Source organism: Plecotus auritus, assembly GCF_963455305.1.
Source record: "Plecotus auritus genome assembly, chromosome: 12".
NCBI classification, from domain to species: Eukaryota; Metazoa; Chordata; class Mammalia; order Chiroptera; family Vespertilionidae; genus Plecotus; species Plecotus auritus.
This window is the reverse complement of record NC_137778.1, coordinates 1,545,068-1,615,537: the sequence shown is the minus strand read 5'-3', so window position 1 is coordinate 1,615,537 and position 70,470 is coordinate 1,545,068. Positions and strand designations below refer to the sequence as shown.

The following is a 70,470-nucleotide window of genomic DNA, read 5'->3' as shown; positions in this document are numbered from 1 at the left end:
CCCACTTCCTCTCTCCTTCATGTCATTGGACAGCCCTTCAAGCACTGGGTCAGTAAATTAGCATCATCCCCAGGGCAGGAGACCATGTGCTATGCTGGGCTGAAACAAACCCACGTGCCTGGAGAAAGGCTAACGCGCTGACTGCATGCCCAGCCTGTCTGGCCGTAGTCCTACGGGATCATCGTCTTCGGTTCTCGGGGCCCGTCGTTTTCAGTGCTGGTCACAGAGGGTGTGGGCAGGTTCTGCGTGAACACCCGTGTTCCGGGGGCGGGGTCCCACCTGCTCTGTGTGCTTTCAGGGGGCGGTGCTCTGGGGCCGGCTCAGGCCCTGCTGGTGGAGCTGGCCCCTCCGCCCCCCAAGTGCACCGAGATCCCGAGGCGGAATGTTTGTCTCCCGCCGGGACCCCAGTTACTAGGTCTTCCAGCAGCTTCTTTGCCGCCCCTTCCCTCTGCACCCGCGGCCCAGCTTTTTACGAGCTGGTGACACAGGCGATGTTGGCACATCAGATGCGAGGCTGGCGGGCGCGGCTCCAGCAGCGCGTGGGCCTTGGGGCTCTTCACGGCATCGTTTCTCACCCTCGGAGCATTCGCAATGGAGTCTGTTCTGAGCAATGTCAGAGGAAACAGCTTGTGTCAGCCCTGGGTGCGGCGACGGGTGGAGGGAGCCACGCGCTGCCTGACGCTGCACGCTGTCAACGCTCCATCTGCCCGGGGCCCGCGTGCGGGCATGGAGGGTTTACATGTCACAGGAACTGGATGGAAGGCCATCCTCGCCTCAGTTTCCCTGATGTCTGCTCCCAGGGGTGAGGCCGTGGGTGCACACCACGCTCAGGCCGGGCTCTGCCCCTCTTGCACCTGGTGGCTCACTGGCCCTCATTCCTGAGACCACCGGGTCACTTTACTGTCCCGTTTGCGTCACCTCCCATGTTACCGACGGGGGGAGGAAGGCAGAGGCTGCCACGCCCGAGGTCGCAGGGCTGGGACTCAGCCAGGCTCAGCCACACACCCGGTTTCCCCCGTCACTGTGCCACATCTCGGCCACAGCCAGTGGCTCTCACCAGACCCTCCTGTGTCCCTAAACCATCGGTGGAGCCTGGCGCTGTGAGTGCACGGGGCGCCCGCCTGGTAGCCAAAGAGCATGTGTGCCTTCTGTAAAGCGCATCTCAGCCCACCCAGGGCTCCAGAGCCACCTCCCTCCCAGGTGAGGGCACCTGGCCCTCAGACTCCGTCCCCTTCACAGGCGACCTGGCTGCGCGCCACCCTTCACTCCATGCGCCTCCCTCTGTGAGCCTCGATTCCATCACCTCCCTCCCCTGCTCTCTCGGACTCGGCGATTCCCAGACGCAGACGCCGCGCCCGGAGTCGGCCCTCACTCTCACTTGTGCCTGGAAACCACGGACCGCAGGTCCTAGGGACAGACAGCAGACAGTCATCGCCAGGGCAGAGGGGCAGTGACCAAGTCCCAACCAGTGTGCTTTAAAGTGACGCGTGCAGCATCAATACCTAAATCCCTGCACCGGTCACCTCACTGTCCACGCCCGCCCCTTCCTTGCCCATCCCTGTCTTAACTCCCGGAATTAGCCCTGCATCAATATCTCTCCATCGCCTAGTGATGATTTCATGAAGTAAATATATTGCAGACACCGCAAAATCGCATTGTACATGAGCACCTACATGCCAACACCTGGATTTCAAGTTACCGCCTTCGCTCGTCCATGTCTGCCGCCTCTCCGTGCCCCGTCCAGCGTAGTTTTATGTATTTCTAGGTGCCCTGCCAACGCCAATGTGTCCCCCGAAGCGTCTCGGGATGCAGGTGTGCATGGCAGCAAGGCGGTCTCAGGACTCGGTGCAGTTTGCATCTGTGGGAGTAAAGCTCAATACAGTGAAGTGAGCATCGGAAGCGCTGTTGGTGGCAGGAGCACGCACCTGTGTGCGCCCCGCCCTGAGGAAACAGGGCGCGCAGTGAATGTGAATTACACCCGCGGACCGTCTGCGCCTCTCGTAGGATCTAAACCTGGTAGATCCCTATTGGTGTTCAGCCAGCACCTTTCATCTATGACCATGGCCCCTGGACCCTGGCCGCGTGGTGGGACAGGCTGGGCACACAGACACCTGGGAGCCTTGGAGCCTTGAGAAGCCCGAGAAGGAACCCCGAGAAGGAACCCCGCCGGCACTAGTTTCATGGAAACGGCTCGTGCAGGGCAGGGACATGCTGACGAAAGGCAATTTGTTTTCCGCAGAGGCGCCTGGCGGGTGAGTGTCGCTGTCTCCCCTGGGGAAAGCCTGTTCCGGCACCTCCTTGCAGCCTCTGGGCTGGGTGTGAGGACCTGCAGGTCCTGCTGTCTCCCCCCTCCCCAGCTGGGAGAGCATTGGCCGGGTCTCTGCCCCAGGACTTCGCCTCCCAACCCCTGTGGAGAGAGAGGCGTCCCCGCTCAGGGACGCAGGCCAGATTGCTGGGGCAGCCCTACACCGAGGCCAGAGAACTGGCTGTGGCAGCACAGCGGGTCCAGCTTTCTCACCTTTTATGACGGGAAGCAGCCCGGAAAGACGAGAGACCACAGGATGGGCGAGGACAGGACAGAAAGAGTGCCCGCTGGCCCCTCAGAGAAACCTCCGGGGGCGGCCTTCTCTATGGAAGAGGTGAGTGCTGGGGAGGCCGGGAGCTCGCCCATCTGGTCCTGGTCCCCTGCGAGCCTTCGGGGCCCACCCAGCTCACAGTGCAGTTCCCCGGGGTCAGGACGCATGTCTCATTCACAGAAGCAACGATGCGTTTATCACCGTGTCTCTGTCTCTCTCCCCTCTCTGCTCAGTGTTCACCAGGAGAGAGGCTCCGTGGTGTCCTGCTAAACGCTTAGCCATCCACCACTAAGGGGGAAGCCTGATTTGCCAGGTCTGCCCATTTCTACCGTGTAAACACTCCCACTGTGACCAGCTTCAAGCTACCAACGCGATATTGCCGAAGAGAGCTGGCTCCTGCCAGCGGGCACCAGCGGCCGCCCAGCGCTGCCTGCTCCTCGTGGACTGAGCAGCGTGTTCCCAGCACTCGCTGGGCTCCAGCCTCGTGGCCCAGAGTCTGCGGGAACACGCCGGAGGGGACCCCTGCTCTCATGACGTCCAGGACCGGCCCTAATTCTCCGGGGTGCAGACGTCTGTCACCTTTCCTCCTGTATCCGACCCTCTTTTAATCGTGCTGCATGAACCCGTTTGTGTCGTTTAGCTGTGTAAAAGGTTACGGCATTAGAAACTCGCCCAATCCCCTCATGTGGGCTCCACCGTGTCTAGCGTGTCCTCCACAGCCTCATCCTTGGGGCATGTGTTGATGAACAAGAGCAAGAGTGGCTGATGGCTGACCTGGGTTTTGTGCAGGCGGTGGCCGCTGGGACTGGGGCTGACGCATAGAGGCCTCCACTGACACCCCCAGGCTGCTGGTCCCTTCTGTCCCCAGGTGGCCGAGTTCAGCATGCAGGTCCCCCCGCCACGTGGCCTCTCGGCCTCCTCCTCCCCCAAGTTCCAAAAACAAGGGGTTCCCAAGGGCTGGCAACTGCACCCACGTCCTAAACAGTAGTGCAGCCAAAAGTTACCAGGCGTGTTTCCGTACCCACTCAGCTCGAAGCAAAGCCAACTCCCAGCAAAGAAAAAGCAAAAGGTTCCATTTTCATCAGGGAGGAGTGGGTGGGACCCATTTGGAAAAGCAGGGAACACCCAGGTGCGCTCCCCTGAGGGAGCCACATGCAGGCCAGGTGCCAGGTTAGCAGGTGCGTCCGACCTCACTGTCCTGCTAAATCCTGCAGAGCCGCAGCAGGGCACCAGCATGGCGCTTAAGAAGCCGACCAATTTGCCAGCATCGAGAGCACATCCTTAGGAGAAGAACATAGAGAAATGGGCCAGGGGTCCAGGGGGATGCACCCTGGGGCCTTTGGCGCCAAACCCCAGTCAGGAGAAAGGAACTTCCTTTATTTTGTCAAGAGCGTCTGCACGTTGTAGCTCCTCTCTCACCCCCACGAGGAGGACGCCAGCCAGAAGCAGACCAGGGTCACATTGTAATTGGGTGAGACCATCATTCTCACCTCCCCTTCCTCATCTCACTCACGCTTGCACACACATGGACACACATGCATGCACGCATGCACACACGTGTGCACACTGTCTTCTCGGGAACCATAGGGCAATTGACAAACTATGTTTGTCTCATGTGATTCCGTGTCCTAAGGATCAGCCCTGCAACTTAGGAAGGTTGTCATGACCTGAGGTCCCAGCCGCAGCACGGCTCTCCTGCACCCCCTCTGCTCTGTGACCCCCTCTCTGACTTTAATTCTTTCAAAAGCATAGTTTACATGTGTATGCATACACACACATACAGATGCCAATAATGTCTCTCTACCTGCAGATTGTCATAAGAATTGTTGAATACAATGAAGAAGTCATTTTCTCTGGATGTTAGGGGTTTTGTTTATGTACAACCTAGTTCATCTACAACTTAACAAGAGCCCTGGCCAATGTGCTCAGTGGTTAGAACGCCCGCCTGCACACCAAAGGGTCTTGGGTTCGAGTTCAATCAAGGGCATGTGCCTGGGTTGCAGGTTCAATCCTCAGCCCCAGCCAAGGTGCCTGCAGGAGGTGACAATCGATGTGTCTCTTTCCCCTTGCCTCCCTCCCTCCCACTCGCTCTAAAAATCAATGGGGAAAATATCTTCGGTGAGGATTACAAAAAATAATAGTAATAAATAAAACAAAATGTAAACAAGAAGAGTACATTGCTGTTGCCCTAACATGTAGCATCTGAGGGGACCCCCGTGCTGTCCCAGGGGCTGGAGCAATGAGCACATGGGGCAGATGCAACGGACAGCAGGAGCCGCTGCAGGCAGTCACGGAATGAACCAACGGCCTATCTTTCAGTCTTCACGTAAGGGCTTCCCAGACCTCCACTGGGGCGGCTGGCGAAAGCAACCCTGAGGCCCCCTCCGCCAGCCGCAGCCCGAGCTGGTGGAGCGGCTGCTGGGCCGTGAGAGCCCAGAGTGCGCCTGTGGCCAAGCACACCTGCGGGAGGAGGAGCAGCCCCAGTTGACCTGCGTGAGGGTGACGCTTCCCCACCAGCCCGGGTCCCACCCCACATGGGAGGCTCGCTCAAGCTCCGGCCCCAGCCCTGGGTGTGACGCTAGCAGGCAGGTGAGAGGAGGGGCGAGGGGGCTCCTACCGCAGCAGCACGACACCTTCCTCCCGTCTCTCTGCCACCAGCCCCCACAGAGCACTGTGACAAGGGCCTTAAATACAACACAAGGGGCTCTACACTTGGGAGTGCAGGATGGGCTATGGGGATCGGATCACAGGGTGTCATGGCTGGAAGGAAACACCGAGGCCCCGAGGCAGGTTTGCACAGTCTTTCCTGTGGCCTCTGCATTCAGACACCCAGGGCTCCCTCGGGGTTGGGGAGGGCGGGGCCCAGCGGATGGGCTGGTGGAGGGGGGGCAGGCAGAAGCTGCCTCTATCCTCTCCTCTGTGTTAGGGTTCCATATAGGTTTCCTTTTGAGAACAGGAACAGGAACCCTATTCTGTTAGAAAGAGGGGTTGGGCAGCCACCTCTCTCACCAAGGAGTCCCTGGAGTTGCTCAGTGGAGGATGATGTGCTGCAGGCTCCAGCCCGACTCGGGCACCAGGACCTGCTGCAGCCTCGTCCCCAGAGATACCTTCACTAAAACTGTGGCCATGCCATGCCCAGCCTGAGACTAATTGTTTTATATTAAACTAGAGGCCTGGTGCATGAAATTCATGCACTGGGAGGGGGGGTATCCTTCAGCCCAGCCTGCACCCTCTCCAATCTGGGACCCCTCGGGGTATGTCCAGCAGTCAGACATCCTTCTCACAATCCAGGACTGCTGGCTCCCAACCGCTCACTTGCCTGCCAGCCAGATCACCCCCTAACCCAGGGGTGGGCAAACTTTTTGACTCGAGGGCCACAATGGGTTCTTAAACTGGACCGGAGGGCCGGAACAAAAGCATGGATGGAGTGTTTGTGTGAACTAATATAAATTCAAAGTAAACATCATTACATAAAAGGGTACGGTCTTTTTTTTTTATTTCAATAGTTTTATTCATTTCAAACATTTTAACAAGAAGAATGTAAACACTAATTATTATAATTTGAAACTTCAAAAAATGGAGGAATCATAGCACAATAACATATTGAAGATGGCAAAGGCAAAATAAAATTGCCTAACAAAGGAAAGGTACAAAAGCCTTTCAAATTAAACTTAAATATAATAAAATAATTTAAAACTAAAACAAATAGAAAAGAACAAAATGTGTAAACAGTAAATTAAACATTTTCTTTAGTGCAACTTCCAAATTGTGCCCGGGACGTAGATGTAGATGGCAATGTAGACTGGGTTGAAAGGTTTTTGGTCTTTAAAACATCAACTTCAGTGGGAACAGTGTTGTTGGTCTCCTTTTTTAGCTAATGCATCAAAGTCTGGAGTTAGTTTTGTTGTGGCTATTCTCAGGATAGATCTGAGGTGTTCGTCAGTTAAGCTGGATCTGTGAGGGGCTTTGTTAATGTTCATGACGCTAAATGTCTGCTCACAAACATAGGTTGACCCAAACAGCACCAGTATCTTCTGTGCCATCCTCCGGATGTTTGGAAAAGTGGCTTCATTAAGTGAAGCATACAAGTCTCTTAGTTCAAGAGAGCTGAATTTCTCCTTTAGGACAAAGTCAGACTGAAGATCGATGAGTTCCAGTTGCACCTCTTCTGGTGCTGTTTCAGGGTTTTGTGACAAAGGACAGGCCACCAGTTGAAGTGACTGGTCAATTTTTTCAACATCAGAAAACCGACGACAGAATTCTGCATGCAGGCCATCCAGTGATTTGCTGTAGTTCTTCACGTTTTGGATGGTCTCCTTCTGTGTGGCTAGTGTGGCAAAATGAGTGAAGACTTTGTCTGAAATTTGTCTGGAAAAGAAAATCAGCTTCGATTTAAAGGCTTTCACATTAGTGTACATGTCATGTACATAATGATCTTTTCCCTGTAGCTTCACATGTAGCTCATTCAAATGTGAAAATATATCTACAGCAAATGCAAAGTCACACAGCCAATTCTTGTCACTCCGCTCAGTAAATTCGTCAGACTTCCCCTTTAATTTAAAAAATGCACCAATCTCTTCTTTGAGCTCCCACACTCATTGGAAAACTTTGCCCAAACTCAACCAGCGGACACGAGAGTGGTAAAGTTAAGTCGTGGTAATCCGCATCAGTTGCCTCCAGAAACTTAATAAACTGACAGTGCTGAAGTCCCTTTGCCCGAATGAAATTAACAAGCTTTACGACTGGATTAACAACATGATTAAGTTGTAATATAGACTTGCACAATGATTCCTAGTGAATAATACAGTGAAGAAAAATAACATCTTGGTTAGGGTTCTCCTCTTTCACTTTATCCTGAATTCTTTTTAGCAGTCCAACATTTTTTCCAGTTAAATTTGGAGATCCACCTGTCGTGACATTAGCAAGTTTACTCCATGGTAGCTTCATTTTCTCGATGACAGTAGACACCTGGTCATACAAGTCCTCTCCTGTGTTTTTCCTTTCAGTGGCTCCATGGCTAAAAACTCCTTCGTAATTTCAAAATTGTCACTAATCCCTCGCATAAAAATTAAGAGCTGAGCAGTGTCCTTTACGTCATTACTTTCATCCAATGCTAGTGAATAAAACTTAAAGAACTCTGCCTTACTATTTAACTTGCTGGCCAAGTCTTCATCAATCAGTTCCACTCGATGAGTCACTGTCTTGCACGATAAGCTGAGTTTTTCAAACTTGCCTTTGCTCTCTGGACACAAGAGACCTGCTGTCTCTATCATACATTCTTTCAAAAACTCGCCTTCAGAGAGAGGTTTGCTAGCTTTTGCTAATTTGAATGATAACATAAAACTTGCTTTGGTAGTTGTCTCTTTAATTGCAGTTTGTCTGTGAAAGACATTTTGCTGAGCCTGTAATTTAGCCATCAACCTCTGTGCAGTAGCCTCCCGTTCTTGAGGTGACTGCTTGCTAGCATAGTTGCCATGCTTTGTGGCAAAGTGATGGCTGAGATTGTACTCTTTGAAGACTGCAAGTGTTTCCTGGCATATCAGACATACCGGCATTGATCGGACTTCGGTGAAAAAATATTTTGTTGTCCACTCCCTCTTAAACACTCGGCATTCACTGTCCACTTTCCTTTTCTTTGGTCCACTCATGTTTATTATTGGGCTAAAACCAACAGTACCGTTCTCTTATTAAATTCTTTACTAAAATAAAACAGTAAAGTATAAAAATAAGTGATTAAATTTGCTCTACTATAACATTTTTGGTCTTCTAAATATATATATATATATATAACAAAATCATCTGAAAAAGTTCAGACATGGGACAGAGGCACACCCTGACCATAGAGAACAACCCCTTTCCTCCGTAGGAAACCTGTGTATCTTTCACACAGGCCCTTTGTTTATGGTAACGCACATTGCCGTGTCTTCCAGACACACTTGTATGGGAGGTGCTAGGGCAGTGCAAAACATGGGTAACCAGTAGTTACCACTAGCACTTCCGTTACTGGCAAAAAACAGCCACAGTGCACATAGTGTGAAAGAGCCCATTATCAATGTCAGATTGCATCCACTGGACTCTATAAAAACAACCAAGTGCCACTTTTAAATGCCCATTGCAACAGTTTTTCTTATTAAAAGCTGGAAATGGCAGGATATTTATATATATACCCCTACTGTGACAGCCTGGCAGAGCATTACAAAGGAGAAAACCCAGCATCTGGTGATGTCCATAAGTACAAGACTTCAGGCTGTCATTACCAGGAAAGGGTTTCATCCAAGTATTAGATATGAACATTTGATTTTCAGTTTTTCATTTGTCCAATTACTTCTGAAACCCTGAAATTAAGTGATTTTGTAATAAAATCTTTAGTTTATCACATTTCTATACAATCTTTTTGTTCAACCCACTGAATTAGGGTTTGTTCACACTAGCTGTGCTGCCGTTGCAGTGTGGTGCAGTACTGCAATGCAGCGCAGCTAGGGTTAATGCAGGGTACACAGGTTTCCATCATGTTTGCGTTGATGCTAATATGCAGTGGTGCATGTTAACACAAATGCCCTGTAGCACACATTTTTACAGGCGCAAGGGGGAGAAGCAAACGCAGCACAAAATGCATTTGTTTTGCCGCTAACACATGCGGTTAGTGGCCACGGTAGCGTTACTGATACTGCATCTGTATCAGCAAAAAAATGCAGCCGCAGCATGGCTAGTGTGACATGTCCTCTGTGTGTCTTTTTCCCTGCTGCGCGCGTCCGCAGTGGGAAAAAAAAAAAACTGCAGTGGATACAAGCCCTAAAAGCTGAAAGTCTTTGTTGTTTTTTTTTTTTTGTTTTTTTTTTTTAAATATATTTTATTGATTTTTTACAGAGAGGAAGGAAGAGGGATAGATAGTCAGAAACATCGATGAGAGAGAAACATCGATCAGCTGCCTCTTGCACACCCCCTACTGGGGATGTGCCCGCAACCAAGCTACATGCCCTTGACCGGAATCGAACCCGGGACCTCCCAGTCCGCAGGCCGACGCTCTATCCACTGAGTCAAACCGGTTTTGGCAGTCTTTGTTGTTTTATTAACAAGTCATTGTGATGTACAGAATGTGGGAACAGGAAAAAATTGTGTTTGAGTAGAGCTCTTAATCTTACCTCAGAAAGGCTCTGATACTGTGCTCTCCAGGGGCGTGTCTCCCTACATCACCATGATAACGTGTCTACGCATCCCCAGGGTGATGTCGGGAGACGCGTCCACGGGCATTACAAGGAGCCTCTGGAAGACTGAGAGGTTGTTCCTTCTACTGAATGGGGATATAAATCCGCCCACTCAGAAGAAGGAGCTGCGGCCGTGTTTCCCGACGTTGCCATGTTAACACTGCTGCTGGTGAAGGAGCGGAGGGGAGAGCAAGAGAACCCTCCGCTCTTTTGGCTCCGCAGGCCGGATAGAACAGCCAAACGGGCTGGATCCGGCCCCCGGGCCGTAGTTTGCCCACGGCTGCCCTAACCACTTCCCTGCCAGCCTGATCTACACCTAACTCTCCCCTGACAGCCAGATTGCCCCCAACTGCCCTCCCCTGCTGGCCTGGTCCCCCTCAACTGCCCTCCCCTGCTGGCCTGGTCGCCCCTAACTGCCCTCCCCTGCTGGCCTGGTCCCCCCCAACTGCCCTCCCCTGCTGGCCTGGTCACCCCTAACTGCCCTCCCCTGCTGGCCTGATCGTCCACAACTGCCCTCCCCTGCTGGCCATCTTGTGGTGGCCATCTTGTGTCCACATGGGGGTGGCCATCTTGTGTGTTGGAGTGATGGTCAACTTGCATATTACCTCTTTTTTATATAGGATTCCTAGGTAGCTAATATAGATGAATTAAGTGTATAAGTACAAGATTAAGTTTAAATAATATTTTAAACAGTGTTGGGCCTCTCTCTGTCTGCCCAGATTTTACTACTTTAATCTATTCCCGCCTCTGTAGACATAGCCACGTGGCATTTCTGCAGGTAAATGCTAATAATTTCTTTCTTCAAGGTCCAGGAATTACGCCTCTATGAGGAAAATTGTTCTCTTCAACCAACCAAGTGTGGTTACCAAGCGCATTTTTATCCCGCAAGAATGTGTGCATCAGCTCTGGTAGGCATCATCCCGGGCGCCAGGGTGTGGCCAGTTCTACTCTGGGTCGGGGCACAGGCCTGGGTTGTGGTGGGGAACCTGCAGGGGGTGGCCAATCGATGTTTCTCTCTCTCCCTCTCCCTTCCTCTCTCTCTGATATCAATAATAGATAAATAAATAAATAAACAATAAACAGGGGCGACAGCTCTAACCCTTCCCCGGCTACACGTCCAGGGAGAAGTCACAGCTGCTCCAGCAGCCAGCAGCACTGACCACCTCAGGTTCACGCCCCATCACAGACAGCCGTGAGCTCACTACCTGGCTATATGTCACACATAACAAGAACATGCTTGTTCATGTTTGGCTGCACATGTGTTAGCTCATTGAGTCCCAGCCAGGAGCCTCTACGGGGGCCCTGCTGTTCTCTCTATTTTAACGAAGAAGAAATGAAGGCACGAAGGTAGAACACTTTGTCCCAAGTCCCTGGGGCCTGCCGGCAGCCGACTCCAGGCCCAGACACAGGCTGGTCGGTGACTCAGGATCGGACTCAGAAAAGGAAACAGCCACTTGTCGGGACCATTAGAGACAGCCCAGCAGTGGGAGCACGTGGGCCGCCCCTACCCGGAGGTGGGACATTCCCCAAGGCATCGAGAAGGAGAGGGGCGGGCAGAGAGGCGGGCACAGGCGGGCCTGACCTTAAGGTGCTCCAGTCTGAGGACAGTCTTACTGACCAGACTCCCCTCTACCTTTTTATCCCAGCTTTGCCACCCGGCCCCGGTGTTGGCGAGTCCAAGAGGGCGTGGGGTCATGGCTTCTCCTCCCGATGCCTGGTCTGTCCTCCCCATGCCCCATGACAGGCACCCCGGGGTGTCACAGCATCATGGGTGTCATCACGTGTCATGGGGTGTCATCATGCTCTGTTGATATTTGTCTCTACTAACTACACTGACCCCATGCTGTGAGTATTGATGCCAATGACTGGCACAGCAGTGGGCATATAGTCTGTCCTTGAAGAAGTTTGCTGAATGAATAAATAATCTTCAATTGATTCTAATCAAACTGGGGGCAGAAGAGGATTTCTGTGACCCAAAGTGCACCCAAACTCCACCAGAGAGTTTCACAAATACACAGCTGATCACAGGAAAGCGATGAACAATGATTATAAACACCTTCTCGTCTGCAGAAAAACATGGGGATCAGAACAACTCAGTCTTATTAGCCTTTCAGTCCCATAGGGTGGCTGACTGGGGTTTCATCCACTGGGGTGCACCCAGGGTGATTCAGGGTTCAGCCATGCAGGGTGCACCCGAATGAGGTCCTGCCTCTGCTGTCCCTGGTGTGCCGGCCACTGCTCAATCCTAGGAGGTGATTTGGCATAAAAATGGTCCCACTGAACCATGACTTGCGAGAATAGCCTTGAGATTGCCCTGCCCCCTCAACAAAACAACATTCATCTCTGTGCACTCCAGGCTCTTATTAGCCTCTCCCAGCAGAGTCTAGGGCGCCGGGGTGTCCCTGCAATGATGATTCATCGTCCGCATAAGCCCCACTTGGTGTTGGACTTCCAGAAGCGCCGCATTATACTGAGTGTGCATTATGTTAACCTCTGACCCCCAGTTCCCAGTTTTAATAGTAATGCCTTTTTCCACATCCTCCTGACATTCCCTAGTATTTACTTTAGCTTCCCTATATGCACGTGTGTGTGTGTGTGTTATGGTAGTTATTGCATACCTATGCAGGAGAAAGACAGATTGTAAGTCACCATGAGATAAAAAGAAACAGAGAGTAATCGGGAAGGTGGGACCCACTGCCAGCTCTCGGGAGCCCCTGACACGGAGGGCACCACACCTTCACCTACTGGTCTGAACCACACAAAATTGCCAGTATTCTGTCACACTGGGTGTGTGTGTGTGTGTGTGTGTGTGTAACTCTGAATTTAACTGTATTTTATTTTTTAAGTTAAGTCTAGTTGGTATACAATATTATATTAGTTATATTTGTCTCAGGTGTATGACATGCTGATCCACATTTTATACCTTGGACTGTGATCACCCCACAAATTCCAGCCGTCACCTGTCAGCGTGCACACTTGTCACAGTGTTGCTGACCACAGTCCCCTCTGCTTGCCGCCCCCTCCCCCTCCTCCTCTGTGGCAACCGTCGGTTTGTTCTGTTTCTATGAGTCTGTTTCTGTTTTGTTTATTCTGTTACATTCCACGCTGAGTGAAATCTAGTGTTTGTCTTCCTCTGTCTGGCTGCTTTCACTCAGCATAAGGCTCTTGAGATCCCCATCCCTTTTGACCTTCAGAAAAGGGTCATGTCTTTCAGTCTGACTCCTGCGTCCAGGGCTATTTGCAAACCTGTGTCATGAATTCTGACACAGTGGTGGCCTAACTCAGATGCTTCATGGAATCATCTTGGGAACTTTTAAATGTCCTGATCCAGTTACATCAGTGTCTTTGCAAAATCCGTCTCTCAGGACTGGACACAGGTGCCGGCATTCCTAAAGCCTTCCAGGTGAGTGTCCTGGCAGGGGTGTGGAGAACACGGTCTGGGAACGCCCTTCCCCCCGAAGGTGTCGGAATCGGCCCTGACCTGCTCCACCCAGACCACCCAGTTACCCAGGGGCCCCGGAGGCACCCTCTGCATCAGGAAAGTGACCCACACCTGAGTCTCCTGTTTGGACTGCCAGCCTCCACCCTTCAGTCTGACCGGTGCCCCAGGTTCACAGGGGTAAGCCAGCAATATCACGCCCTGCCTGCCCGCGGCTGGGGCACCGTCAGACGCTGCCTGTTCCCTTCACTAATTGGCCAGGCACAAAGCCAGTCTCACACCTGGCACGCGTCTCTCAGGCCCCCGCCTCCCCCTCGGGTAGGAAACGCCGTGGGCTGCGGAAGGCTCTCCTGCCAGAAATCACCTGTTTTCCAAACAGAAAGGCCAGGAAGGACCCTGTCTCACCCCAGCCCACCATCACACTGCTCACTGTCTACTGGTGGTCCGTGAGGTCCGAAAGGTTGGCGACCGCTGGTCTACACAACACCCCGGCCGCAGCATCTCCTGGTCAGTGCGGCTCTGCCTTCGAGGCCTACACCGTGCCCCCCTTGGCTCAGCCCCCCAGGAGCCGGATGTCAGCCAGATGCGGAGGGCTCTACTGAGTCTGACGTCATTCCCGTCAGGCCTCCTCTGTGGGCCGCCAGCGGTGGGCGTGCGCCCAAGTTCAAGGTGGGCCCGCGGTGCACCTCCTACATGCGGGGCTCGTTAGCGAGGCCTCCGTGGTGATGGATCGGCTGGGTGCTTCGTTTGGACTCGCAATGCAGGTTTTTCTAATTTAGTGTGGCCGCGGCTCAGCCACGATGGGGTTCAGAGGAGAAGGGGAGAGGAGAGGAGAGCTGGTGTCGAACATCAAATCCGCTGGCTCTCCCGGCTCTGAAGTGAAAGGCTTTTCAGCTGCCATCCTCAGCGCCGCCCGCTGTCCTCCTCGGGACATTTGTTTTCCTTAAAGGGCCGTGCTTGCATGATGACTCCCGAGCCAGGATCAAAACTGGCTGCTTTGGTCCAAAGCTGTCACTGTTTTCTTTTTTCCCTTCCTTTCAAGTTTGGATTTAGACATGCAGACATGCACCCCCGGCTCCTGGGTTCCACCACTGAGCACAGGCGGGGCGGGGTGGGGCGGGGACAGGCCCTGCCACCTGGGAGGTTTCAGATCTGTCCCCACACAAACGGCCAGACAGTGGAGGCCACTTTGAATGGTGCAGCTCTGAGTGTGAGCGTGTGTGCTGGTGCATGAAACAGGAAAACCGCGCTTCCTGCAAGAGTAGCTGACAGTCTCCCCCTGGCGTGGCCTTGATGGTCCCCCAGTGCGTGTTCTCATTCCTTCCAGCTCACCATAGCAGCGGGTGAACCGCATTGCAAGGACACACATCACAGGTCCTTGATGCCAGGCCTGGCTCAGCCGACTAGGGCCACTGACCACATCCCAAGGGTGGCAGCTGGGGAGCAGATGCCAGCTCAGTGGCCTTGGATGAGGAAATGCCAAGATGCCACCTGCCATCGCAGTTGTACCAATGTCACCGGTGACTCACTGCATAGTACTCTGCTAGCAACCCCACCATCCCAGCCCAAGTCTCCCCCAAATTGTACTCAAACTATTCTTTAAATAAAGGACCAGCATGGTTTAGGGCAGGGGGCCTTTTTTCTGGGTAGAAACACTGACAGGTGACGGCTGGAATTTGGGTATTTATAACATCATTCGCAGGCCATACAAAATTATCATCAACTTAAAAATTAGCCTGCTGTATTTGGCCAAACATTTAATTAACTCACCCCTAATGCCTCGGCAGGGCCAGACCCAGTGACTTCATAGGCTTTCCATGGCCTGCGGGCCAGACACTCCCCACCCCTGGACTTCGGGGTATGTGGGTCAGGTGTCCCAGCTCACTTCTTAGCTGTGTTTAGTAAGTCACTGGACCTTCCCATGCCTCAGTTTCCCCGTCGGTCAGGAGGTGGATGACGGTGCCTAGCCCCGAGTGTGCAGCACCCTCCACAGGAAGCTCTGGGAGCACGGGTCCAGGTGCCCCTGTCCCCGTGGTGGCTTCTGAGACACTGGGAAGTGCCAGCGCACCTGTGCGGCCCTCGTCTCCTTTGCTTCCAGACGGATTTCAGGGAAAGGTGAGGAGATGGAGGAGGAGGAGGAAATGGAGGAGGAAGAGAAGATGAGGAGGGAAAGGAGGGGGAGATGGAGGTGGAGAAGAGAGATGTAGGAGGAAATGGAGGAGGAGGAGGAGGAGTTGGAGGAAGAGATGGAGGAGGAGGAGAGATGTAGGAGGATGTCGGGCTCTTCCGGGAGCATTCAGTGACGTGGGGACCCTCGTCATTCTGCGGGACAAGGTGGAGCAGCTGCGCCAGCGCACAGGTCTTGGCAGCTCAGCAGTGGGGCCCCGCCTTCATGGGGCCTGCCAGCCAACTCCCCGAGCCCTGCTCTTCGGACCCCAGGGCCTTGCGTGGCCGCAGCAGAGAGACTGGCCACTGTGCCCCGCTGGCGGCGGGACTCGGTGGTGGGACGGGGCCTGGTGTGGGCAGCAGGTGGGAATGTGGAGTCAGTCGGCTGGTCTGTACCATCGACTCTGTGGTACTTCTCACCTGTGTCCCCTCCCCACCATCCCGGGCTGGCCACGCCCACACTCGCTCAAACAAAGGTTTCCATGGCACCCAAGGTCACCTTGGCTCTCTGCCACCTCCTGCACCTCAGCTCCAAGCCTGGGGCCCCTCAGCCCTTTGTTTGGCCAACCACCAGCTTACTTCAAACGCAAGGAAAACAGGAAGATTGTTGTAAACTTCTATTTTAACTACAAGTCTCCAGGGAAAAGATGAGAAAAGAAGAAACGCTCCTGACCACATCCTCGTCCCATCACATCGTCACATCCCATTTCCACCGTCGGCGTGGGCGTGTGATCCCCAGCCAGGAACCACGCAGACGGCTGGTGGCCATCTGTCCCGGAGCCTCGCGGCCCCCGATGGCGCTGCCTCTGCTTTCTGGGAACAATCTCCTCCATCTCACGAAGGGAGGCAGAAATGGCCCGGGGAGGAGGGGTAATGAGCCCCCACCCGGGGAGGGAGTGAACCCCCAGAACCACGCCCTTTATCTGTCAGAACCACCCTGCCCTTGCCCGTCAGGGCTGGCTTATTCCTTTTGGTTTCGAAATGTGTATGTGAGTGTGTCAGTGTGTGTGTGTGAGTGTGTGTGTGTGTGTCAGTGTGTCAGTGTGTGTGTGTGTGTGTGTGAGTGTGTGTGAGTGTGTGAGAGTGTGTGTGTGTGAGTGTGTGTGTGTGAGTGTATATGTGAGTGTGTGTGAGTGTGTGTGTGAGTGTGTGTGTGTGAGTGTGTGTGTGTGTGTCAGTGTGTCAGTGTGTGTGTGTGTGTGTGTGAGTGTGTGAGTGAGAGTGTGTGTGTGTGAGTGTGTGTGTGTGAGAGTGTGTGTGTGTGTGAGTGTATATGTGAGTGTGTGTGAGTGTGTGTGTGTGTGTGTGTGTGTGTGAGAGTGTGTGTGTGAGTGTGTGTGTGTGTGAGTGAGAGTGTGTGTGTGTGTGTGAGTGAGAGTGTGTGTGTGTGTGAGTGTGTGTGAGTGTGTGAGTAAGTGTGTGTGTGTGAGTGTGTGTGTGTGTGTGTGTGTGTTTGTGTGTGTGAGTGTATGTGTGAGTGTGTGTGAGTGTGTGTGTGAGCTTGTGCATGTGTGTGTGTTTGTGTGTGTGAGATTGCGCACATGTATGACCATGTCTGTGTACACGTGTGTGTACATGTGTGTGTGTAAATGTATGTGTGTGATTGTGTATGTGTGTGAGTGAATGTATGTGAGTGTGTGAAAGTGTGTGAGTGTGTATGTGTGTGTGAATTTATGTGAGTGTGTAAATGTGTGAGTGTATATGTGTGAGTGTGTGTGAATGTGTGTGTGAATGTATGTGTGTACATGTGTGTATGTGTGTGAGTGTAGGTGTGAGTGTGTACGTGTGTGCATGTGTACGTGTGTGTGCATATGTATGAGTGTGTGTGAATGTGTGAATGTATGTGAGTGTGTACATGTGTGTATGCATGTCAGTGTGTGTGTATGTGTGTGCATGTGTATGTGTGTGTGTGTGCATATGTGTGAGTGTGTGTATGAGGGGAATTTTTCAAAGGCAAGAACTACTTCCTCCTCTTCCCATGGTGTCAGGCCTAGGCCCCCCCAAGGGCGATAGACTTTGGGCACTGCACCCAGTGGTGACAAACGCTTGCTGATGAGTCACCGGCTTTCTCGCCGCCCCTCCCAGATGCCCTGGTCACCACAGTGTGCCTGGCTCCCTGTCGGTGGCCCAGTGGGTTCTGCAAAGCCCATCCTACATGGGACAGGCGCTTGTGAGCGAGGAACTGGGGGAAAGGCAGGACAGGACGAGGTGTGGCCAGTGCTAGGACGCATGCAGAGCCTGGGACTGGCCTTTGGAAGACTGGCTGGCAGGTGAGACATTTAACCTTCGGGACCCTGAGGGTCCTGGTGGTACACATTGAATCCTGAGCCCCTGTGACACAAAGAAAGTCTCGTCTCGCCATTGTCATTGCTCAGTGGTTAGCACGGGATCTTAGCCATGAGCAGCAGCAGGCACTGGGGTGGGGTGGCTGGTAAAGCACAGATTGCCGGCTGCACCACCCAGCTTCTCAATTGGTGGGTCTGTGTGAGGCCCAAGGATTTTCATTGTAACAAACTGCCTGGTGATGCCAACGCTGAGGCCCAGGAGGCAGAGTCCCAGAGCAGATGAATGCTGACAAGCAGGAGCCTGGGAAACATCTGTGCATGTGAGGAAAGGAAAGCAGGCACCCAGGAATCATTTTCCCCTGGGGGAAGGAGAGCAGGGACCGGGAACATCTGTCACGTGGGGAAGGAGAGCAGGGACCGGGAACATCTGTCACATGGGGAAGGAGAGCAGGGACCAGGAACATCTGTCACGTGGGGAAGGACAGAAGGGACCGGGAACATCTGTCACGTGGGAGAAGGACAGCAGGGACCTGGGCACATCTGTCATGTGGGAAGGACAGAAGGGACCAGGAACATCGGTCACATGGGGAAGGACAGCAGGGACCCCGGAACATCTGTCACGTGGGGAAGGACAGCAGGGACCCCGGACACCTGTCATGTGGGGAAGGAGGCAGGGACCCTGGAACATCTGTCATGTGGGGAAGGACAGCAGTGACCAGGAACATCTGTCATGTGAGGGAAGAACAGAAGGGACCCGGGAACATCTGTCACATGGGGAAGGACAGCAGGGACCCGGGAATATCTGTCATGTGGGGGAAGGACAGCAAGGACCCGGGAAGATCTGTCACATGGAGAAGGACAGCAGGGACCGGGAACATCTGTCACATGGAGAAGGACAGCAGGGACCGGGAATATCTGTCACGTGGGAAGGACAGAAGGGACCGGGAATATCTCTCACGTGGGAGAAGGACAGCAGGGGCCCAGAAATATCTGTCACGTGAGGGAAGGACAGGAGAGACCCAGGAACATCTGTCACATGGGAAAAGGACAGCAGGGACCTGGGAATATCTGTCACGTGAGGGAAGGACAGCAGGGACCTGGGAATATCTGTCATGAGAGAAGGACAGGAGAAACCCGGGAAGATCTGTCACATGAGGGAAGGGCAGGAGGGACCCGGGAACATCTGTCATGTGAGGGAAGAACAGCAGGGACCGGGAACATCTGTCATGTGGGGAAGGACAGCAGGGACCTGGGAATATCTGTCACGAGAGAAGGACAGGAGAAACCTGGGAAGATCTGTCACATGAGGGAAGGACAGGAGGGACCCAAGAACATCTGTCACGTGGGAGAAGGACAACAGGGACCGGGAACATCTGTCACATGGGGAAGGACAGCAGAAACCCTGGAACATCTGTCACGTGGGGAAGGACAGCAGGGACCTGGGAACATCTGTCATGTGGGAGAAGGACAGCAAGGACCCGGGAAGATCTGTCACGGGAGTGAAGGACAGCAGGGACCCGGAAACATCTGTCACGTGGGAGAAGGACAGCAGGGACCCGGGAACATCTGTCACGTGGGGAAGGACAGCAGGGACCCGGGAAGATCTGTCACGTGAGGAAAGAACAGCAGGGACCCGGGAAGATCTGTCATGTGGGGAAGGACAGCAGGGACCCGGGAACATCTGTCACGTGGGGAAAGAACAGCAGGGACCCGGGAACATCTGTCACGTGGGGAAGGACAGAAGGGACCGGGAACATCTGTCACGTGGGAAAAGGACAGCAGAGATCCGGGAACATCTGTCACGTGGGGAAGGACAGCAGTGACCAGGAACATCTGTCACGTGGGGAAGGACAGAAGGGACCGGGAACATCTGTCACGTGGGGAAGGACAGCAGGGACCCGGGAACATCTGTCACGTGGGGAAGGACAGCAGAGATCCGGGAACATCTGTCACGTGGGGAAGGACAGCAGGGACCCGGGAAGATCTGTCACGTGGGGAAGGACAGCAGGGACCCGGGAAGATCTGTCACGTGAGGAAAGAACAGCAGGGACCCGGGAAGATCTGTCATGTGGGGAAGGACAGCAGGGACCCGGGAACATCTGTCACGTGGGGAAAGAACAGCAGGGACCCGGGAACATCTGTCACGTGGGGAAGGACAGAAGGGACCGGGAACATCTGTCACGTGGGAAAAGGACAGCAGAGATCCGGGAACATCTGTCACGTGGGGAAGGACAGCAGTGACCAGGAACATCTGTCACGTAGGGAAGGACAGAAGGGACCGGGAACATCTGTCACGTGGGGAAGGACAGCAGGGACCGGGAAGATCTGTCACGTGGGGAAGGACAGCAGAGATCCGGGAACATCTGTCATGTGGGGAAGGACAGCAGGGACTGGGAAGATCTGTCACGTGGGGAAGGACAGCAGGGACCCGGGAAGATCTGTCACGTGGGGAAGGACAGCAGGGACCCGGGAACATCTGTCACGTGGGGAAGGACAGAAGGGACCGGGAACATCTGTCACGTGGGAGAAGGACAGCAGGGACCCGGGAAGATCTGTCACGTGGGGAAGGACAGCAGGGACCGGGAACATCTGTCACATGGGGAAGGACAGCAGGGACCGGGAACATCTGTCACATGGGGAAGGACAGCAGAGATCCGGGAACATCTGTCACGTGGGGAAGGACAGCAGGGACCGGGAACATCTGTCACGTGGGGAAGGACAGCAGAAACCCTGGAACATCTGTCACGTGGGGAAGGACAGCAGGGACCTGGGAACATCTGTCATGTGGGAGAAGGACAGCAGGGACCCGGGAAGATCTGTCACGGGAGTGAAGGACAGCAGGGACCCGGAAACATCTGTCACGTGGGAGAAGGACAGCAGGGACCCGGGAACATCTGTCACGTGGGGAAGGACAGCAGGGACCCGGGAAGATCTGTCACGTGAGGAAAGAACAGCAGGGACCCGGGAAGATCTGTCATGTGGGGAAGGACAGCAGGGACCCGGGAACATCTGTCACGTGGGGAAAGAACAGCAGGGACCCGGGAACATCTGTCACGTGGGGAAGGACAGAAGGGACCGGGAACATCTGTCACGTGGGAAAAGGACAGCAGAGATCCGGGAACATCTGTCACGTGGGGAAGGACAGCAGTGACCAGGAACATCTGTCACGTGGGGAAGGACAGAAGGGACCGGGAACATCTGTCACGTGGGGAAGGACAGCAGGGACCGGGAAGATCTGTCACGTGGGGAAGGACAGCAAGGACCCGGGAACATCTGTCACGTGGGGAAGGACAGCAGGGACCGGGAAGATCTGTCACGTGGGGAAGGACAGCAGAGATCCGGGAACATCTGTCACGTGGGGAAGGACAGCAGGGACCCGGGAACATCTGTCACGTGGGGAAGGACAGCAGGGACCGGGAACATCTGTCACGTGGGGAAGGACAGCAGAGATCCGGGAACATCTGTCACGTGGGGAAGGACAGCAGAGATCCGGGAACATCTGTCACGTGGGGAAGGACAGCAGGGACCGGGAACATCTGTCACGTGGGGAAGGACAGCAGAGATCCGGGAACATCTGTCACGTGGGGAAGGACAGCAGGGACCGGGAACATCTGTCACGTGGGGAAGGACAGCAGAGATCCGGGAACATCTGTCACGTGGGGAAGGACAGCAGGGACCGGGAACATCTGTCACGTGGGGAAGGACAGAAGGGACCGGGAACATCTGTCACGTGGGGAAGGACAGCAGAGATCCGGGAACATCTGTCACGTGGGGAAGGACAGCAGAGATCCGGGAACATCTGTCACGTGGGGAAGGACAGCAGGGACCGGGAACATCTGTCACGTGGGGAAGGACAGCAGAGATCCGGGAACATCTGTCACGTGGGGAAGGACAGCAGGGACCAGGAACATCTGTCACGTGGGAAAAGGACAGCAGAGACCCGGGAACATCTGTCACGTGGGGAAGGACAGCAGGGACTGGGAAGATCTGTCACGTGGGGAAGGACAGCAGAGACCCGGGAACATCTGTCACGTGGGGAAGGACAGCAGGGACTGGGAACATCTGTCACGTGGGGAAGGACAGCAGGGACCCGGGAACATCTGTCACGTGGGGAAGGACAGCAGGGACTGGGAAGATCTGTCACGTGGGGAAGGACAGCAGGGACCCGGGAAGATCTGTCACGTGGGGAAGGACAGCAGGGACCCGGGAACATCTGTCACGTGGGGAAGGACAGAAGGGACCGGGAACATCTGTCACGTGGGAAAAGGACAGCAGAGATCCGGGAACATCTGTCACGTGGGGAAGGACAGCAGGGACCAGGAACATCTGTCACGTGGGGAAGGACAGCAGGGACCCGGGAACATCTGTCACGTGGGGAAGGACAGCAGGGATCCGGGAACATCTGTCACGTGGGGAAGGACAGCAGGGACCCGGGAAGATCTGTCACGTGGGGAAGGACAGCAGGGACCCGGGAACATCTGTCACGTGGGGAAGGACAGAAGGGACCGGGAACATCTGTCACGTGGGGAAGGACAGCAGGGACTGGGAACATCTGTCACGTGGGGAAGGACAGCAGGGACCCGGGAACATCTGTCACGTGGGGAAGGACAGCAGGGATCCGGGAACATCTGTCACGTGGGGAAGGACAGCAGGGACCCGGGAACATCTGTCACGTGGGGAAGGACAGCAGGGACCCGGGAAGATCTGTCACGTGGGGAAGGACAGCAGGGACCCGGGAACATCTGTCACGTGGGGAAGGACAGAAGGGACCGGGAACATCTGTCACGTGGGGAAGGACAGCAGGGACTGGGAACATCTGTCACGTGGGGAAGGACAGCAGGGACTGGGAACATCTGTCACGTGGGGAAGGACAGAAGGGACCGGGAACATCTGTCACGTGGGAAAAGGACAGCAGAGATCCGGGAACATCTGTCACGTGGGGAAGGACAAAAGGGACCGGGAACATCTGTCACGTGGGAAAAGGACAGCAGAGATCCGGGAACATCTGTCACGTGGGGAAGGACAGCAGGGACCAGGAACATCTGTCACATGGGGAAGGACAGCAGAGATCCAGGAACATCTGTCATGTGGGGAAGGACAGAAGGGACCAGGAACATCTGTCACGTGGGGAAGGACAGCAGGGACCCGGGAACATCTGTCACGTGGGAAAAGGACAGCAGAGATCCGGGAACATCTGTCACATGGGGAAGGACAGCAGGGACCAGGAACATCTGTCACATGGGGAAGGACAGCAGAGATCCAGGAACATCTGTCATGTGGGGAAGGACAGAAGGGACCAGGAACATCTGTCACGTGGGGAAGGACAGCAGGGACCAGGAACATCTGTCACGTGGGGAAGGACAGCAGGGACCGGGAACATCTGTCACGTGGGGAAGGACAGCAGGGACCAGGAACATCTGTCACGTGGGGAAGGACAGCAGGGACCCGGGAACATCTGTCACGTGGGGAAGGACAGCAGGGGCTGGGAACATCTGCACCTCAGGGAAGGCACGCAAACCTGTGACGTGGTGTGAGCCTGCCGGTTGGGTGCTCCTTCCTTGCAGGGCGCTGCTGCCGTGGGCGGAGCTGCCAGGCTGGGTGGAGCAGAGCCTCTCCTGGCCGAGGTGATGGACGGGTTGGTTGTCACTGGGAGCCGCAGTGCCCTCTGAGAGGACCCGCTTCCCCTACTCCCACCTGAGTCTGAAATAAGTTTACAAGTGGAGACAGCATCAGCGGGCTCACCTTTCCTCCCACCTGCACCTTTCCCTCGGCAGAGTCAAGGCAGCTGGTGCTGCCTCCGGAGCCAACGCTGACTCAGCAGAGGGAGTGCCAATGGTGGGGAAACTGATCCGTTTGGGGGGCTAGGGCTCTGAGCCTGGGCCATTAACCCAATGCACATTCTTATTAGCCTGTCGTCTAGCCACTGCCCCTTTGATTGTCTGGTCCTGCAAGACCTGGTCCCTCCATGTCAGAGGCCATGACCATCCCGGACCAGTTACCAGTGCTGGCGCCAGGCCAGGCCTTTGGTGGTGGTCTCAAGGCCCCAGCACATGGGGCTCTTTCAGAGCTTGCAAAGGGGCCGGGACACCCTTATTTGGGGGACAACGGGCTAAAAAGGGAAGGCTTCCTCCATGTGTTTGCTCAGGATTTGAGAGAATCAGTCTCCCCCGAGTCCTGTGCCGGTACATGTGAAATGTCCGCCAATAAATGGGTTTTTCCTGCTCCATTCTGTAACACCACCGGCCTTCATCAGGGACCCCGCCTGCTCAGGCACTGATACACATGACACCACGGGACGCTCCTAAAGGCCCCACATCATTGTCCGTTGGCCGCAGACCGCCCCATCCGCCGGGAACCCCATCTCTGCATGGACCCCAAGGCGTGTGAGAGCCGTGGCTGTCACTCCCCGGAGAGGCCAGGCGTGCAGATTTGGGAGAGCCGGCGGGACCCACACGTTTGCTCCTCTTAGGGCTGTGGCCATGGAGCACCCACGGGAGGGCTCCAGGTTCATGCCGCCCCGTGCCGTGCTCTTGCCGGCAAAGGTCCTGGCTGCAGACAACCACCAGAAGCTGTGGCCCTGCCCGCCTCCCCCCTCAGCTGGCAGCCTGGGGTACCGCACCCCCTGCCCTTTGATAGGGAGCTTGTGCCAGGGTGTCCACCCCTCTTTCCGGTGGGTGTGGGGATCATTTCCTCTTCTCTGGTTCTTCTCTCCCACCCACCCCATCACAGATGGGCACTTTCTTTATTCCTGTGAAAGGTTGTCATCATTGCCCTGGCCAGTGGCTCAGTGGTTAGAGCGTCAGCCGAGCACTGCAGACGTGTGTGTTCTACTCCCGGTCACAGGCAGGTACCGGGGTGACAGGTTTGATCACTGCCCCTGCTCAGGGCACAGGCAGGAGAGAACCAATCGGTGTGTCTCTCACATCCATGTTTCTCTCTCTCCCCCCGCTTCCTCCATCCCTGCTTTCCACTCTCTCTAAAAAGCAAGCAATGGAAAAAATCCTTGGGTGAGGATTAACCAAAAAAGTTCTCATAATTTACTGAACAAAATCCAAGTGGTTTCTTGGTGTGTGCACAGGCCTGTTCCTGACTAAGTAACCTCCCCACCATTCCTCCTCCCCCCCTCCGCCCTCGGCCCTCAGCGGGTCTGCACCGCCGAGCTGCACCTTGTGCTGGGCAGCAGGGTCCTGAGGGCAGCGAGGGGCCGCGTGCCAACAGCTGGCTGAGTGAGGGCATAACCGCGGCCGAACCAAACCTCAGCTCCCTGGGAGCGACCCAGCTCCGGCCGCTGCTCACCACACCTCCTGGACAGCCTCCGAAGGGCCAGGGCGCCCCTTCCAGGAGCAGAATGTAAGCTCATGGGCCTGGAGCCCTAACAAGTGACTTTCCTTTTTCACTTCCCGGCCTCGGGTGTCCCTCAGACAGTCCAGCCTCCTGTCCACTGACCTGAGGTGTCCACGGTTCCCACACTTCTGCCTGGGAGGTCCTTCCAGGAGGATGGTCACTCACCTGGCCGAAGAGGCAGGGCAGGGACAGTGGGGGGCAGGGACAGTGTGGGGCAGGGACAGTGTGGGGCAGGGACAGTGGGGGGCAGGGACAGTGGGGGGCAGGGACAGTGGGGGGCAGGGACAGTGAGGAGCAGAGACAGTGGGAGGCAGGGACAGTGGGGGGCAGGGACAGTGGGGGGCAGGGACAGTGGGGGGCAGGGACAGTGAGGAGCAGGGACATTGGGGGGCAGGGACAGTGAGGAGCAGAGACAGTGGGGGGCAGGGACAGTGGGGGGCAGGGACAGTGGGGGGCAGGGACAGTGGGGGGCAGGGACAGTGAGGAGCAGAGACAGTGGGAGACAGGGACAGTGAGGGGCAGGGACAGTTGGGGGCAGGGACAGTGGGGGGCAGGGACAGTGAGGGGCAGGGACAGTGAGAGGCAGGGACAGTGGGGGGCAGGGACAGTGAGGAGCAGGGACAGTGGGGGGCAGGGACAGTGGGGGGGCAGGGACAGTGTGGGGCAGAGACAGTGAGGGGCAGGGACAGTGAGGAGCAGGGACAGTGGGGGGCAGGGACAGTGAGGAGCAGGGACAGTGGGGGGCAGGGACAGTGAGGGGGCAGGGACAGTGAGGAGCAGAGACAGTGGGCGTCAGGGACAGTGGGGGGGCAGGGACAGTGGGGGGCAGGGACAGTGGGGGGCAGGGACAGTGAGGGGCAGGGACAGTGAGGGGCAGGGACAGTGGGGGGCAGGGACAGTGAGGAGCAGGGACAGTGGGGGGCAGGGACAGTGGGGGGGCAGGGACAGTGTGGGGCAGAGACAGTGAGGGGCAGGGACAGTGAGGAGCAGGGACAGTGGGGGGCAGGGACAGTGAGGAGCAGGGACAGTGGGGGGCAGGGACAGTGGGGGGGCAGGGACAGTGTGGAGCAGAGACAGTGAGGGGCAGGGACAGTGAGGAGCAGGGACAGTGAGGAGCAGGGACAGTGGAGGGCAGGGACAGTGAGGGGCAGGGACAGTGAGGGGTAGGGACAGTGAGGGGCAGGGACAGTGAGGGGCAGAGACAGTGAGGGGCAGGGACAGTGAGGAGCAGGGACAGTGGGGGGCAGAGACAGTGAGGGGCAGGGACAGTGGGGGGCAGAGACAGTGAGGGGCAGGGACAGTGGGGGGCAGAGACAGTGAGGGGCAGGGACAGTGTGGGGCAGAGACAGTGAGGGGCAGGGACAGTGAGGGGCAGGGACAGTGGGGGCAGAGACAGTGGGGGCAGGGACAGTGAGGGGCAGGGACAGTGGGGGCAGGGACAGTGCGGGGCAGGGACAGTGCGGGGCAGGGACAGTTGGGCACAGGGACAGTGGGGCTCAGGGACACTGGGGGGCAGGGACAGTGGTGCTCAGGGACACTTGGGGGGCAGGGACAGTGGGGGACAGGGACAGCATGGGAGGCAGGGACAGTGAGGGGCAGGTACAGTGGGGGGGCAGGGACAGTGAGGGACAGCATGGGGGGCAGGGACAGTGGGGGGCAGAGACAGTGAGGGGCAGGAACAGTGTGGGGCAGAGACAGTGAGGGGCAGGGACAGTGGGGGCAGAGACAGTGGGGGCAGGGACAGTGAGGGGCAGGGACAGTGGGGGCAGGGACAGTGCGGGGCAGGGACAGTGCGGGGCAGGGACAGTGCGGGGCAGGGACAGTTGGGCACAGGGACAGTGGGGCTCAGGGACACTGGGGGGGCAGGGACAGTGGTGCTCAGGGACACTTGGGGGGCAGGGACAGTGGGGGACAGGGACAGCATGGGAGGCAGGGACAGTGAGGGGCAGGTACAGTGGGGGGGCAGGGACAGTGGGAGGCAGGGACAGTGAGGGACAGCATGGGGGGCAGGGACAGTGGGGGACAGCATGGGGGGCAGGGACAGTGGGGGGCAGGGACGATGGGGCCAGGGATGGTGGGGGGCAAAGGGAGTGGGGACAGCACGTTGCTGTCACTCAGGGAAGCTGCAGTGCGCTGTGCCTCCCATGCCTGCACTTCCACTCATTTCTCCCCAGGTGCCCTGTCAGGACTCGGAGCAGCAGGGTTCTTAGGAGAGGTCACTGCACTCGGTAAGGTATGATCTATAAACATATATAAAACACGTGGGATTCCAGGGAACCAAGCCTTGCTGGACTGTCAGTAAACCTCCCTCCAGTGCTGCCAGCTTCCTCCTCTCCCTCCATCTGAGGAGCGAGGGCCCTTCTTTCCATCAGAAGGAAGTTGGGGGCGGGAGGCCCCCGGGGGCAGGAGACGCAGCCGGGCCATGTGAATGTATATTCCTTCCCATTCCTAAGCAGCAGCAGGCAGCCTGCCCACTGCTGGTCCGGGCGTCGGCTGTGTATCTGGGAGGTAAGTGTCTGGGCAGAGAGCCCTGGCCACGCACACCCAGGCCATCCCACCAGCGACCCCTCGGGGGCCTCCTGCCCTGGCCCTGGCCCTTCTCACCTGAAGTCACTTCCCCACAGTGTCCTCCCCAGGGGACGGAGATGACATTTCAGGCAAGATGGTTAACTCACTGTCGCTCCTGGGGCTGGTGTTTTCATGATTGAAACAGTCAAATTCACGGGGAGCCTTTGGCCCCTCACACTGTCAGCACGGCCTCTGCAGAGCTGGAGACACAGGGAACACCTGTGTCACGGGGCCCCTTTGCCAGGAACCAATTCCAGCATGTCATAATTGTAAGTTTCATCAAAAGGTCGATGCAGCTTGGGGGGCTCAACAAGGGCTGAGCCACATAATGTAGTTACCTCTTGGAACAAAGCATCTCCTCCAAACCTGAATAGGATTGTGTGCTGCCAGACAGCTCAGGGCATCTTAATCTACATGTTATTGCCTCCTGTTGGCCAAACACCTGAACAGCTGTAGGCTATTCCCCAATCTGACAATGCTTCTGTAAACCCTACCCTTTGAAGTGTATTATCTCCACCTTGCCTTAGGACAAATTGTGTTAATGAAAAGCATGGGATCCTGAGTCAAGGGGTAGTCTTTAGCTCTGTTAGCTGAAGCTCCTCTGACCCCCAATGCCTTTCAAAATTATCTTTCGTCTTTGGACTCCTTATTGAATCTACGCACAGCCTTTCTCCAGATTGCAGAACCCCCATTAATGGTGAAACAAGAACACCAATACCCCTTTAACACCTGGCAGGGGTTAGAACCCCAACCAGGGCAGGGAGGGCTTCCTGAGCAGTGAGCCAGCCCGACCTGGCACACGCGGGCTCTCCACGCCACGGCCCCCAAAGCAGCTCTGCTCACGGCTGCTTTTGTCCCTACTTTCAGTGCCTGTCTTTCTGGTTTGGAGCTTGGACCCTCCCAGCAAGCCCTGGAGGCCACCAGACATGGGCCCCCATGTCCTCCACTCGGCCCAGGACCAGCCAACGGGCCACCGGGGGCGGTCTGCACCATCTCTGCCATCACACCACTGTCCAGCACCAAGACCCACCTGCCAGCCGAGGCCGTCGCCAAGCACACAAAGGAGTCACACTTGCTCCCTGTTGAGTGTGGCGCCCTCTTCCCTGCCCTGGACTGGGCACTGAGGTCCAGAGAGGCCCAGGATCAGCACATACTGATGTCCGCAAACCTGCGAGGAGACACCACGAAAAGGGGCCTCCTTATATTAGCTGAAAACCAAGCCTCCTGATTCTTTTTCTCTTTAATTTTACTTAATATCCTCTATCTCTCTCTCCCTCCCGCTCTCCCCCAACTCATCAACTTTCAAAACTCACTCTGCACCATTGGTGCCACCTGCACCCTTGGGAGGAAGGTGCGTGTCCAGCCCACCGCCCTGGCTGCTGCTTGCTCTCTCTGAACAAGCCCTCGCCGGGCACAGGGCACAGTGGCGCTGGGGTGGGCACAGGTGCTCGGCAGTGGCAAAAGCAGCAAGTGTGCTCCTAGCGAGCCCACTGCAGCGACGCAGACTGTAACGTGGGGCCTAATCGTGTGCGGGGGTGATGGCGGTCAGTGGGGAAGGCAGAGGGAAGGAGGATGGGAAAGGCTCCCGTGGGTGGTCAGGAGCACTGGGAAGGAGACCCCACAGCAGAGAACGGAGCCACGTGGAAGCTGGAGCCACAGGAGGAGGAATCCACAGGCAGCGGCGCCCTCTGCAGGCGTGGTCGGCGGGCCAGTGCTGGGGACAGTCCTCTGCTGGGACAGCCCTCTGCTGGGACAGCCCTCTGCTGGGGACAGCCCTCTACTAGGAGAGTCCTCTGCTGGGACAGTCCTCTGCTGGGACAGCCCTCTGCTGGGGACAGCCCTCTGCTGGGACAGTCCTCTGCTGGGGACAGCCCTCTGCTGGGACAGCCCTCTGCTGGGGACAGTCCTCTGCTGGGACAGCCCTCTGCTGGGACAGCCCTCTGCTGGGGACAGCCCTCTGCTGGGGACAGTCCTCTGCTGGGACAGCCCTCTGCTGGGGACAGCCCTCTGCTGGGACAGCCCTCTGCTGGGACAGCCCTCTGCTGGGTACAGCCCTCTGCTGGGACAGCCCTCTGCTGGGGACAGCCCTCTGCTGGGACAGCCCTCTGCTGGGACAGTCCTCTGCTGGGACAGCCCTCTGCTGGGGACAGTCCTCTGCGGGGACAGTCCTCTGCTGGGACAGTCCTCTGCTGGGACAGCCCTCTGCTGGGACAGTCCTCTGCTGGGACAGCCCTCTGCTGGGACAGTCCTCTGCTGGGACAGCCCTCTGCTGGGGACAGTCCTCTGCTGGGGACAGTCCTCTGCGGGGACAGCCCTCTGCTGGGGACAGTCCTCTGCTGGGGACAGTCCTCTGCGGGGACAGCCCTCTGCTGGGGACAGTCCTCTGCTGGGACAGCCCTCTGCTGGGACAGCCCTCTGCGGGGACAGCCCTCTGCTGGGACAGCACTCTGCGGGGACAGCCCTCTGCTGGGACAGCCCTCTGCTGGGGACAGCCCTCTGCTGGGACAGCCCTCTGCGGGGACAGCCCTCTGCTGGGACAGCCCTCTGCTGGGACAGCCCTCTGCGGGGACAGCCCTCTGCTGGGGACAGCCCTCTGCTGGGACAGTCCTCTGCTGGGACAGCCCTCTGCTGGGACAGCCCTCTGCTGGGGACAGTCCTCTGCTGGGGACAGCCCTCTGCTGGGGACAGTCCTCTGCTGGGGACAGCCCTCTGCGGGGACAGCCCTCTGCTGGGACAGTCCTCTGCTGGGGACAGTCCTCTGCTGGGACAGCCCTCTGCTGGGGACAGTCCTCTGCTGGGACAGCCCTCTGCTGGGACAGTCCTCTGCTGGGACAGCCCTCTGCTGGGGACAGTCCTCTGCTGGGACAGCCCTCTGCTGGGACAGCCCTCTGCGGGGACAGCCCTCTGCTGGGACAGCCCTCTGCTGGGACAGTCCTCTGTGGGGACAGCCCTCTGCGGGGACAGCCCTCTGTAGGCTCGGTAGGGTCACTTCCCAGGGAGGAGGAGCGCCCACAGCCTGGGGCAGAGCGAGCCCTCGGTTTCCGTCTGTGGCTGTGGAAATGGGACTGTCATAGAGAGTGTCACAGGAGGCAGGCTCTACACGCAGGAAGGAGGGAGGGGCGGGGCATGAATCACATGTTTTGAGCCTGGATCTTGGGAAGGTGCTCCACTCACGCAGTGAGCTCCTTCCAGAAGTCATCGGCAGGGAGGGGCCGCCTCACAGGAAGGGGAGCCACCTCACAGGCAGGGCCCGGGGGGGGATCACCCATTCACAGGCAGGGCCCGGGGGGGGGTCACCCATTCACAGGCAGGGCCCGGGGGGGGTCACCCATTCACAGGCAGGGCCCGGGGGGGGTCACCCACTCACAGGCAGGGCCCAGGGAGGGGTCACCCACTCACAGGCAGGGCCCAGGGAGGGGTCACCCACTCACAGGCAGGGCCCAGGGAGGGGGTCACCCACTCACAGGCAGGGCCAGGGGGGGGTCACCCACTCACAGGCAGGGCCCAGGGAGGGGGGCACCTCACAGGCAGGGCCCAGGGGGGGGTCACCCACTCACAGGCAGGGCCCAGTGGGGGGGTCACCCACTCACAGGCAGGGCCCAGGGGGGGGGTCACCCACTCACAGGCAGGGCCCAGGGAGGGGGGCACCCACTCACAGGCAGGGCCCAGGGAGGGGGGCACCCACTCACAGGCAGGGCCCAGGGAGGGGGGCACCCACTCACAGGCAGGGCCCAGGGGGGGGTCACCCATTCACAGGCAGGGCCCAGGGAGGGGGGCACCTCACAGGCAGGGCCCAGGGGGGCCACCCCCACACTAACTATGTGGATCAGGACTCTGACCCGGGACGGCATCTGCCCAGGGAACGGGCCGTGCCCTCCTAGTCCCGCGTGCGGGGAGCCTTCTCGCTGTGCAGAGATCCAACCTCAGTCTCAGCAACAGGACGCCACAGTGGAGGGTGACATGCGGGTGAGGTGTCAGGCAGTCAGGGGACACCGATGCTGCTCAAGCCCTGTATCCCCACCCCGCCAGCCCCATCCTCCCCGTCCACACTGCCCCCAAGGGCTGCCAGACAGCTTCCCGAACCGCGATGTCACCGGGACACCCCGTATTCCACCACTGTCCCCCAGATAAACTCGGACTCTCCGGGCACTCGTGTTCCCCCACTCCACGCCCGATGGAGCCTCGCGCTTCTGTCCCAGTGCTGCTCCCTGCTGACCAACCAGCACGGCCTAATCCGTGCCTGTCCTTGCAAAAGCCACCTGCCCGCCCGCACCCACGCCCGCCACTCTCTCAATCCTGCCTTCACCTGGTCTGCATCTCCTCTGGCCACTCCTGGCCCGCGCGCTACACGTGTCCCATCAGCCTCCCCGACGCCCACACAAGTGCTGCGAACCTGCCGTGCAGGTGACGTCTCAGGTGCCCACACGGACGATGTCTCTGCTACACAGGTGACATAACAGGAAGAGAGTGCATTTCCAGCCACTGCTGTGAAAACAATAGAATCAGTGCTGTGTATGGTGCGTGTGTGCGCATGCATGCGTGCACGTGTGTGTGTGCGCGCGCGCCCACACCGGCACCTACACGGACTACTAGGTTTTCCCTTTTACTTTGTGATCCTGTGGTTGAAGTTTCCCACTGACGTGTGTGTTTTCTATTTAGAAAACCACATTTTTCACATAACTCAGCACCTGTTGCTGGAGCACCCTGCGTGCCGGGCACTGGTCCAGGTGCAGGGGGTTCTCAGAGGCGCTCCCTGCTCCGGGGAGGCCCCAGTTCCTGGGAAAGAAACCAGCAGGACCCCAAGGGGATGCTGAGCTGTGACATCCAGATGTGAGGTCCTGGGGCTCCCAGGGGCAGGTGCAGGCTGTTGGGGACACCACACGGAGCCCCGATGGGAGGGGCTGTATGGGCAGTCTCCTGAAGAAACGTTCGTGCTCTTGGCGGAGGGATAGCGTGTGCTGCCTCGTGTGGGCGGCCGGTCCTGTGTGTGGACAGGGACCAGCACGCAGGGGCCGCGATGTGCCAGGAAGGCGTCCTGTGTGCTGAGACCGAAGTCCGTTCTCTGCACAGCAGGGGCCACGGAGGGTGCCCGTGTGAGTGTGGACAGAGTGTATGGGATGCCCCGGTCTCGGTTCTATAAGGACCCACGTGTCTAGTGAACCCCTGTGGCTGCTGCATGACCTCCCCCATGGAGCTCAGGCTCCCCGGGGAACCACAGAGGCTGCCTGTCGGGACCTCTTCCCAAACAGCGGCGTCATTGCCCTAAATGCATTACCCACGATTCTCTTCGCGGCAGCCACACTCTCCAGGCGAGGTCGGTGTTCTGGGTGTCGCCCTGGCTCAGGGACCCGGACTCATCGCGCAGCATTCCCGTCTGGCTGACCCACGGAGCAGACGCCCTTCCCAGCCCCATCGCAGCCCCACTCTCTGCCCCCTGGACGGACCCTTCCCAGGCAGGGCCCTCGCCACTGGGCCCCCTTTGTGGACAGGCTGGGGTGGCTGGGGGTGGCCGGGGCCCTGACAGCGTCCACGTCGTTCCGGTGATAACACCTGAGAGAGGAAAGAGATGGTTTTCGGGGGGAGGGGCGGGTGCACAGCTGCGGAGCTGCTGGCGGTGTCGGTAGCTGGTGATCATGATGCTTTATTTCAGCCCAAAACAAGACACCGACTAACCGACCAGCCTGGGGTGATGCTCCATCCAGGCAGGAGGCCCGACCACTGAAGGGCTTGTTTACATCTCGCTGCCGAACCCTGGTCTGCGAGGGATGAAGCTGAGCTGCAGGGGTGAGCCCCCCAAACCCAACCCCACCACACAGGGAAACGGGCCGATGCCGCCCTGTGGTGTCACTGGCCAAGGTCCCCCCTGCTCAGAGGAGTCCCAGGTGGATGAAGGGGAGACGAGCGGCCGTGCGCCTCCTTGCGGTCACTGGAGGCATGTGGAGGACCCTGGACACGGACAGGCCTGGCAGAGGCGAGGTCAGCCTGGCTGGGGGGCCGTGCCCCATTCGGAAGAGCCGGTGCGTGTGGGGACAATGCCGGGTCTGGGCAGGGCCTGAGGTCCCGCTGCTCCGGGAGAGGCAGTGAAGTGTGATGGGCTCACAGTTGAAAGTAAAGCCCTCCATGCCTGTGGCCTGGTTCTGAGTTCAGGGAACAGAGGCGTGTTGTTTTGCTGTTAATAATGATAATGGTTTGGGGAGAACCCTTACTTGAAGGAAAAGAAGCTCAAAGCAATAGAACGACCTTTAAATTAAACAGCGACGGCACAGACACCTCAGAAAGAGACTTGGAGTAAGATCTGCGCGTGTCCATGTTTCGCTGGCAGTAGGGTGCTCTGCTGGTGATGCCACGGTGGCTAAGGGAGACGCCCTTGGGCAAAGGGAAAGTATGCCCCCGGCCAGCCGCCCACGGGGTGTGCCCACAGCCTCGGACACTCAGCAACACTTGTTGCCGCCTGGGACCCCTGCCCGTTGCCCACCAGGCAGTGGGTTCCAGCGTGGGGATCAGCACCCGCTTCACTCAGTGGGCGGGGAAACAGCAGCCCGTGTCAGCTTCCAAGCCACCTCAGCGCCACCCAAGCAGGGCACTCTCGGGCCCAGGCCAAGCAGCCGCCACGCGAAGACAAGTGCGTCGGCGGGTTCTCAGCGAGCAGGCGAGCTGGTGAGCCGTCAGGGCGGCTCTCTCCCTGCTGGCGGCGTCCTGTGCAGGACAGAGGCCCTTGTCACTCATCCTCTTCATGCGGGGACACCACTCCCCCCCTTCATTCTGGATAACGTTTCCCAGCTTTCAGCTAACACCGGCCACGGGGGTGCCTCCGTCACCTCATGTTCTTCGGCTCTTGCACCTCCATAGACCCACGCCACGCAGGCCAGGCGTCCCATCATCTGCTGAAAGACAGCTCCACTTAGAAATGCGGTCCTCTGTCGGGAGGACACGGCGACGGCAGCCTCCTGGAATGTCACAGGCATGGCCGTCTCCGAGGGCTCAGAGCCTGCGGTGGGTCTCTGTGCCTGTGACGTTGCCTAGGTGTCGGTGAGGTCTTCCTGTTGTAATTGACCGGGCTTGCCAGGGACAGAGGCTGTGATGAGGCGTGATCACTGCTGGCGGAGGCTGCCCTCTGCACGCTGGGCCCGCGCAGGAGTCATGAGGGCTCCGCTCCCAGGAAGAGCTGTGCTTCGGCCACGCTTTCCCTGGGGCCGTGCCTCTGCGGATCGCCCTCCCACAGGGGGCTCAGATGTGAGCCACCACAGGGCCCACCAAGACCCATCACTCGCCAGACGGCCCATAAATAACAAGAGGGACAAACAGAGAATTAGGAAGTCTGGGTGATAAGAACAGAAATTACACCAACGCCCCTAACTGCTCGCCTGGAGGAACCGGCCAGAGGGAGACGTGGTCCTGGCACCCACGTGCCTGCCTGCGCAGCCGCCCACAGCAGGATGCCATGGGAGCTCGAGCAGCCTCAGAACAATTCTCCGGCCAACCAATGAATTTCTCCAGACGGCAGGCCTGCTCTCCATTCCGAAATCATCTAACTATCGCTTCCTCTCAGTAGGATCTCTGCTAAAAATGGAAAGAGGGCACTTACATTCCACTGGCTACGCTTCCGAAGCAAGGAGGGAGGGGGCTCGCTAGTCCAGATTCTACAGTCGCGTATTTGCTTGGCGGGCGGTCGGGCCTACTGTCCAGTCCCCTGCGGCTGTTTTCGTCTCTGTGATGCTGGCAGACAGCCCTCCGAGGGCATCTTGTGAGCATGTTCCCTGTGGGCCTCCTGGTAGAACCCCGAACGCTGGGCGCGTGATGCAGTTTAACGCAATCAGATGACTTTACCCATCAGATCAAACGCCTCCCTGGATGCAGGCCTTGGGAGCCACCTGCAGGTGGCACCCATTGTGGGTCCGTGTTGGGGACACTCGGGGTAAAGGATCACAGACTGTGGGCCATCTTCATGGCTAGGCACTTTGAACCACCACATTGAACATCTAAAAAATTCATGTTTATTTGAACATTTTCCTGGGTTATTTATACTGCGCCACGGAGCTGATCTGTGCATGTAGCTGAGCTGATATATATCCACTTTTAAGAGAAAACATTTGCTAGAGCATTCCAGTCCACGGCTTAGCCATCCGCTGTGAGAGCTTCCTGGAGGGCCGCTGGGCTATCGTTAAGCAGACTGCAGCACTGGGGAGCCAGCGGTCTTTCCTCAGAAGCCCTGTGTGAGCCTCGAGGTGAATTCCTTTGCTGTGGGTGCCTCCCATCCCACCCCCACTTTTGGAAACTGTTATCCTATATAATAAAGAGGTAATAAGCAAATTGACCATCACACCCTCGCACAAGATGGCCGCCCCCATGTGGTAACAAGATGGTCACCCACAAGATGGCCAGCAGGGGAGGGAAGTTATGGGCGATCAGGCCAGCAGAGGAAGGAGGGAAGTTGGGGGAGACCGGGCTGGCAGGGGAGGGCAATTGGAGGCGACCAGGCCAGCTGGGGAGGGAGGGCAGTTGCGGGGGGGGGGGGTCAGGCCTGCAGGGTAGGGCAGTTAGGGGCAACCAGGCTGGCAGGGGAGGGAGGGTAGTTGGGGGGACCAGGCCGGCAGGACAGGGGAGTAAGGGGTGACCTGGCTAGCAGGGGAGGGCAGTTGGGGGCAACCTGGCCTGCAGGGGAGGGCAGTTGGGGGCGACCAGGCCTGCAGGGGAGGGCAGTTGGGAGGAACCAGGCCTGCAGGGGAGGGCAGTTGGGGGCAACCTGGCCTGCAGGGGAGGGCAGTTGGGGGGTACCGGGCCGGCAGGGAAGGGCAGTTAGTGGTGACCGGGCTGGCAGGGGAGGGCAGTTGGGGGCAATTGGGCTGGCAGGGGAGCAGTTAGGTGTCAATCAGGCTGGCAGTAGAGTGGTTAGGAGGTGATCAGGCTGGCAGGCAGAAGCAGTTAGGGGCAATCAAGTAGGCAGACAGGCGAGCAGTTGGGAGCCAGCAGTCCCTGATTTTGAGAGGGATGTCTGACTGCCCCTGTGGGATTGGGCCTAAACTGGCAGTTGAACATCCCCCGAGGGGTCCCAGATTGGAGAAGTTACAGGCTGGGCTGAGGGACACCCCCGCCCCACAGTGCACGAATCTTGTGCACCATGCCTCTAGTTAAATATAATGAGGAGTGGGTCTTCACCCGAAGTCCCACCTTCCATGTTCCTGGACCTAGTTTGGGGCCCAGCAAGTTGCTCAGCTTTGGAGGAACTGGGAGCCTCTGGGGTGGTGAGGCGTGGTGCCCGGGGCTGGGTGGGCACGGCTGCCTCACTGCTGCGGGCGCTCCCACTCCGTCCGCTGAAGCCAGCAGTTCACCCACCTGTCCCAAGGCCGCAGGGCAAACCAGGAAGGGTCTTGCTATTTAATTCGATTTGCTTTAGAAGGCGCACACACAGCAGCAGCTGAGAGAGTGCATCCGTTAATCTGGTAACTAGTTCACGTGTGAACACGCGCTCCACCCGCTCCTGTGTCCTGGGAGTGTCACCGGGACCACAGACAATACCCGTGGGGACAGAAAAGGAAGGCTCTGTCCTTAGGACTCTGGTCAGAACTTTGTGTTTTGACCAGGATTTCGAAAACCTTCCATAGAAAAAAACAGGTATGACCGGCATCAGGAAAGTTACAGCGTCCAAAACTGGACCCAGTTAGGGCAAGTGTCAGCGCAGGGCCTGGGCGGCGGCTAAGCTGGTGAATGAGTCTCCCGTGTCTCGCTGGTCAGCAGGTCCCCCCGGCCTTGGGCTTCACTGTCACAGGGGCCACGACGCCGCAGACTGCACACCGTGCGGCCTCTTCTCCTGGGTACCCGCGTTGCGCTTTCCCAGGGCTGACTTTCCCGGAATAGTCGCACAGCCACGAACAGTCTTGGAGGGAGCAGGGAGGGCGCTGCCCTGTGGCCGAACCCCAGTCACTGGGAGGAGACGGGCGAGCACTGCAAATGGTTTTCCATGTGAGATTCAGGCCACGGCCTTCCGGGAGCGGGGACCCTACGGCCTGTTTGCAATCACAAGGGGGGACTAGATGTCTGACTCTGGGAAAACAAGCTGGCAAAGCAAAATGGTGCCATGCAATGGGCCCCTCATTGTATGGGATCTGGTTAGAGAGGGGGGAGCCCTCACACAGGCCAGAACCCAATATCCGATATCCGTGCGGACCTAGAGCAGAGACCTCTGACCGGCGCCTAAGGAATGCACTCGCGTCGGAGCGTGCTAGGGGCAGGGCGGGTAAGCAGACATTTCCACCCAGGAAGTGTATAGTCTGTGGGAAGACAGATGAGCTGCAAGGCGATAATGTCACGTGTGACAGACAAGCTGGGCACACACCCTTGCACGTCATCACTCTGCCAGGTCTATGCTCCCAGACGCACAGAGGAAGGAGGAGCCTCAGGTCACATTGCAAATGACAGGAACACGGGCAGGAGGGGTGGGGGACACGTGTAATTACCACAATGTACATGAAAACCATTCCTGGATGGTCGGATAACTGACTTTCAGTTTTTTGTGCTTTTGCATTTTTCATTCTCTACAAGTTCTTTCCTTACAGCAGAGGTAAAGCTATTTAGAAAGCTCTTCGGGGGTCCTTGCACCAGTGGTCAGCGTCGGGGAGCTTCGGGGGAGGGGTGGCCTTGAGCTGGAGGTCTGAAGTGGAGGGGCTGGGCTAAGCCAAGGCAGGGGTCGGCCAGGAGGGGGCCTTACTCTGAGTCTCAGCTGGGAAGAGGGTGCTGGAGGCTGGGCCTTTGGGCAGATTCCCGGAGCCCAGCCCCTCTGAAGGCTGACAGGACTCCCACCACGACAGATCCATTCCAAGTGCTGCCACCAACTTAAAAATCTGGAGCAAGCAAGGACAGCTTTGAGTGCATTTTGAAAACTCTAATTCATGACTCTAAGTAGGAGCCGGTCCCTGCCTGGTGGTGGGCAGTGCTGACACGCAGCTGACCACTAGCTCCCGCTCCATGGCAGGCTCCCAGCTGCCCTCTTCCACCCACGCCTGCTTGAGAGACACGTGCAGGCTCTCTGAGCCCCAGAGCTGCCGGTCAGCAAAGAGTTACCAGCAGCAACTGTAGGAAAAGTCAACCTCTGGGCTCAGTCAAGTTGCATACTGAGTGTGGCCTTCTTTATCTTCAACAAGGACAGTAAACCCAAACCCAAACGTGGGTGAGACCCGACAGCCCCGCCCGCCTCCTGCCCGCTGCAGAAAGCTGAACCCCGTCTCCCGGATTGCCAACGTCTGTTCTGAGGACACAAAATGCATTATTTCCTTAAGATCAGATGGCAGATCTATAATTAATTAAACCCACCACAATATTCCGGCAAAATCGCTTTGCTTTTCTAAAAGGTAAATGTAATTGGCCATTCTGGTATTTGGAAGAGTGCTCTGCCCAAAATCAATTCCTTTAGTTTCTAGAGAATAGAAATGAGAGGCAATCTCATTTTAATTATATCTCTTTATTGCTAACAAAGGAATGATTTATGCAATTAAATTAACTGGCTAGAAAATTATTCTCAGCTGGGCTGTCCTGATTCTTTGCTTTCTGAGTCGCAGGCTCTTACACTGCGTGTGTAGATTAATTTTTCTGATATGCAAACAATGCCTCTTGTGTTCGCCTTTTCCTTTTTTTTAATTCAGAAGTTCCCTTTTCTTCTTGCCAACGACATGAATAATATTTGTTGAACTGCTTGGCTCTGACTACATTTTTTTTTAATGTTAAAAAGATGAAAAAGATCTTTCCTTTCCAGCCTCACTACCCCGGGCAGAGCGAGGTTGGAGGGTCTTGTCTGTGGTCCTGGGAAAGCGGAAAAGCATGAAGCATGCAGACGTGGCAGCTGCACCGTGGGAGCGGGCTTCGCAGCCCCAGAGGGTGTAATGAGCTAACGCCGTGGGAACCATCCCTCCTCCTCGCTTCCCTTGTCCCTCCGCCTCCCCACCCACCCCAGGGCCTCGTCCCGCTACTCCTACAGGTGCGCTCAGGTAAATGCTGGGGCTGTGCCACCACCAGCCAGGCCACCTGTGTGACCTCTGTGAGTGGACACTGGATCCGTGAGTGGACACTGGATGAGGTTCTGGAGGAGGGGGTGATGGGGGAATGCAAAGACATCCACAGAGCTGATGGCCAGGAGGGCAACGTTTGGTAGAAATTCTTAGGGCATGCAGTCCGTTTCTGCAGTGGTGGAGGAAGATTGGGTGATGACATTATCTGGGACTGATGGCATTGTTTGGGCCCACGTTATTTCACTCTTTTAAGATAGGAGGAGGTGAGGAGTTGCAAATACCAGGCGGGATGTTAAGAGAGGGAGGAACGAGGTTTCTTTATCTTTTAAAGCACAGACGCAATAGCAGGAGCTTCCCCTTTGCTCAGCCTTATCTGCGAGGCCAACATCCTGGCGCCGGGCAGGATGCCAAGTGTTCTTTACCTGCACGTCCTGGGTCTGCCGTGGAGGTGGGGGCGGTGGCAGCTAGGGACAGTACAGGAGCCACCAGTGGCTGTGACTGACAGCAGATGGGGCTGCTCCGTCCTCTGGTTCACCCCCACCCTTTGCTGCCTCCCTGACACAAACCACACATCTAAACCAGAAAGCACCATAGGCCCGTGAGCCAAGGCTGTCAGCCGTAAGTGGTACCTAGTTTGCCTTCAAGGACCTCACAACCCTGGATGGAACTTTTCAGCGGATTTAATGGACGCAACAGATTAAACAATTGCCGCTCAGGGGCAGGCTCTGCAGTGGGCGCTTTAGTCCCGGGGAGAAGATGCGAAGGCGCCACAGGGGGCGTGGGCGTTCGCAGAGCGGGCAGACGTGAGGCAGCCTGGTGCTGATGACACAGGAGCCTCTGGGACCCTCACCGCTGGGGCCGGTGCCCAAGGGCAGACCCCACGATTCCGCTGTGGCTTGGATCCCAGAGAAACGCTGCAGTGCGCAGAAGCCGTTTCATGTGCACAGCGTGCCGGCAGCTGAGAAACAGACACGGAGGAGGGAGCAGCCTGAACGTCCGGGCAGGAGGTGCAGCGGCGCCATGACATGCTACACAGCAGTGTCCATGGAACGGAGCTCCACGCAGAATCCTCACCTCCGCGCGGAAATGAAGTGCCCGTCACGAGGGTGCTGGCAGGCCTGCGCCAGGCCCTTCTGGGTGCTGGCAAGGTCGTCACCCTCGCGTTGCTCCCATGAAATGAAACCAGCTGCAGGAGTGTGCGCCCCACGCCGTGCCCGCGTGGTTAGGGGAGCCTCACAGAGGCAGCACGCATGTAAAGAAACACTTCTTTCGGAGCCCGGGTTCCGAGGGGGGATGGACGGTTGTGGGGAGACGGCAGCGAGGGCTGAGGCTGGGGAGTGAATGTCTTGTTAGATTAGGGAGGCACCCTGCTTGCAATGCAGTAGGCGTGTGTCCCGAAGGGAAGGAATACCTTTCTCACAGGAAAACAGACGCCGTGAGTCACATTGGTCACTGATGTCACCACCGCTAGTCCCAGGACCTGCCTGCCCCTCGGCCTCCCTCAGAGCAGAGCCCTTCAGGCCTGCGGGTCTAACCCTGAGAGGCCACATCAGAGGTTTGCGAAGCGGGGAAGGAGGAAGCAGGTGTGTTTCGGGGAGACCTGTGGGCTGAGGGGAGCAGAGGGGAAGTGACGATCACTCGTCAGGAGAAGGGAGCCACCCTGACGGCAGGCCGGGCGGACCCGGGCTCAGCTCCTACGTGACTTGCTCACCGTTGGGTGGGTGTCTCAACTTCCCATCTCAGGAAGTCCCCGTCCTCCGTGTTGAGTCGTGTGAGCTAAGGCCTCCGGAAGCCAGTGCTCGGGGACAATAACCCAGGAAGGGGAAATCGAGTCAGACTCGCGGCTTTGGCTGAACAGGCATCCTTTTATTAACTTCTAAAATAACTTCAAGATGCTGCTTAGAACCTATTTTGAGTCTAAATTCTTTCTCACACTATTTCTGCGTTGCTCGGATCACTTTAAAATTGTCAGCTTTGATGTTTCAAATCCTATGCCCCTGGAGGCAGTGTGGGCAGCGCCGAATTAACTGAATGAAGTAGGTGGCAGACCCTGAATCTGAACTGGAATTTCATATAAAACTTTTCTGGTCTTTCTGAAAATAGGAAACATCCCGTTAACCTGTCAGATGCATTAACTTCAGCCTGCGAGACGCACATTTCCATTTCCCGTGCTTCGTCATAAAATGGATTAGCTCCTTGCAATGTGTCAGTTGAACTTGAAGATAGGCATTTGCTCTACTGTGGTCGGCAAATGGAGGCTCGCGAGCCACATGCGGCTCTTTGGCCCCTTGAGTGTGGCTCTTCCACAAAATACCACGGCCTGGGCGAGTCTATTTTGAAGAAGTGGCATTAGAAGAAGTTTAAAAAATTTGGCTCTCAAAAAAGAAATTTCAATCGTTGTACTGTTGATATTTGGCTCTGTTGACTAATGAGTTTGCCGACCACTGCTCTACACAGGCTCGGCATGTACCTGTGCCTGGCACAGCCGTTTCCATTGTGGTAATAAACTTCGGTGTTTACATGTTGAGAAGGCTTTGGGGAAAAAAATCCTACATTGTGTAATTTATTCTTCAGTCAAAACAGCCAAATAGAGGGTTACATGTGGATATGTTTAGGGACAAAAAGAGATGAGTGAAGGTATGAAACTGCTGCGCCATATGCTGATGTTTGGTGTGAAAAGTGCATGAAAGATGAGCATTTTTTGTGGATTAACATGAACCGGGGTGAGGGGCTGTTACTTGGTCACAGGAGAGAAATGGCTGCTTCCTGAGTAGCAGAGGCGGGCAGGTACGGGGTGCGCTTCGCCAGGACTGCCAATGCGAGCCGGCTGGTGGCCCCAGGCAGAGCGGAGAGGTGTGAAGCGGTGCCCTGGTTGGGGGGCTGTTAGTTGAGTGTCATCCATACACCAGAGGGTTGTGAGTTTGATCCCCAGTTAGGAAGCATACGGGAGGCAACTGATTGCTGTTTTTTTTCCCTTCCTTTCTCTCTAAAATCAATTAAAAAAACAAAACCTTTTGTTTGATGTAGTCCCATTTGTTATTTTTGTTCCCCTGGTCCCAGAAGACATATCCAAAGATATTGCTAGGAGTGACGTCGAAGAGTTTACTATCGGTTTTCTTCTAGATTTGTGGTTTCATTTCTTACCTGTCTTTAATGCATTTTGAATTTATTTTTGTTCGTGGTGAAGCAAGTAGTCCACGTTCACTTTTTTCATGTGGCTGCCCCGTTTTTCCAGCACCACTTACTGAAGGGACTGTCTCTGCCCCGTTGTGTAGCCTTACCTTTGTGCAGACTGACCACAGAAGCGAGGACTTATTTCTGGGCTCTACTGATCTGTTTTTATGCCAGAGCCATACTGTTCTGATTACGGCAGCTTTATAATATCGTTTGATATCAAGGAGCATGCTACTTCCCACTTTGTTCTTAAAATTTCTTTGGCTATTTCAGTCTTTTCTGGTTCCACATAAATTTTAGAATTAGCTGTTCTGAGAATGCCACTGGTATTTTAATGGCATTGCTTTGGGTAGTATGAAAATTTTAAACAATATAATCCTTCCAATCAATGAGCAAGGGGACAGCCTTCCATTTATTTGTATCTTGTTCAAATTTTCTTCAGTCATATAGGTTTCAGAGAATAAGTCTTTCACCCCTTTGGTTTAATTTATTCCTAGGCATTTTGTGATTTTTTTTAAAAAAAATACTTATTTTATTGATTTCAGAGAGGTAAGGAGAGGGAGAAACATCTATACATTTAAAAGGCTAAGCAACCATCCGACCGTCCGGTAGGTATGACGCGCACTGACCACCACGGAGCAGACGCTCAACGCAGGAGCTGCCAAGCCGCGGTGACTTGGCAGCAGTGGTTCAACCAGAGAGAAGGGAGCCCGATTCCAGGGTGCGTCACCCGAGAACCACCCTCTCACAATCCGGGATTCCTCAGGGGATGTCGGAGAGCTGGTTTCAGCCCAATCCCTGCAGGCCAGGCCGAGGGACCCCACCTGCCGGAGGGACCCCGCTCACTCCGCAGACACCCTTCGAGCCATGGTGCTGCCCTAGCTGTGGCTGGCTGGGGAAGGAAGGACCACAGGAGGTTGGCTCCAGGGTGTGTCTGGCCTGGCTTGCCCAGTCCTGCCCCGCCAGCCACCTTCTAATTAATTTCCTTTCAATATACACAAATCCATGCACCGGGGCACTAGTCAACAATAAGAGAGAATCACTGATGAGCTGCCTCCTGCACGCCCTCCACTGGGGATCAAGCTCAGAACCTAAGCATGTGCCCTGACTGAGAATCAAACTGTGACCTCCTGATTCATAGGTCAATGCTCAACCACTAAGCCACACCAGCCAGGCTATTTTATGCTTTTTGACAGAACTGTAAATGGGATTGTTTTATTAATGTGTCCTTTTGATGGTTCCTTACTGGTGTAAAGAAATGCAACTGACCTCTGTGCACTGCTGACAGGAAGGGCTGGGGCCGAGTCATGAACAGCTGCATAGCTTTATTATGAGTTAGGAAACGTCCATATTAAATGCATTATCCTACAAACAATAACCTATGAGTGTACACAAAATGACTATGAGCTAACATTACTTATACTTCTGATGCTTCCATTAAATTCAACTTCCAGTTACAAACATTAAACCACACAGCTATTTACAAACCACCTGCCACACGTGCATCAGGTGGGCAGCGTGGCCATCCTCTTCCTCAGCTCAGCTGCCTTCCCCTCCAGCTCAGCACAGCCCTCCTCGGCCGCCTTCCCAATGCCTTCATGGTATTTCTCCAGAGCCCCTTTCAAGGTCAGAAATATTTCCTAAGTGGAAAGAGAGATGGAATGAGTCTATGTAACCATTTAACTGAAAACGAGTTACAAGAATCATGGTCTGATTCCTATTTATAATATCACGTGCACACACATGCGTGTGTCTGCTCTCACTAAAAATCCCTCTACAAGCCAGACAGACACATCAACAAGTCTGCTCCTCAGGACAACGAGCCTGGCCTGTCACCACGGCCTGGGTTCTGAGACATGAGGACTTAACTGGCAAGGAAACTTTCACTTCGCCGCTCTCCATGGCAAACACCAAGCACACACCTAGATGGCTGGGGCAGCTAGAGCCTCTGCGCTGACCACCGTCACTGAAGGCCGTACAGACTCTCTGCGAGCCCACAGGGCTGGGACATGCCCCCGTGCCTCACCTGGTCAGGCTGCTCCACCAGCAAGAATGAGTTTTCCCACAAACCCACATGCATGTGCTGAACATGAAGAAACATGAAAGCAAGTTTTCAGCCTGAAGATAACTTCTTCCATCTCATACTTACCAAAGCATTTTTTATCTTTTATTATTTATTTATTTTTTAAATTCTCAAACCTTGTGCTGGGACCCTGACCAGAGTATGCTGGAGGTTCAAGGCCCACTCGCCATTCACATGCATACAGGCAAGGACACAGCAGTATTACTAGGTTAAAGGCCCCTTTGCCCTACACATGCGCAAGGGCAATGCCTCAGCAGTAGCACTATCTCTACTGCACAAGCACACCCTCATGTAACCTGCTTATGTTAATGTAGCACGAGTCACTACTTGGCACAAGGCCTCTTTGTGTATATCAGGTGCCCCTGACCAGCCAGTTGTTGGCTGCTTTGTTCACAACAAAGCATGTCCCACCTACCTGCTGTCACTCATGTGTTCTTCCAATTTCCTGCACCCAAGGGGGTCCAGTCCCTGGCTGAGGAACTTCCCCCAACACCTTGACATAAGAGTAAGTAGGATTCTGAAAGGTTATAGGAAGGGTCAACCTCTCCTCTAGAAAACTGACGAAATCTTCAGAATGAGGGTGGCATAACTGACGTTTGAAGCTGGTGAGATTACCTGAAATCAATTTCTCATCAACACTCACCTGGGACTTCAGTTTCTCCCTCTCCGTGGTATCTTTTAGTTGCTGAATGGCAAATTTAACTTTTTGGATTTCTTGGTTAATGGTGGTTATTCGCTCATACACAGCACCTCTTTTTTCTTGAACTTTATTGCAATCTCTAAAGAAAATGGAGACAGCCAGTTATAATTCCTCTTTAGCATCCAAAAGGCTAACATTTAACTCTGAGTTCAATTCCAAACTGAACATGTGTATCTGACACACCTCAGCCTTGTCTCAGGAATAAAAGTCAACGCATGACCACCCCAGTGTGGGGCTACACGCGTGCTGGGCGCCCACAAGCCACATGGGTCTGAGGTCACAGTCTCCGCCCAGGGTGTGCCTCGCATGCCACTGGTAGGAATGTGAGTCAGGGCAATTCTACTGTGAGGCAGCTTGGCCACAAATCTAACTCCCAGGCTCTGCTCTTTGTTTCATCCACAGGAGGAAGAAAGCAAAGGAAATGGTCCCCCGACCCCTAACATGCCTTTGAGAGGCTCAACAGTGACAGCTGACATCCCTGACATCCCTCTCAACTAATCTTAGCACCTTAGCAAGGATGGGAAGGAGACTGAACCAAGGGACCCCCCAGCACACTAGCTGACAGCTACCATGAATGCCAACACTGCAGCTCTTCTCTGAGCACAAAACCCACGGTGCTGCCAGGCTGTGAGTGCACTAGGAGGTGGACTAGGTGCACGAGGAGGTGGACTAGGTGCACTAAGAGGTGGACTAGGTGCACTAAGAGGTGGACTAGGTGCACTAGGAAGTGCACTAGGTGGACTAGGAGGTGGACTAGGTGCACTAGGAGGTGGACTAGGTGCACTACGAAGTGCACTAGGTGCACTAGGTGCACTAGGAGGTGCACTAGGAGGTGCACTAGGAGGTGCACTAGGTGCACTAGGAGGTGCACTAGGAGGTGCACTAGGTGCACTAGGAGGTGGACTAGGTGCACTAGGAGGTGCACTAGGAGGTGGACTAGGTGCACTAGGAGGTGCACTAGGTGCACTAGGAGGTGGACTAGGTGCACTAAGTGCACTAGGAGGTGCACTAGGAGGTGCACTAGGTGCACTAGGAGGTGGACTAGGAAGTGCACTAGGAGGTGGTCTAGGAGGTGCACAAGGAGGTGCACTAGGAGGTGCACTAGGAGGTGCACTAGGTGCACTAGGAGGTGGACTAGGAGGTGCACTAGGAGGTGGACTAGGAGGTGCACAAGGAGGTGCACTAGGTGCACTAGGAGGTGGACTAGGAGGTGCACTAGGAGGTGGTCTAGGAGGTGCACTAGGAGGTGCACTAGGAGGTGGACTAGGTGCACTAGGAGGTGGACTAGGAGGTGCACTAGGAGGTGGACTAGGAGGTGCACTAGGAGGTGCACTAGGAGGTGGACTAGGTGCACTAGGAGGTGGACTAGGTGCACTAGGTGGACTAGGTGCACAAGGAGGTGCACTAGGTGCACTATGAGGTGGACTATGAGGTGGACTAGATGCATTAGGAGGTGCACTAGGAGGTGGACTATGAGGTGGACTAGGTGCACTAGGAGGTGGACTATGAGGTGGACTAGGTGCACTAGGAGGTGGACTAGGAGGTGGACCAGCTGGCCTACAGAGTAGAGCACTGAAGAATTATGCAAATCCCAGAATTGTGACCCTGGGAAGAAATCCAGTACAGCAACATCTCCAAATCTGGACTCAGCCCCCTAAGACCCATAGCTGACTCATCTGTTCCCGCCCTCACTGTGGAACACCTTTCTGAGATTGTATGGGTATGGAATCTCAGGGCAAAGCTCTTAAGTTTTCCCAGTGCCCTGCCCTGAACTGCTCCGTACTCAATGACTGTGCGCTTGTACTGCTTGACGTCCTCGTGCTTCTTGTTGATTTTGAACTGGGCTGTGGCGAGTTTTTCCTTCTTCACGTTCATCAGTCTGCGCAAGGAATTCTCTTCTGTCTTCAGTTTCTTCAGTTCTGACTCCCCGCTCTCAATCTGGTCCTCCAAGTTCAGGTTCTGTGTTATGAGGACTTCAGATCAGTGCAACCAAGTAGGGTTTACAGACAGAATGAATGACTCTTTCTAGAAGAACTGCACTAGACATGATCTGAAAGGAGATGGAGCTGTTTCAGCCCTGCACCCGCAGAAGCACGCAGACTGCACAGAGGAGACACCAGAAGGCAGGGACAGAGAGCGCTTGACATCCAGAGAGCTTCCCGTGCCGCTTTCTCAGCAGAACTGGAACAGAGGTGCGTACAAGACCAGCTGAGAGGTGAAGGAAGAGCAGGGAGGAGGGTGGCCCAGAACTGAGAGAAGCAGGGACCTCCCCCTACTCTGCGGCTGCCGAGGGCAGACAGGCAAGCATGCGGTGGGGAACCAATACCTCAGGCCATCTCATGCTCTAACCTCTACTTCCTCACATAAGAAATCCCTCACAAATGCAAGGGGCGTGGCCTGGGGACAGGCAGGGTGAGGATGAGAAAGGTGCGAAACGCGAAGGGTTTTCAGGTGTCTAGCCAGAGAAACTGAATGCTGGTGCTGGCTCTCCGCCTGCAGGGCAGACACTGTCACTAACTTTCGTCTCTAGATCCCAAGGGTCACTAGGTCACCTGGAGGAGCACTTCCAACAACTGTGAACACAAGTTTAAAACTTCCACTACTTTCTGAAACCCAGAGCAACAAGCGATGTCAGTGACGCCCCATCCCCGTCCCCTGGGGAGGGGAGAGCTGGGCTGAAGGGACCAAGGAGAGCTCTGCCCCAGCGCACAGCCTCGCACAGCACTGCAGGGACCTGCTTCTTTAGGACACGGTACCAGAGAGGAAGCAAATCCCAGGCACCAATGCCCGTAATTCCAGGGAGGACAGAACTCACCTCCTTTAAGACACTGGCCAGCTTCTCCCTGTTCTCCGCCAGGTCCTGTATTTTCTTCTGATATAGCTGCACCTCCAGCTGACAGGAGGGCAGGCCGTCCACCGAGTCGCGGTACACCTCGTACTTCTCCATCACTTCTTGCTGGAGAGAAAACGCAGAAACCGGGTGAGAGCCTCTTTGGGACACGGCAGTGACGTCAGTGCCCGCTGGGCAGTGATGCTGCCGCGGAGCAGCAGAGCGCACTCGGACCCGGCCGGACAGCGCGGTCATGCCGCATCTGCGCCCAGGGGTACGGACAGAGAAAAACTGCCTTCATTCACCAGCCCTCTCACTGAAACACCTCCCAAGGTTTCTCCAATGATCTGAAAAGACTCCATTTCTGCCAACACTCCCACTACCGATTCCTCCCGGGCAACTGCCTCCCCGATTATAATCTTAGTCCTTCGTGTAAAGGTGACTACTCCAGCTCATTTTTTAAAAAGACTAATTCCTCTTCTAAAACCAGAAATGAGCACTGATGACCACAACTACCCTAACAACGAGGGCTTCTCTCCTGCCCCAGCCCCTTCTCAGCCAGTGGTCGTCATCAGCAAACTGCTGAACCCTCTCACTGCTTGTTTTTCCGTGGCCTTTCGTACTAACAGCACCTTGCACGTTGTGGACATAACCTATCACCTGTCACATGCACTACAGGTATGTCCCATAGCTGCACTGTGCTCTATAGCTTTTGGGTTTCCTATCTTAATTTTAAAAATCCATCCCAGACCAAGATTATATAAGTGTTCTCTTAAAACTTCTAAAATTGCTGAATTTTTGAATTTAAAATTTCCATCCAGTTAAAATGTATTTTGTAAGTGCTGCAGGTGTAGACCCGCCTCCCTCTGCTTCTAAATGAATGGACATTGAATGGGAACTGCTTGCTAAATAATCCACTCTTCTCTCAAAACGTTCAGATCTCTGTGCGGCTCTCGTTTCTGCTCTGTAACCTTTGTCTAGTCCTGTGTGGTAATTCTCAATACTCAGCAATTACCTGCGGAACCACCTCAGAGATGAACCTGAGTGTCTTCCATAGTGTATAAAACTTGCCGCATAAAAGATGCTCCATCGTCCACCTGCTTCTACTGTGTCCCCACCCGACCCACCTCTCCCCAGGACCCAGGACCTTTAAACCAAGTCCCACCACGCCCAGCACTCCCCTCTTAGCAGTCACTGCGGTGCCTTGGCTCTAAGGTCAAACCCAGTGCCCTGAGCCTCTGCCTATTTTTCCATCACGTCAGGCCACTCTCCTTCTAGGCATCAGGCTTTGTTCCCAGAACACACCTGCGACCTTGGGAACTTTGCATATTCTGTTCCCTCTTCCCAATGCAAATTTACTAGGATCACCCCTGTTCCTCCTTCAGATGTCAACCTCAATTCCTCCCCTTCCCCCCACACCAAATTTCCACAGGTAAGGCAGGCTCCCTCATTACACTACTTCAAAGCACCGTCTACTATTCTTTTGTTTCTTTGTGGTGATTTTTAAAAAAGACTATTTCCTGGAGTTTTACATTCACAGCAAAATTGAACGGAAGGCACGAGATTTCCCATATATCTTCTGCCCCGACATGCAGACCCTACGCTTCTTCAAAGTACATAGTAAAACCTGTTACCATATAATCTATAATAATAAAAGCGTAATATGCTAATTAGACCGGAGGTCCTTCCGGACGAAGCTGGGGGTGCGAGGGAAGCCCAGGTCCCGGGTGCCTGCCAGCAGATGGATAAAAGCCTGGGTCCCAGGTGCCTGCCGGCGGCCGGAGGGAAGCCAGTGCCAGCAGCCGGGGAAGGCCTACTCTTGCATGAGTGCCGTGCATCAGGCCTCTGGTTATAAACCTGTTTAATACCTTTCTTCCTTAAAATAAAGTACCTAAGTCTCATGAGGGTCACCCAGGGCAAAGCCTAAAAAACATGTTGCCTAAGTCAGTGGTCGGCAAACTCATTAGTCAACAGAGCGGCAAACCGCGGCTCGCAAGCCGCCGCAGTTTGCTGACCACTGGCCTAAGTGAACAAATGCCTTCAAATTCTATGTTTTACCCCAAACCCACTTTGAGAAGAAACACAAATTAGAGATTCGGGTAAAACGCTTAAGAGGGAGAGATGGACAGGTAACCAGGAAATCAGATAATTAGCAAATGATTAAACAACAGTTGCCAAAAAGACAGAAACTCATTAAAATAAAAAGGATCCTGGCTGGCATGGCACAGTGGATGAGCATCGACCTATGAACCTGGAGGTCATATTTTGATTCCTGGTCAGGACGCATGCCCAGCTTTCAGTCTAGGCTCCCCAATAGGTACGTGCAGGAGGCAGCCGATCCATGACTCTTTCATCATTGATGTCTCTCTCTCTCTCTCTCCCTCTCCCTTTTCTCTCTGAAATCAATAAAAAATATGTAAAATAACATTTAAAAAAATAAAAAGGAAACTTACCCTAGAATTTTTAAGCTTCTGGACTGTATCTTTCATTTTTTCTTTATAATTCTTTAACTTCTCTGGGGAATCCACAATTTTTGTTTTCAAACTCTCTTGTACTTCTTTCAAAGAAACCACTGATAATCTTAGTTCATTCTGTGGAGAAGACATTTTAATGTATTAGATGCACCATGAAGTTGGAGATTTCCCGTTACAATAATGGGAAAGAACAAGGAAGTTGGGTCCATGTTCATGGCAGTGGGAGTGAAATTAAGTGATGGCCACAGTGTTTCCTGTCTGAGGCTCACATTCATGTCCAGGCCCCAGGCCAAGCCCGTCCCTCAGTCCCTCTCGGACTCCTGTGGAGTGCCTTGGCCCTCCAGTGTCCGCTGGCTCCCTGCAAGCCAGGCACACAGGTCCCGTGCTGGGCCATGATCAGTGTGGTCCTCCTGAGGGTCACCACCTCCCCTGGAAGCCCTGCCCCACCTGCTCCAATCCCTCCATCAGCAGGACACAGGCTCACACGCCACATGGTCCTTGTGCGTTTCAGCTGTTTCTCAACTGACAGAACAACATGGGCGTGCGACCAGTTAGTTACTTTTGATCTCCCAGGACCCAAGCAAAGTAACAGCACTGAGAAGGTGCTATGACAAAGGTTCAATTCGTTTCATTTTAAGGGAAAAGACACAGGAGACATTTTGACTATAATACACCCAGTTAAACACTCCTCCACACAAGCTCCCCAACCTCAATGCTGCTGAAGGGAAAGGTGCTCACCAAATGCTTGGTTCTCTCTAAAATATCGGACTTCTTTTGGGCATTTCTCTCTTGCAGCAATACCTAAGGAAAAAGCAAATGACTCTCATAATGACTCTAAGCAGATTTAGAGAGCCCCTCAGCGCTCTTATAAAACAAAGGTGAGGAAAGAGTTGGTGGATTAGACCAGCACCCTCACGCCCTCAGTCCACACTATCCAACCCCACCCCACCCCCCGCCAGAAGTGCCCACAGCTCCCTCACTGAGAAGCTCCATCCAACAGGTGCTCAGCATTTGCGGCCGCCGCGGTAGCCCAGACGGGAGGAAAGTAGTGCTGTGGTGCCAAAGTGATAGGCTCTCGAGAAGACGAGAGTTTTAGGGTTCCCGAAGTCTCATGCTGCTGCCCCCTAACTGCACTGGCATCCTGGCAGCGCAGCAAACCCTCCGGTGCTTCCGTCTGTCCAGTGTCTGCACACGTACTCCCGCCCCCATCTGCAGACGCTCTTCTCAGAGTCAAGGTCTCCCAGGACACACACCGTTTTCTGCCGGAAGTCCTGGTTCAGCAGCTGCTGCAGCTCCTGGATCTCATCGGAAAGCTGCTGGAACTCGGCCTGCTCCTCCGCTGGAACAGAACTGAGCAGAGCAGCGCCAGTTAACCCACATGGTGCCAGGTCTGGATTCTGCGGGCCAGACCGAAGGCTCGGCCTCGCGGAACTTCCCTGGGAGCACCCTCCGCCTTCATGTCTGACTGAGATGGACCAGCTGCCTCCAGGACACGCTCCCTCCACTTCCCCCCATCAGGTCTTCCTCCTTGGGGACCATCTCCGTGGGTACCGTCTGCGCACCCCACCCTCTGACCCTGACTGAGAATACGGACTCGGGGCCCCCTGCCCTGCCCGCGCAGCTGCTCACTGGGCCCGACAGCGCCTTCTCTGGCCCTCCCAGGCCTCCCTAACTGACCCTCACCTGCCCAGTCTCCTCCACAGGAAGGTTCTCAAGGTGAGGCTCTGAAACACGGTCTAGAATTGTTCCTTTAATTCTGTTCCCTACTACCAGTGAGTCTGACAAGCTCTCATTTCCAGCCACCGGCGTGCATCCCGTCAGTGCCCTTCTACCCCCACTGTCCACGTTCTACTGCCGTTCCCCAGGGAGCGGGTTCTCTGCATGTTAGAGCCCCGCGCAGCTGTGACGGACACAGACGTGATTTGCTGCATGTGCTGCCAATACTCTCCCCTCTGGCCCTGTCACTTGTTCTGCTGCGCTAAACCCACCACGTGAAACTTGAACATCTGCCTCCTGAGCTGTCTTTTCAGCTACTGCTGTCCCTGAAGGCAATTTACAGGAAGGCCTGATACACTCAGACCCCAGCACGTCAGAAGGGATAAAAGTCCGTCAGTTCCAAATCAGAACACACAAGGCCGAGGAACCCTAACTCGTGAACGATTCTCCTCCTGACTGGCCTGAGTCAACAAAACGCCCCTCTGCTGAAGTAGAATGCTGACAACTAACTGGCCCACTGCGCTGCTGCTCTCCTGTGCAAGCTAAACACTTCCGGGGGCAGCTCCAGAGAATACGGTATCACTTGGCATGTGTCCAGCTAATGCACTAACTGCAGGAAAGAAACAAAAGATGTATTACATCCGAAGAGTGAGAAAAAAGAAAAGGTAAACTTAAAACCATGTGATCAGGTAAGAAAGAGACCTGAGATCTACTGTAAGGCTGTCAAATGCTACTTACAATCTACTTTGCATGTTTGAAGTGGCATTTATTTTATTTGTAAATCTGCTACTTACTCAAGTTTCTCCAACTTCATTATCGCCTCCTGGTGAGCCACATTTAGCTGCTGCATCTTGTCCACAGAAGATTTCTATTAAAGCAAGTTTAGTAACTTCACATTAGCTTCCAGCATCATCAGCAGCACACTCACACATCAGCTGCCAGGGCAGACCGCAGACACTCACTCGATACACCTTGCACCTTTCACAGAAACAAGCATGTGAGACGGAACCAGCCCCTGTGACAGTGCATCAAGGGTTTCTGTGCTTCTCCCACGGAAGTGGTGGTGTGGGCCAGCACTCTGTGCGGCGCCAGGAACGGGACCTGAGATGCAGTGCCTGGACGCCAGTAGCCTGGTCACCCTGAGGAGTCAGTACTGATATAAACCACAACCCAGCTTGTTCCAGTGCTTGCACACTGGCAGCAGCCACTCGGGTGGTGGCCAGGGGAGTGTCACAGGGGTCTTTGCAGAAATGACACATGTCTGAGCTGTGCCTTAGAAATTAGAAGAAATGAGCCAAGCCAAGGTGTATGCGCGTGTTGGCACACACACGTAGGCTTGGGGAGCGTGTGATGCTCGGAGGTACGAGCGTGGTGTGGTTTGTGCGAGGACGTCTATATTGGTGCTCAGTGTGGCGGGAGATGAGTTCTGAGTGTCTGGCTCGGGTGCTTTTCCAAGAGTGTGTGCCCACAGCTGCGGGCAGAGGGGAACAGCCCTTCCAAATTCTCGGAGCTGCTATGAATGTGCTTATCTGTGACAGGGTTTACTGGGCTGCATGCTGCCATGCGGTCTGGGCCAGCATGATAAACAAGCAGCACGCAGTCAGGCCGTCACTGAGGAGCAAGCACGCATCCCAAGCCTCGGTGATTTAAGGGCACTGCTAACATCCACAGGAGCCGGAGACTCATCACTCCCCTCCTCCCTGACATTTCCTAAGATAGGAAGAGAAGCCTCAGCCATAGGATTCCACAACCCAGCCTCTCCCTAACATCACCAACAGCCAAGGGCGCCTCACTAAGAAGCTTTCCAGTAACTAAGCTGCACCCTCACATAAACACAACGCTCTTGGTTCTACAACACTCAGTCACACGTGACAACCGATTCAAAGCAGATGACTAGTTTATAAATGAGGCTACTGGTCTAGTATGTGACCCCAGAACCCTTTCAATCTTACATATTGCCAGAGAAACTCCATGTACGTGTCCCGGCATGCTTCCCTGAAGTGGATGAAGTTGATGATCCCACTCAAAAACCGACTGGTCCGTTTGGCTTCTAAAATAGAAAGCAGGACTCCTTAAATAAATCTTTGAAACAATATGAAAGTGAAAACTACCCTCCCCCACATGCACTCTGCTCGCAGGGCACAGAATACAGCTGTGTGTGCTGGAACTGGCCAAGGCGCACAGTTTGCCCTGACTTAAAGATCGGAATTACCTTTGCGTTAACAACTTAAAAAAATGTTGAAGGCAAACCGCTTTTGGCAGCAGCTTTCCTCTCCCATCTTAACCAACCAGAAAGCCAGACACAACGGGCTGCAGAGCCCCGAGAGGAGCACTGCGACGGGGAGCCCTGCCACGTGCCAGCCCACCACCACCCGCAGGGTCCCGGCTGCGCCCAGGGAGGAGGGGCACAGACTCACAGCTTCTGCTGACCATGAAAGCAGTTAGTCTGGCGAGACCAAGGCAACCAGAATGGAAACTGGCGTCTCCAAACTAAACTCCATTGCCCGACTTACACTCCATTTGTTCAAGAAGGGAGAGAGAAGCGCCAGCAGTATAAGGAGAAAAAGAAAAAAAACACATTTTTAAAATACCTGAATCAAGAGAAACCAAGATGGCGGCATAGGTAAACACCTAAACTGCTACTTCGCACAACAATATCAAAACTACAACTAAAAAACAAAATGGACACCATCCAGAACCACAGGAAAGCTGGCTGAGTGGAAATTCTACAACTAGAAGAAAAGAGGAAAGCATATTGAGAATCAGGAGCTGCAAAAGGCTGAGGTATGGAGACACACAAGCGCACGGAGAGAATGGGCGGCTGAGTGCGCGGCTGGCTTTCTAAAGCGGGAGAGAGACAGAAGCTCCTGACTGCGCTGAACTCCAGTTCCGGGTGAGTTTCTGGGAACCCAGACTCATTCGGGGAGAAACTGGACTGTCAGGAAAAGAGAAAGCACACTGAGACTCAGGGGAGCTGTGGAGGCAGAGGTCCGGAGGCACGTGCGCGCAGAGAGGACTGCTAAGTGCACAGGCAGCTGAGTGCGCAGCTGGCTTTCTAAAGCGGGAGAGAGATGGAAGCTCCAGACTGCGCTGAACTCCAGTTCCAAGTGAGTTTCTGGGAACCCAGACTCATTCGGGGAGAAAATGGACTGTCTGGCAGTGGGCGAAACTCAAGGGCGGCTTTCTCTCAGAGGTGCTTACAGTTATTACCGAGGGACACTGAGACCCAGGGGCCTCATAGGGCAGGGCTGACGGGAAGCCAAGGCTGTCTGCTCCGCCCTGAGACTCTGTACCATCCAAGCTGAGCACAGAGGCTTTTGCAATTTTGCAAGTCTTGTCTCATAAGCGTGTCTCCAGCACAGAAGTTCTCCCGGCGTAGACACAGCTGATCCTCACAGCCAATTGGCTTGGAGGTCAATTCCTCCCAGTGATACCAACAACAATCAAGACTTAACTACAACAAGGCTGTGCACACAGTCCACAAAGGGGTGCACCAAGAGTGTCCACCTCAGGTAACTGGGAGGCCGACCCACTGGGCCATATAGGAAACCTAGCACACAAAGCTACTCTACCAACTCAGGGAAGCAGCGAAAATGCGGAGACAAAGAAACAGATCACAAATGAAAGAAATGGAGGAAAGCAAATAAATGGAGGAAAGCAAAGACTGGATATAGAGTTCAAAACCACGATTATAAGGTTTTTCAAGAATTTCCTAGAAAAGGCCGATATATTTAGCGAGACCCTCAAGGATATGAAAAAGGACCAACTAGAAATTAAACATACACTGACTGAAATAAAAAATATTATACAGAGACCTAACAGCAGACTAGAGGAACGCAAGAATCAAGTCAAAGATTTGAAATACAAAGAAGCAAAAACACTCAACCGGAAAAGCAAAAAGGAAAAAAGAATCCAAAAATTTAAAGATAGTGTAAGGAGCCTCTGGGACAACTTCAAGCGTACCAACATCAGAATTATGGGGGTGCCAGAAGAAGAGAGAGAGCAAGATACTGAAAACCTATTTGAAGAAATAATGACTGAAAACTTCCCCCACTTGGTGAAAGAAATAGACTTACAAGTCCAGGAAGCGCACAGAACCCCAAACAAAAGGAATCCAAAGAGGACCGCACCGAGACACATCATAATTAAAATGCCAAGAGCAAAAGACAAAGAGAGAATATTAAAAGCAGCAAGAGAAAAACAGTTAGTTACCTACAAGGGAGCACCCATACGATTGTCAGCTGATTTCTCAACAGAAACTATGCAGGCCAGATGGGAGTGGCAAGAAATATTCAAAGTGATGAATAGCAAGAACCTACAACTAAGATTACTCTACCCAGCAAAGCTATCATTCAGAATTGAAGGTCAGATAAAGAGCTTCACAGATAAGAAAAAGCTAAAGGAGTTCATCAACACCAAACCAGTATTATATGAAATGCTGAAAGATATTCTTTAAGAAGAGGAAGAAAAAAAGGTAAAGATAAAAATTATGAACAAATACATATCTATCAACAAGTGAATCTAAAAATCAAGTGAATTAAAAATCTGATGAACAGAATAAACTGGTGAATAGAATAGAATCAGGGGCATAGAAAGGGAGTGGACTGACAATTCTCAGGGGAAAAGGGGTGTGGGGGGTGCGGGAAGAGACTGGACAAAAATCGTACACCTATGGATGAGGACAGTGAGGGGGAGGTAAGGGCAGAGGGTGGGGTGGGAACCGGGTGGAGGGGAGCTATGGGGGGAAAAAAGAGGAACAATTGTAATAATCTGAACAATAAAGATTAAATTTAAAAAAATACCTGAATCAAACTTTTACGATTTACAACTAGAATATGTAAAATGAAAAATCCACTCAGTGGGGTTAACAGCAGACCTACAGAGGAAAGGACCAGTGAAATGAAGGCAGCAGGAAAGCCAGAGTCGAGTGTGAACAGAGCACTGTGCGCTGCGGGACACCCCCAAACAACACAATGAACGAGTAACGGGAGCCCCACAAAGAGGAGTGGCAGAGGGACTTTTATAAAATAGCTGAATACTCTCCACATTTGATAGAACTACAAGTATATCCAAGGAAGTAAGCAAATCTAAGGGAGGGTGCGGGGAGGGGACAGACAAATCCCCAAAAGGCACACTGTGATAAACTGCGAAACCTGTGGCAGTCTTCAGCAGCCAGGGGGCAGAAGCAGCGAGTTCGCCCAGGCTGAGGAGCAAGGGGTTGGGATCACTGACCTTCACATAGAACAGCTGACGATGCCCTGGCCCCACCGGCCACAGGGAACTGGAGCTGGGAACCCTGCAGGATGTGGGACTTCAGCAAGGCTGCACACATCCCAGTGAAAGGATGGATTAGGGGAAACTCTCTCGCACCAGTGCAGGGAGATGACAAGGTTACTGGCACCTCTTCCTTGTCTTTTCTGAGACAATCAACTCTGCTGAGAAGTCTAACTGTGGCCACTGCCACATGGGTTTTAGTGGAAGTAAACTCTGTATGTGTTCCTAGAACCATCAAAATTAGGAGTTAAGATAAAAAATGGGCTTTAGACAATGAAAACCCTGGAAGAACTTCCAGCAGCAAAATGAACCTCAGGAGGGATGTGGCCTTGATCTGGGAAGCTGAAGATGAGTTTAAACTTATAATCCAAAATGCACAGTGGGCACCTGTGTGCACGCACACGCACAGAAAACACCTCTCATCAGTCTGTGGGTGCAGCTGAAGCAGGGCTAAGGGGAAATTTATGGCACTAAGCACCTTTATTAGAAAAAAAGAAACGTCTCAAACAACAGCCTCAGCTTCTGCCTTAAAAAAATAAACACCAGGGGGACAGGGGGAAAAGAGCAAACCCAAAGCAAGCATGAAAAAGAATAATGCTAAGCACAAAACCCAATAAAATGCAAAACAGAAATAAAATTCAAAAAAATCAATGAAAGGAAAAGCTTTTTCTTTGAAAAGACCAACAAAATGGAACACCCTCGAGTCAGAGGGGTCAGGGAGACGTAAGAGTGGAGAGAGAAACTGCTCAAGTCCCAAGACTCCAGAGACAGGTGTAATGATGCGGGAAGACAGGAGCAACACTGTTAATACCTCTGCCAACCTAAGTGGGAGAAGGAAGTCCCTGGAGAATGGAGACCAGCAGAGGAGCCCTTTATTTATTAAAGAGACTGAATTCTTAATTTGAAACCTTCCCATAGATTTCTTCCATTATGCACTTACAATTGGTGACCTTTTATGTAGTGTAAATTATATTCAATCAACAAAACCAAAACCAGGAGTCAAAGAGGACAAAAACAAGTTGTGAACAGCACACCAGACTCTTGCTCCACGAGCCCCTCGGTGTGTGAGCATCGGAGGCAGGCGTGAGGGCACCTGAAGTCAGGACAAGCGCACCTTCTGACACAATAGTGTGACTATTCGTGTTTTACTGAGACATTTCTCCCTAATAAACAGTACTTGTACATTTACATCTGATAAAACTGAGCCCACTATGCCATATCACCGCTTGCCTATTACCTGTATTGATACTCTCAAATATACAGAACATTTCTCAAATGTAAGGAATTCAGAACTACTCAGAAAAACAGCTTTTCTGTGGCTCTGCAAAGGACAGCATTCCAATATTAGGATAAAAAAAAAGCATGCTTCTGAATGAGATCCTCCTTCCTTTGGGGTTTCACGTTTATTCGTGGAAAGGTGTTAAGAGACCCTCACTCACTTGGATACAGAATGTCGGCCGTCTCAAAGTCATTCACCCGGCAGATGGGCAGAAACGAGTTCCTGGAAGACGCAGTGGAGAAATCACTGAACAGTGTACTGTCGATCAAACACAAGCCCGGGACAGAAACAGCTTCTTTTCAACGACATTTCTAGATATATTCTGAACGTCAAAGGACCATGTCAGACATCCACTGTGGTACTGAAATTGCCTTTTCTGTATGTCGCGTGAGTGCCCGTGCCCAGGCACGGTGGTAGATCCCAATAAACAACGCACACTCATGGAGGTACTAGGACTCTTAAGAACACAACGGCCTCCAACAATTTTATATTCACACCTCCTTGAAACTTCGATTCAAAGTGCACAGGTGGAGGCAGTGAGTCACGCTCGCTGAAAGTCTACAATTCAGAATATACATGGGATGGAGAGGAAGAGGGAAGACGTTCCTCCCCAAAGAAAATCATGTCACTAAGAAAGCTTAATGTAATGTGGATAGGGTTAGACTAGGGGTCGGCAAACTGCGGCTCGCAAGCGACATGCGGCTCGCGAGCCGCAGTTTGCCGCTCTGTTGACTAATGAGTTTGCCGACCACTGGGTTAGACTAAGAAAATAAAATGACTCTACTCACAGATGAATAAACAGGTTGCTGACGGGTAAGAAGCCTTCCATCAAATGTGGGTACATGACGTCCGAGTTCACTGGCATCTAAAGGGGAAAACCAGAAAATCTAAGTTACACATTAACCTGACAAAATGAGAAAACAACAACAAATAATACAGACCCTAGAGCTGTGGTTAATATTAATAGCGAGGTTCACAGAGGTTGTTCAAGAGCGGTTCTCAACGCAGGAGGGAAGGAAGGGCGCTGGTTCCAGTTTCTAAGTAGCAGCACGACTACGCTAGCTTTTACACGCGCGCTCTTAACCGTAGAACAGCCCAGGGCAGAGCGTGGGGCTGTGTCAGACACAGCGAAGGCTCAGCAAAGTTTCAGTGGCAAAGCCTTAGATTTTAAACAAAGTGCTGTGATGCAGGGTCATGTGAGCCTTCAGACGGCGCTCGGATGAGAACACATCTCCTGCTAGAAATCCCTAATGTGCTGAGCTCAGCTGCCTCCCTCAGCCGCTTTCCTCCTTGGGGTGTCCTTTCTCCTGACGCGGCTCCGTCCCGAGAACAGCGTCTCGGAGCGCCTGCCTGGGAACCTGCACATCTGAGGCACTGGGCCCCTCACTGGGTTCTGTCTGACTAAAGCTGTCAATATAAACCATCCTTATGCCTGAGATGCCTTTCTAAGTGACATTTTTATACAATCCTTTCATTTTGTTATAAATAAAGTGAACAACTTCCTGTCCTGAACCTGAGCCTGTGAGGGTGGGACGTGAGCAGAAAGGCCACCGACCCACCATGTAGAAGTGCTCCAGGCGCGTGCCGTACACGATCTGCAAGGCCCTCAGGTAGATCATGTGCAGGACCTCGGGCTGCGGGAGAAGCACCTGTTAGTGCTGGGTCACTACAGTCCTCACCACCCCACACAGTCACCACATGCAAAGGACAAGACTGACATCTGGGGCGGGGGGGGTGGGGGCGGGCTAGAAGGGGTCAATGGGGGAAAAATGGGGACATCGGTAATACTTTCAACAATCAAAATAAAATTTTTTAAAAGACTGAAAAATTTCTCCTTTTCACTTAAAATATTTCCTTCAAAGAGTTAATTTTCCCAAATTTGAAAATGCCTTATATACTTACCATTTGCTCATAAGTAGTAAGGGGTTGGTAAGATGGGCTGCCTAAGCTCATAGACACAGTGAGAGCAAGTCGACCCAAATCCAACCCAAGCAACCCCCACACAGGGAAGAGGGGCCAGTCTTCCCAAACAGGTGGTCCGCCACTGGGTGTTTTTCTTCAAAAAGGAAAAGGTCACCCCCAGGGAGGCCCTGGATGGTAAGGTTTCCTTAGGTGTCAGAGTTACGCGAGCACTACGAGCAAGGTCTAAATGTAATAGGGTGGGCCAGGGAGTTTTAAAGCGTCGTCTCCTAGATCAGCCGTTCCCAAATGCTGGCCTGCAGAGCCGGTCCTATCCCCATGTAGCTGAATTTATCCTGAGAGCCTCCCTTTCATTTTAAAGAATTAAAGGGGCACCAAGACCAGAAAGTTGCGCTCCACACCATGAACCAGGCCCTCCTGTGCTCTCACTTCACAGGCAGCACACTCAAGGAGACTTTGGGATTCACTGTGGCACACAGTTAGTTCATTCCCGCACTGAATAACTACGGATGTAAGGAACAAGTCACGTCCGTCTTGGGACACAATGCAGGAAAGTTAGCCCGTGAGCTTCCCGCGGGCCGTTTCCCAGCAAGTCCTGTGCTGGAGACCCAGAGGACACCCTCAGAGCACCACTCCAGCAACAGGAAATGGAACAGACTTGACTGTCCATGCTTTAGAAGTGCGTTCTCTTTGAAGAAAAGGACCATATTAAAGAACTGAATTCCTAGTGCAGTGGTCGGCAAACTGCGGCTCGCGAGCCACATGCGGCTCTTTGGCCCCTTGAGTGTGGCTCTTCCACAAAATACCACGGCCTGGGCGAGTCTATTTTGAAGAAGTGGCGTTAGAAGAAGTTTAAGTTTAAAAAATTGGGCTCTCAAAAGAAATTTCAATCGTTGTACTGTTGATATTTGGCTCTGTTGACTAATGAGTTTGCCGACCACTGTCCTAGTGGCATGGAGACGTCACCCCACATGTAAACGTGTTATTTTAAAATGACACGAGGGGCGTCTCTGTGGCTTAAAACGACTGGTCTGCACCAAGTACTGGGCACAGGCCCTTCACACCCGAGACCCAGCGTTTAGTCTGTTCTCACTGCGTCCACCCACCTGCAAACAGTCCCGTCTCACCTTTGGATTGGGATAAAGATCACTCTTGGAGAGGTTTTTACCATCGGCCCCAGTGAGGATTTTGTTACGAACATGAGTCACAATCTCAGCTACGTTGTATCTGGGGAAAGACAAGGTCTCCATCCTGGGAGTCTCCGGCTAGTCTGGAGGAGGAAGGGCAGATCAGAGACGGGGCGGGACAGCAGCTCTCCCATTGGGAAGCTGATGCCCACGGGGAACCAGGAGCCGAGCTGACGTGCACAGGGTGTCCCCGTGCACAGGATATCCACAGCCATCGAACACCCCGGGCAGGGAGCCCAGTCCTTCAGAACCACCTGCAGCTCCTAAAGTCACTTCTGCTCTGAAGTAAGGAAGCTACTTTCTAATTTCCCCATGCTGCTCTCTTTCATATGGTTGAAGAGATGAGAAACCATGTTTTTCTTCTTTAAACTGGGGGGCACAACATCGATCCCGAGAATTAATCCTCAAAGCAAGGTATGTAGGCAACACCATCCACAGAATCATGTATAAACAAGAGCAACACTGTCCTCTGACCTCCACCTACTCATGACACGTGGTGAGATGCTGACAGGGTTAAGATGCAAGTAGGGAGAGAAAAACCTGGAGGAAGAACAAAATACTGTGACTGGCAGGAATTCTAACCACCACAGTGGCAACTTTAAGAAAACAAAACAGAAACCACTTCGCCTAGTGTCCTCCTACTGGGACGTGGGCCCCTGTCCCCCAGCGCAGTGGTCCTCACTGTTGCCCCCCACACACACACCTGGCAGTGTGGGGAGGCTCTGGTGTGGGGATGGCATGGGGTGCTCCTGCTCCAGCCCTGAGTGCAGATTGCTCAGGAGGGGGAGGTTAGGAAGCCTGCCTGCAGCCTGGCGCTCTCCGTGCCCCCAGCCAGGCCTTCTGCTCCCTCCTTTCCGGTCCCAGCAGGACCAGGACGGCAAGTGGCAGCAGGAGCAGCCACAGAAGCCACTCTGACAGCCACACTGTTTTCCTACCAAGGATCCCCACTCCCCAGGGAAGCCGGAGCCCAGAGAGCCGAGGGGAACCAGCTCAGCGCTGCAAACAAAGGGGAATGACGCGCTCTAGACCGCCAGTGTGGGCTGGGACACCAGGGCGAGGCACACCTCTGACGCGTGCGGCAGCGTTCGCAGGACTGAGGACTTCCCAGCTCGCTCCCACTCGGGCACCCACTGGGGACTCACCGAGTCCCCACCGCAGGGGGCGGGGCGGGAACCCCTCCGTAGGCTGCAGGCGCCTGTGCGCTGGACCGTCATCCAGGGCCCCGCTTCCGGTCACAACTACACAGAAGAGGGTGTCCTCATCCCTGTTCGGACGGCCGCCCGGGCACAGCCGCGCGGGTAACCAACCCCACAGCCAGCCAGGTGGCCGCCGACGCCCACAGCCCCTCCCTGGCACCCCCGACACCAGGCGGCCCTCCGGCTATCCTTCCGTCCGCGGCGCTGGGTGAAGCCAGGCTGGCCTCCGACAGTGTCCTTTGCGGCAAGAACCTGCAAGCTTTCCACCCATGTTTGAGGCGAACCCTGCTGACAGAGCCCGGCCCAAGAAGTTCGCAGAAAAAGGAGAGGCCTCTTTCCTGAAGGCCGCTCTACGGGGTGGGGGTGGGAGCGGTCACGCCGGCGAGCCAAGGGGCCCGCGGGGTCCGAGCGCCACAGCCCCGGGCGGGTCACGGCCCCGGGCGGGTCACGGCCCCGGGCGGGTCACGGCCCCGGGCGGGTCACGGCCCCGGGCGGGTCACGCGCTAGGGGACGGGCTGCTGAGAGGTGCTCTGCCCGCAGGCGCCGCGGCTCCCCAAGGAGGCAGGGCGGCCGGAACCCCAACCCCCGGCCCTCGCGTCCGCAGCATCGGCCGGGAGGACCTGTGACTGACACTTCGCTGGACCGAGGCGGCTCCTGCAGGAGGAGGACCACGCGCGGGCCCCGCTCGGGCCACGGCGCCTCCCCCTCGAGCCCCGGTTATAACGCGACGTCCGACTCCTGCGCCCCTCACTGTCGCTGACGCCGGGCCGCCTACCGCCTTCCCGCATCCCGCCCGCGCTCACCGCTCGGGAGACAAGGAGCCCGACAAGCAGCCACGGGCGGAACCACCTCCACGGCGCTGACCGTTGTTGCAGTTTAAACCCGCCGCCCGGCCTAGGGGCCCCGCCCCTTCCGCCTACTTCCGGTAACGGTCTTGCCGGAGGCCGTTGGGGCTCAAAAGACTGGAGCTGCGCGGGCGGCGCGGGCTCCAGGCGGAACCTTTCTCGGGGCTCAGGCATCCGGTCGGACCTGAACTTCGCCGGAAGTGGGCGCTGCGGCTCGGTGCGTGTCGGGGGGCGGGGACGCTGCGAGTTCGCTATTGGATTCCTGGGTGCTCACGCATCTGGTTGTCCTTTGCGCTAGGTATCTATATTAATTATGAATGAACAGGTAAACAGATATAATGCTCTTGAATATTTTCATTAGCATTTCGGTGCGTATATATTTACATATAATAGTTTATATTTTGTGATAAAGTTGGGGCTGCAGATACACTGAAAATGCAGCAGTACCTGAAACAGCAAATCCTGGGAACGTTTTGAACGCAGGGCATAGTCACTGGGTGGCGCTGTTGCACTAAGGAGGACCTGACCCCGTAGCAGCTTTATTTCATTTTCTTTTACACAAGTAAACGGAATTACACTGACAGACACAAACACTGTTCCAGGTGCCACAATTGAATCCTAAGTTCACTGGCTTTGAAACGCGTGGTTAGAGTTTGGGCTGAGGAAGGAAGATGACGCTGGGCCCTGGCCACCTGTTCGCCTGCCCCCTCCGTCAGCCGGCTTGTCCTCACTCCTGGACTCGGAACTGAGCTGTGTTTCGCAAGACATCAAACAGCGCCTTTGCTAAGGACTCAAGCAGAATTTTCAGTTAGAAACCATAAAACGCATGTTCTTTGCTAAACTCATTTGGGATGAGCTGTAAACCAGGTCCAAGGAAGCAAAATTGGATGTGTTAGACTCTCCCCCAACTTCCACGTCAAGTTACATGATTCTAACATAATCAATAGGGAGAACCTTGGGAGTCAATATCCCAAATTAATTGGATAGTGCTAAAATATATTTATCCAACGTGACTTTTTTAAAAAAATACGGTTTTTATGCTCTGGGGTTTCAACAGCGGTTTTATAATACCCTGTGATGTTTCCAGTTATTCTAAGGGAGTTAATGAGACTCTCGGGGAAAGTATTAGTATTAAGATACATTGATGTTAAAACTAATCATTTATCACACAGATTTTGTGAAAAAGGAAGTTTAAAAAAATGAAGCCAATGACAGTGTCACAAATCAGAAAACCTGGGGAATAAGCAGCTTTTTGGCCTGCCAGAGCCTTTGTGCCAGTGGTTTCTGTGAGCTCACGTAAAACCTCGGGAGGAAGTCGCTTCTCAGTCCTCATCTTCTTTTCGTGGCTCCAAACCCTGTTTTCTCTCAAAAAGGAGACTAGTATTTTCTGAAAACATTTCTGTGTAAGTACCAAGTAACATTATCTAATTTCACCCCTAGTGTTTGAAGGGGGAAACTCCGTTTTTTATCCCCCCGTTTTTTAAGCAGACTCAACCTGGTAAACAGGTTGACCAGATACATTCAAAATTGGTACCTGAGTATTGTTCCTTGGATAGCTCATTGAGATAAAATTTACATACCATTTGCATATGGCGCTTAATAATAACAGTGATAGCTCACATTCATAAACGATGTCAGAGATCCTTTCCATGGGTTACTTCATTTAATTCTCACGGCAGAAAGTAGTTCCTATTCCCATTTTTCAAATGACAAACGAAAACGAAATTCCTTAAGAAAATTTGAGCAATGTGCTCGTAGTCATGTATCTAGGAAACAAAGGGACCAAAATTTGAACCCTAGCGATGTAATGGTAGAAACTCTGTTCTGGCTACTTACTATGCTGCCTGACCTTGAACCCACATGGCAGTGCCAGACACCTGCTTTTTATGCACAATCCACGCTTGTACCCCTGAGTCCTCCCAGCAAGGACTGTATCCCTAGATGACTTCTGACCTCTACTACCTCCTTCCCCCCCCCCCCCCCGCCCACACACACACACAACCTGTGAACAGAGACCTGTGGCGTTAACCAGTTCTTATGGGAAGGATTTAGCTAATCAGTCTTCCATTTAACTCCTGAGCTCTCTGTGTGTTCCTGGCTTCCCTCTAGGCGTGTGGCGGGCTGGCATTCTCACAGGAGTCCAGGCCAGGGGCGGGCGCACAGTGGATTAGGGCTGCCCGAATAACCTCATCGTAACTTGATGACCTCCATAAAGACCCTGTTGCACAGGAGATCAGGAGATCGAGTTCTGGTGTTTGGGGTTGAGGACTTCCACATGTCTTCGGACTTCAGAATTTGGAGGACAAAATTCAACCCAGAACACGTGGAACAAAAGCCTTTCTGAGCAGGACCTATAAACAGCTGGAGGGCTCCAGCAGCACAAAAGCGCCAACTCCCCTCTGAGCAACATGCCCCTGGGTTAAACGGAGGCCTAATTCCCTGTTATTCTTATGTGGCTGATGCCCTCTGAGTGCAGCCTGCTCAGTCCGCGTGATTCATTCCATTTTTCTTAGAAACAGAACTCTTAAAAGGCATCGGGATAAAAACAAACAGACAAGAAGGCATGCTGGCCGGCTGCACGGGAGCAGCAGAATCGGTGACAGTTGGGTCTCTGTCCCAGAGAGAAGTGAGGTTTCCTTCAACAGAGCGGAGAGGTGACCCTGATTTACCGGGACTGGCAGGTCCTCTAACGCTGCGAACTGAGAGAATCCACAAAGATAAACCGAGAGGATCGGAGCAGAGTATCAGCTTAGAAACACACTCACGTGCAGGCCCCACACTGGATGCCATGCTCAGCTGCCAACAGTGAGAGGGGCTTGATGTACAGTCAGCGCTCGGACCCACGTTACAGAGTCCACATCCGCCCTGGAGGGGGGTCACCTGCGGGCGGGCGTCGGGAGGGCCTCCGGTGCCACGGTTTACACTGCAGGAGTGGGGGACATCCGGCCCTGGGGCCGTATAAGGCCCTTGAAATCATTGGGTCTGGCTCTGCCAAGGCAACCGTAGGTGCGACTCGAAATTCAACACATCTAGGAACTTCCTTCACAGCAGCATCGAGTTATGTTAAGTGAATAACATTAAGCGAATGATGTTATAAATAGCCAAATGGCCCTCGGCGGAACAAAGGTTCCCCCCTGATTTACAGCTCCTCCACAGCTCACCGGTGGGGACAGCGAGTGACCTGCTCAAGGAAGGCTGGCGGAGAGGACAGTAAGTTGGGGCGAGAGCCGGGCGGGAGAGACGCCAGCAAAGGGCAGCTCCTCCTCCTCTTGTCCTTGCCCACCGGTGCACCCGGACAGGACGCCGCACAGCGCGCTTTGGAGGGTGAGCGTGGGGAGTGGCTGAGAGGCTGAGAAGGAGCTCAGCGGAGGAGCATGTCTGTAACCTGAGGAAAGTGCCATTCTTGTTCAGATATTCCGGAAGCGGAAAGTCCCGTGTCACCTGGACCTGCAGGGCTCAGAGGCACTAAGTAGAAAATGCTTGGGGACAGACCCAGGACTCAGAGGCTCCAGGTGAGGGACACAGTGGTGGAGGCGGGGGCAGGACCTTTAGAGCCCAGGGAAGGGGCCCCACCCGAGAACATCAGAGCAGGGCTGGAGCGAGACTGGCCTGCAGATCCCCGAGCGCCTCCCCGCACCCCCACGTCACTGAGACCGCCGGCCAAGGACAAGCCGTCCACGGTGGAGCTTCCGGAATGCCTTTCACCGGGGCGGGAGGTGGTGGCTCCTGAGAAGACCTCTGCATCTCCCCGGCGTCTCCCCTCACTCCTCCTGCCCCTAGCTTTGAAGAAATGGGCCTGGGGAGAGGGCAGGGCCAGGGGCAGACCTGCCAGGCTCCGCCCTCCTGTTTCAAACTGGCAAGTCTGTGTTTTGATAAGCAGACGTGACCAGAAAGATGCAGTGTGCACACAATGCCATTAGAGCAATGAAAAAGGGGGCCTGGTGCAGGTGGTCATGGGAAGAAACACGTGTCTGGGTCTGCGATGCTGTGTCGCCAGCGCTCCGGCCAGGGGTGGCCTTCCCAGCAGGGGCTTCGGGCTGGCACGCGCACGCAGGTCAGACCACGTGTTCGCTCACAGGACTGTACAGTGTCCCCTCCGGCTCCTCACTGGACTCCGCCCTCCAGTCGTCAGCCACTGCGTTGGCTGCCATGTGTTTAGGAACTTCCTGTCCATACATGTAAGCAGAACAGCGATGTAGCAGGTGTGCATGGATCGCCTGTTGTAAGCAGAAGCTCTACGCAACAGCGCTGGTATACGTATGAAGAAGGTGTTGCCCCTGCCCCTGAAGGGTGTGTGTGCACACGTGTGGCATGAGTGAGTGCACGCGGACAGCGCACTGCACCTCAGCCCGAGCAGCCGCTCGGGGGCTGGCGGTGAGGAAACCCAGTCTGCCCAGCGGTCAGCGGAGCTGGGTCTCGAGGGGTGCGCACGAAGCCGGAAGTCCCCCCGGCATTCAGCCTCCCCCCAGGCTGGCTTAGCCGGTGTTTCCCACGCGGCATCGGGCGGCAGCGGGGCGCCAGCTTGTGCAGCAGGAAGCCGCGCTGAGGGAGGCCTGCGCGGGCGCCGAGGCCGGAGAGGCCGGGATGGGGAGAGGAGCGCAGAGCGGCCGGGTCTGTCCGAATGCTGTTGCGCTGTGTCCAGCTCTACTCGGAGGGCTTCTCGGAATCACATCACGGCATGCGGACTGGTCAGCGAGCAGTGTCGGGCGGACTGTGTGGGGACCCTGCAGCAGGCATGGCAGAGAGCTCTCCTGGTCTCAGGTCGGGGGATGCACCTGCTGCAGAAGCCGCTCCTCGGCCCCAGCAACGCCGTCCAAACCCCTGGCCTCCAGACTTCGTCCCGCGGCCGGAGGTGGTTCCCTCCAGGAGGAAACTTCCGAGCATGCTCTGTGCCGTCGCAGCAACCAAGAACCGCACCTGGTCCGTGCAACGTGCTGTTCCGGGGGTTTCCACCGTGGCCCGAGCGGGTGCTGCAATAGCCCAGTCCCCCAGGAGGCGCCAGACAGGGAGGCTGAGGGCTGCAGGGGGCAGTGGCAGACAGGCAGCCCGGATCCCTGCGCTGCCCTGAGCAGTGGCCTGGAGCTCTTTGGGGCCACTCCTTCGGGGTTGCAGAGCCCCCCATGTTTGGGGACCACGCAGAACACAGAGGCACGTGGTGGCCGTGTGCACCGGCTCCTGGCTCACACCTGCGGAGGAGACGACCTCTGACACCCAAGTGTCACTCAGGAGAACTCACTCCTCCCTAGGAAAGCATGACTTGTTCTTCCACCCCCGGCACCGACCTCAGACCTGCGTTCAGGGCTCTGCGTGTCAGCTCCTCCACCAGGGCCTGCGCGGGCCAACAGAGGCCGCATTGGCTGAACAGTTCTGCACAAGTGTCTCAGCCTCCGCCTGGGACAAGGGAGACGGGGGCTGTCCTCCTGCCCCGACGCTTCTATCAGAAACCTGAGTGTTCTTAAAGGGGAAGACGGATTTTATTTTTCCTGCCAGCCTTCATAAATAAGTCAGAAGAGTAATTTGGAATTTACCTAATTTACATATATATGCATATAAATATCCTATCCCTCCAAATGAAGTGATACACTGGCATATATGGTACATATTTTATATTTCTGTGTCCTTTTCCCCTTCATCCCTTGCATTGGGACCTTGTATATTGTTAAAGCTCAATAAATATTTGTCAAATCAGCCAGAAATGAAAAAAAGGCAAATCCACAAACCTCTCAATAGTGAACAGCAGTGGCTGTCATTTTTCTTCCACAGAAACAGATCGGCAGCCCAAGCCCGCGTTTTGGAGGTGTTGCCTGTGGCTGGGCAGTCGGCCAGCCCCGCCCAGGGGACCGATGAGAGGAAGCAGGGCCGGCCCGGCCCCACTGCACGTTGTCTTCCGAGCACCTTGCTTACCACAGACTCAGGTGACGGAACCGTGTGCTCACGAAACCACTGAGAACGGATCTCATTTGCTCCGTGTTCTCGATGGCACTTGGGACAGGATGGAACTCGCTGACCCTCGTTCCTTTTTCCTAGCTCTGCCCACTGCTGTGAAAAGGGGGATCTGATTTTAAAATAAGAAGAAGAAAGAAAGGAACTTGCCCAACATATTAACAATATTATCGAGAGAAAGACATTATTTCGTCTTATAGAAATGATGCTCTGGAGAGTCAAGGACCAAACAGCCTCCTCTGAACATCATGGCATCAACCTGACATC

The 70,470-nt window shown here is 54.6% G+C and overlaps 1 protein-coding gene across 2 annotated transcripts; it reads right to left on the bottom strand.

The window, feature by feature from the left end:
• Nucleotides 1-44,062: 44,062 nt before the first annotated feature.
• On the bottom strand, nt 44,063-64,342 carry NUF2 (NUF2 component of NDC80 kinetochore complex). 2 transcript variants are annotated; one of them, XM_080648049.1, is made up of 14 exons: nt 64,219-64,342; nt 62,160-62,302; nt 60,672-60,746; nt 59,901-59,977; nt 59,273-59,334; nt 54,512-54,609; nt 53,354-53,427; nt 52,097-52,193; nt 51,582-51,644; nt 50,823-50,960; nt 48,355-48,495; nt 47,323-47,498; nt 45,483-45,618; nt 44,063-44,396 (listed from the first exon to the last, which is right to left on the bottom strand). In XM_080648049.1, the coding sequence occupies exons 2-14, from the start codon at nt 62,280-62,282 to the stop codon at nt 44,262-44,264; spliced, it is 1,395 nt and encodes a 464-aa protein (XP_080504175.1). In that variant the 5' UTR covers nt 62,283-62,302; nt 64,219-64,342; the 3' UTR covers nt 44,063-44,261. The 2 variants fall into 2 exon arrangements, with proteins under 2 accessions (XP_080504175.1, XP_080504176.1); XM_080648050.1 differs by lacking the exon at nt 64,219-64,342 and adding an exon at nt 63,362-63,492.
• Between the last annotated feature and the right edge of the window lie 6,128 nt (nt 64,343-70,470).

Bases quoted from the DNA above. Each gene is read 5' to 3' on its own strand.
- NUF2 (XM_080648049.1), bottom strand. From the start codon at position 62,282: ATGGAGACCTTGTCTTTCCCCAGATACAACGTAGCTGAGATTGTGACT. The intron at 52,194-53,353 runs GTAAGTAGCAGA...TGCTCTGCTCAG, and splicing joins ATGAAGTTGGAGAAACTTGA to TTCTGTTCCAGCGGAGGAGC. The intron at 48,496-50,822 runs GTAAGTTTCCTT...TTTTCTCTCCAG, and splicing joins AGAAGCTTAAAAATTCTAGG to CAAGAAGTGATGGAGAAGTA.